The 72,089-nt window shown below is 38.5% G+C and overlaps 2 protein-coding genes and 2 pseudogenes across 2 annotated transcripts; all 4 read left to right on the top strand.

Moving 5' to 3' along the window:
- Window positions 1-15,787: 15,787 nt before the first annotated feature.
- LOC115966908 (probable disease resistance RPP8-like protein 2) lies at window positions 15,788-16,990 on the top strand. Its single transcript, XM_031086039.1, has 2 exons — window positions 15,788-16,018; window positions 16,196-16,990. Exons 1-2 carry the CDS (start codon window positions 15,788-15,790, stop codon window positions 16,988-16,990), a joined length of 1,026 nt encoding a protein of 341 aa, XP_030941899.1.
- Window positions 16,991-20,444: 3,454 nt separating this feature from the next.
- Window positions 20,445-30,095, top strand: LOC115966907 (annotated as a pseudogene).
- Window positions 30,096-39,799: 9,704 nt separating this feature from the next.
- On the top strand, window positions 39,800-40,824 carry LOC115966906 (disease resistance protein RPP13-like). Its single transcript, XM_031086038.1, has 2 exons — window positions 39,800-39,889; window positions 39,949-40,824. Exons 1-2 carry the CDS (start codon window positions 39,800-39,802, stop codon window positions 40,822-40,824), a joined length of 966 nt encoding a protein of 321 aa, XP_030941898.1.
- A 22,193-nt stretch (window positions 40,825-63,017) lies between these two features.
- On the top strand, window positions 63,018-64,135 carry LOC115966905 (annotated as a pseudogene).
- The last annotated feature ends 7,954 nt before the right edge of the window (window positions 64,136-72,089 follow it).

Genomic DNA, 72,089 nt, shown 5'->3' with positions numbered 1-72,089 from the left:
GCATGCGCACAACGATGCATTGATGTGTAAAGTATTCCCCTCTAGTCTCGGCTCTATTGCACTGAGATGGTTCAATGGGTTACGGAAAGGTTCTATACACAGCTTCGCCGAGCTAATTCAAGATTTCGGCAGCAGGTTCGTGACATGCAGCTGAGTGCAATAGCCAGTTGACGCATTACTTTCCATGAAAATGAGGGTCGGGGAAACCCTTCGGAGTTATGCCAGCCGATACTGGGAACTCTACAACGAAATTGGCGGAGGAAATGAGAAAATTGCAGCAAGCGCCTTCAGGATGGGGCTCCCTGAAGATTCTGAATTGCGGGAGTCGCTGACGAGAAGACCCCCGAGGATATGAGACAAATGATGAGACGCATAGAGGAGTACAAATGCCTGGAGGATGACCGGTTGCAGAGCAGGGGGAAAGCTCCTTTAGTGGGGAGATCTTGGCAAAGCATTTTGCCGACGAAACCGAAAAGAGACTTCAGAATGCAGGAACCAGAGGTGCAAATCGAAGGAGTTAATGTGGTGCTTAAAGAGCCCGTGCACAAAATCTTGGAACGGATCAAGAACGAGCCATTCTTCAGGTGGCCGAACAAAATGGGGGGCGACCCATCTCGGAGGAACCAAAACCTATACTGCACCTATCACAGAGACAAGGGACACACCACCAAGCAGTGTCGGGTATTAAAAGATTATCTCGGACAGCTAGTGAAGGCAGGATACTTGAAAGAGTTTGTGGCAGATTCCATTGACCGAGAATCCGGGCAGGGCGCCCAACAGAAAAGGAACACCCTTCCACCACCCCTGGGGGTAATCGAAGTCATCCATGCTGCACCAAGAAGAACGGCAGCGGCAAAAAGGCTATTGGCAGTGGCTTGCGCGGGGGGAGAATCATCCAAGAAGAAAAAGAAAGTTGGACGGCTAGCCATCTCGTTCGGAGAAGATGATTTGGAAGGAACAGTCCAACCTAACGACGATGCTTTGGTGGTGACAGCCCGGATAGGCGGATTCCTGGTGAAGAGGGTGATGATTGATCAGGGGAGCGGGGCTGACGTCATGTACGCGGACCTCTTTGAGGGACTCAGGTTAAAGACCCAGGATTTGGCAAAGTATGACACGCCATTGGTCTCATTTGACGGGAGAGTTGTAATTCCCGAGGGACAAATCTCCCTCCCAGTGGACATAGAAGGCAAGGGAGTTATAGTTACATTCATAGTAGTCCGATCATTCGCACCGTACACCGCGATCCTGGGAAGGCCTTGGATTCACACCATGGAGGCTGTTCCGTCCACCCTTCACGTGAAAGTAAAATTTCCTACTGAGTATGGAGTTACAGAGGTAAGGGGGAACCAACAGGTAGCGAGGCAGTGCCTTGTAGCTGCGGTCAGATGGGAAAAGGAAACGCTTGGTCAAGCTGAGCATGCCGAGAAAGAGACTTCATAGCAATTACAGAAACCCTAGGGGGAAACTGGGGCAGACATTGCCGAGGATGTGCTGAACGTAAAAATTCTTCCAGATACTGACAGATATTTTCAGATAGGTGCAAGCATGAATGACCGGGAAAGAGTAGAGATGTTGTTGTTCCTGTTGCAGAACATAGATGTTTTCGCATGGAACCCGTATGAAGTACCCGGCGTAGATCCCGAGTTCATTGTCCACAGACTCAATGTGGATCCATTATTCCCCCCGAAGAAGCAGAAGCCGAGAAGAGTGTCAAAAGAACACGTCGATACAGTAAACCTGGAGGTACAGCGGCTGAAGGAGGCCGGAGTCATAAAGGAGATATTCTTCCCAAAGTGCTTGGCAAACACTGTCGTGGTGAAGAAGAAGAACGACAAATAGAGAGTTTGTGTGGATTTCACAGACCTGAACAAGGCTTGTCCCAAGGACCCATTCTCGATGCCCAAGATTGATCAGCTAGTAGATGTAACATACGGGCACCCGAGAATGAGCTTCCTAGATGCCTTCCAGGGCTACCACCAGATTGCCTTGGCTCCTGAAGACCGAGAAAAGACAGCATTTATCTCCCCGAATGCGAACTATCACTACGAGGTCATGCCATTTAGATTGAAGAACGCCGGGGCCACATATCAGCGGATGATGACGAGAATGTTCCGCGAAAAAATTGGATGCACGGTTGAAGTTTATATTGACGACATGGTGGTAAAAAGCAGAATTAAGTCACATCACACCGAAGACCTCCGGGGAGTATTCGAGATACTACGACGGCACAAATTGCGCCTAAATGCCAAGAAGTCCACTTTCGGAGTGGGGGCTGGTAAGTTCCTGGGATATCTGATCTCTACTCGGGGAATAGAAGCTAACCCCGACCAAATAGAGGCCGTGAACTGCCTCAAACCACCAAGCAATCCTAAAGAGGTGCAAGTGCTCACTGGAATATTAGCCGCCCTGAACCGATTTATCTCCAAGTTTGCTGATCGCTGCTGGCTGTTTTATCGACTTCTGAAAAAGTGGAAGGGGTTTCAATGGGACGAAAGCTATGATGAGGCTTTTCGAGAGCTAAAGGAATACTTGGCAAATGCGCCGAGGTTGACGGCCCCGGAGCTCGAGGAGGATCTGTTTATGTACCTTGCAGTCACTGAACATGCCGTAAGTGCTGTGTTACTAAGGGACCGGGGAGTACAAATGCCAGTGTATTATGTGAGCAAAACCTTAGTAGATGCTGAGACAAGGTACCTGCCCCTTGAGAAGTTAGTTTTAACCCTGGTGCACGCCACGAGGAAGTTGCCACATTACTTCCAGGCACACACGGTGTTCGTCCTCACCGAGTATCCATTGCAGTCACTGTTAAACAAATCTGACTTCATAGGTCGGATTGCCAAATGGGGGACTCGGTTGGGATCCTTTGACATAAGATACTGACCAAGAAGCTCAGTGAAGGGACAGGTTCTCGCTGATTTCATCGCAGACTTCACACCCAAGAATGAAGGCAAGATAATCTGTAGTGCGGAGATTCGCCCGTGGAGGGTATTTGTTGACGGCACATCAAATGCTATGGGGGCCGGGGCTAGTATTGTCATAATCACTCCTGAGGGTATACGACTGGAACACTCCTTCAGATTGGGGTTCAAAACCTCAAACAATGAAGCCGAGTATGAGGCCCTACTGGCCGGATTGAGGGCCGTATTGCATTTGGGCACAAAGGATGTAGAGATTTACTCGGACTCTCGGCTGGTTGTTTATCAGATCACTGGGGACTTCGAGGCTCGGGACCCTCGAATGAAAGCTTATCTAAGTACGGCAAAGCAGATTATCGGTCAGTTTGGAACGGTAAAGATATCCCAGGTAGCTCGATCGCAAAACAAGCACGCTGACTCTCGTTAGCCTCATCGGCCACCGAGGACACGCCGCGGCTTATCACGATAGAACTTATAAGGGAGCCAAGCATCTATGTGAAGAGTGTTTCCGACCAGGCCGGAGTAGAAGTTGCGCAGGTAGCAGTGACTGGTCCGTGTTGGATGAACCCGATCATAGACTTCCTTGCCGAAGATAAAGTTACAGAGGATGAGGCCGAGGCCAACAAGATTCGCCGGATGGCTCCCCGGTACTGGCTGTCTTCGGACCGAAAGTTGTACCGAAGTTCCTTCGCAGGCCCTTACCTCTCGTGCCTACATCCCGAAAAAGTCAAAGAGCTTTTGACCGAGCTGCATGAGGGAGTGTGTGGTGGGCATGTTGGGGACGATCTTTAGTACATAGAGCGATGACACAGGGGTTTTGGTGGCCGCAGATGCAGAAGGATGCCACTGAATACGTTCAGAGCTGCGAACAGTGTCAAAAGCACGCCCCAATGATCTATCAGCCTGCAGGATGTCTAAATCCTGTCAGTAGCCCGTGGCCGTTCGCACAATGGTGGCTTGACATCCTCGGGCCATTCCCCCGAGCAACGGGGAATCGCCGTTTTGTGTTGGTGGCTGTAGATTACTTTACAAAGTGGGCTGAACCTGAAGCCTCGGCTAATATCCGGGACACTGACGTGAAAAAGTTTGTGTGGAAAAACATAGTTACAAGGTTTGGGGTGCCAAATTTGCTAGTGACAGACAATGGGCTACAGTTCGACAGCAACGCTTTTCGGACCTTCTACAGCGAGCTCGGCATCAGAAACAAGTATTCAACCCCGGCATACCCACAAAGCAACGACCAAGCTGAAGCAGTAAACAAGACTATTTTGAACGGGCTCAAGAGAAGGTTGGATGGGGCGAAGGGAAGATGGGCAGAGGAGCTACCCAGTGTATTGTGGGCTTACCGCACGACCCCCAGGAGATCCACGGGGGAAACCCCGTTTTCTCTTACATACCGAGCAGAAGCAGTGATACCAACCGAGGTGAGCTTGTGCAGTGCACGGGTCGCCGGTTTTGACCCCGCCCAGAACACCGACCTGATGATGGAGCATTTGGATTGGCTAGAAGAATGCAGGGAGGCCGCCACCGTACGGCTCGCCGAGTATTAGCAGAAGCTAGCCCAAAGGTACAACCGAAACGTAAAGGGGAGAGAATTCAGTGCCGGGGAACTAGTGTTAAGAAAGGTAGTGGGCAACATGCGAGACATGGCTGCAGGGAAGCTTGCGCAAACCTGGGAGGAACCATACAGAGTCACTGCCATCGCGGGTGCAGGGGCTTACTACTTGGAAGACCTTGATGAAAGGCCGCTACCCCGACCATGGAACACCAACAACTTGAAGAAATTCTACGCATAATCATCCATGTAAGCCAGAACTTGTATTCCATTGAAATTAAGAGCATGATGAACTTTTTGTAAATGCTGTTTTCGGCTACGTGACCGCGCACCAAGAGAATTACAAATAAATCTCTAAGGACAGAAACCTGTCCCTCGGCTCGATCAAAATCGCCGAGCAGGTGTAAACCTTACAAATAAATCTCTAAGGACAGAAACCTGTCCCTCGGCTCGATCAAAATCGCCGAGCAGGTGGAAACCTTACAAATAAATCTCTAAGGACAGAAACCTGTCCCTCGGCTCGATCAAAATCGCTGAGCAGGTGGAAACCTTACAAATAAATCTATAAGGACAGAAACCTGTCCCTCGGCTTGATCAAAATCGCCGAGCAGGTGGAAACCTTACGAATAAATCTCTAAGGACGGAAACCTGACTGTCGGCTCGATCAAAATCGCCGAGCAGGCGGAAACCTTACAAATAAATGCTCTAAGGATGAAAAACCTGGTTATCGATCAAGCTAAGATCACTAAACAGGTTTAAACCTTACAAATAAATGCTCTAAGGATGAAAAACCTGGTTCTCGGTCAAGCTAAAATCACTAAGCAAGTTTAAACCTTACAAATAAATGCTCTAAGGATGAAAAACCTGGTTCTCGGTCACCAAGCACGTTTGGACCTTAAAAATAAATGCTCCGAGTACGAAAACATGATTCCCGGCTAATTTAAAATCACCAAGCAGGATGAAAACCTAACCCTTTACAAATGCAAAGTTCATTAGCGATCTCGGATCCCCCAAAGCACCGCACAATAGGTTTTGGGGTATCATTCTATTAAGCGGCAAGAGTGCTAGCAAGATTCAAGCAAAGCATACAAATAGATATAAATTCATTCAACGGATTGAAGTGGAAAAAGAAAACGGGCTAACAATTAAATAAGTGAAGGCAATTGCTCAGTCACCACAACCCGGTGACATAGGCAAATAAAACCAACGAATTAAAAACAAGATAATAACTAAAAGTAAAATCAGTTGGGTGGTTGGGTCGGCGGTGTCATTTCCTGCTGGACGGTCACGGGGAAAGGCGGGCCTTCACCGAGAAGCTCCTGCACAGTTGGGACACTGGTGGCTTCCATTTCCTCGGGCTCGGCGTGAGCGTCAATTTGTTCGACCAGCTCCTTCATATTGGTCGTCTCCTCCTCGTCAATAGCAACCGGGGCTTCTTGGGCGACAGGTACAAGGCTCGGATATGGAATTTGGCCGGGGTCCCTCAGGTGCGAATCTTCGGGAACTCCCATTGCTTGGAGAGCGGCAAACCACCCGGCCTCAAAACCCATGTTCCGAGCCCTAGCCACCACCGGCTCTGCAGAATCCTCGGCATCGGCGAAACCTACGTCGTACCACTTTTACTCTGCGGCCGCCAAGCCTGCCCTGAGGTCGGCTATCTCATCGGCGTTGGAAGTGTTAAGACTGATGGCTTCGGCTAGCTTGACCTCCGTCTCATTCTGCTTGGTCAGGAGCTCCGTGTACCTCTTCTCGGCCAGTGCCCGGTTCTTCTCCGTAGCAGCAGCTTTTTTCTCAGCAGACTCAGCAGCTTTCAGCTTTTCCTTAGCCGATTTCACCACTGACTCCCACGCCCCCTTCTCGCACTCGTTTTCCTCGACAAGATCCCGTGCCCAGGCAACCACAATGTGAGCCAGTTGAGCGGCCTAGCAAGCACAAAGGTTAGAAAAGAAGCAAAAGGAGATCTATATGAAGGAGTAGATAGACAAAAGAATTACCGCAATGGCGTGCCACTCTAACCGGTGCCCCACAGACTCCTCGGATCCATCCTCGAAGGCGTGCACATCATCGGGGAGTAGAAGACCCTCGACCAGCGTATGGGCAATCCGGCCACCTTCACCCTTCTCCTACATCCGCACGCAGGCCGTAAAAGGCAAAGGTTTGCCGTCCAGCAGGAACTTGGGTTTCCATGCTGGGGCCACCTACGAGGAGGACGCAACCCCCCCTCTAGCCTGGGTTTCTGGCTCGCGGATAACAATCCCCTCTGCTGGTTGAGGAGGAGCATGCACGGCAGAATCCCCGGGACCGGTTGGGGGTTGATCGGTGACTTTTTGTTTCTTTTTGGCTCGCCCTGCCTGGGAAGATGGTGGAGGATGAGACACTTGACCCCGACCCTGAGGAGGTGGTGGCTGGTTGGGTTGCCGGGCACCGGCACGAACCGGTCTATTGTCATGACCTTCCTAGATACCATCCTTCCACCAAGTTGGATAGCTTCAGCTAGCAAGGCGGCCGCTTCTATCACTTGTTGTTGAGGTACGACGGCTGGATTCTCGGGATCAGGTTGCTGTTGGACTTAGTCTTCTTGCTGTATAGCTTCGTGGGCTATCTCCTTGAGGCGCTGGGATGCTCGTTCTGTGGATTCATCTCGCAAAGGGGCTAGCTCGTCCAAGCAAGTAAATCGCCGACCAAATTCCCTTGCTTCCCCGGTTGTAAGCTTTAGCGGAAAATAGTTTACGTACCGAACGTCTATGTATGATAGCAGGGGGCTGTCAACTAACAGTGCCTGCTTGAAAGGCTGCCAGGTAGAATAAACCAGCTCCACTCCAAGGATCAAGTGCGAGGCCCGGAGTTGTCCGTCCCAATGCATGTATATCTCGGAACGGAGGACGAAGTTTAAATCCTTGACGTGGACGGCTCTGAGGTCCTGAACAAACACTTTTCCGTCTGCATAAGAACAAGTGACGCATTAGTCTCTAACAATAAAGAATTTTACTTCAATAAGAAGAAAAGAAGAAGTGGAGGAAAGCAATTATATGAAGGGGATGGTACGAACCCACTTCACGCCGTGTAAGGGGGCAATGGATCTCCCTGGCAAACCAGTTGCCGCGCACCTTAACGAACTCCCCGGCGGAGTTCCTGTTCGAATCAGGTAGGCATGATATCAGCCGTACCAGAGCATCTCTTGTCTTGAGGTAATAATTGGTGGCTTTGCTCCCACAGAGGCTATACATTTGGTTAATGTCATGGTGGTCTAATTGTATGTTAAAGGTGTGGTTCAACTTACTGACACAGCTAACTACCCGGTAAAAATTGGGGGGAAGCTGGTCAGGGCACAGCCCATAGTAAGTGAGTGTGTTTATTAAGAAGGGATCTACGGGGAACCTGACCTCACCTTCTAAAATGCACATCAAAGGAAAGAAGGCTGTACCCCGCCCTCGGTGGAGTTCGATATCACTCTCATGGCAGTAAGCCACATCCACGTCATCGGGAATATTAAATTTATTCCTAAAGGTGGCCAAAGCGGCCGGGGATTCTAGAAGGTAAGAGTAACCCATCTATAACGCCTAAAATTACAAAAGTGAACTTAAAGAAATAAAGCTGAAGGAATAAGAAGGGGAAGAAAAACTTACTTTGGGTTCTAAGGAGGAAAAGAACACTGAGCAAGCAAGTAAGCGCACAGAAATGTGGTCGGCAGAGAGTAAGCACTAAAGATCAGAGGCAAAGGAAAAATGAAATGGTGTTCAGAGGGGGACTATTTATAGAGCCAAAAAGAAATGGGGGAAGAAGATACGCTTAATCAAGCAATAAATGGGCACAGTTTACGAGCGACCCAGCGAATGCCAAACGTAACTGATTCGCGCGCCGCTTCGGTTCACGAACCGTCAGGCAATAATGACGACTTGCCTGGCGTTGCGAAACAGCGCGTCTTTTGAGATGAACATTAATAAGAAGTAACAGTCATAAGTCCCAAGCTAGAAGATTCCCGAGGTCAAAAGGCCCAGACAGCTCCTTGATTCTTCTCGGCGACCGAGTATGAATCAAGGGGGGGCTATTGTACGGCACCGAGATCCCAGGCCCATACAGGCCCTGGGCCCAGTCTCATACCGGCCTTGGGCACAGGCCCAATAGAAAGGTCTAGTTATCCTACGCCCTTCTTGAAGCTTCCCTAATGTACATACAAGTGTAGGGTATTGAATTCCAAGAGGTGGTCGGTCAAACGTTCCCGGTCAAGTAAATGAGCCGTTCCCGGGAAAATGTGATATGCACGGGAAACTGAGTTGCCGAACATAATCGGCCAAGATGGAACCAAGTTCCAAGATCATAAATGCTGCACCGCCTTTTCACCTAAACATCCACTTTAATCAGATAATATTGGACCTTCAGTAGCACTAACGGTGGCTGTAATCATAATCTCCCCACTAACCCTGGCTATAAATAGAAGAAAGTTGGGAGAAGAAAGGGTTCAGAAAAATTGAGAGAAAACAGTGAAGGAGAGAGTATCAATTGAGTGTTGCTTTGAGTCTCTCTGTCGAGAACGACCTATTGTAGGAAATCCTCAAGCCCACTACAAATAAATTGTGAGCCCAAGCGATCTAAGGCCCAGAAGCCTTATACTTGGTTCTTACAGTTGTCAATACTTCTAGCTAAATGTTATGCATTTTCTTTAAGTATTCTCACTCTTGTGCCCTAGTAGGATTTTGTTCCTAGATGCATATGCTTTAAGTATTGTGCATTGGTTGAGTGTTGGGCATGCAAGTGATTTGTATTAAGCTTAGTAACTTGTATGTCTGGATGTTTATTCCAAGTGTGAATGAGCATTGTGGTCACTATTTTATAGTGATTGTCTATTTGGTCAAGCCATGGTTTATTTCTCATTCCATTTTGCTTGATCGCATTGTGCTTGCCTCATATGCCTTACAAGTTTACTGCATACAATGATCAAATTGTGTTATTGTGTTTCAGGAGTTATTTGTTCATATAATTCAAGAGCTTATTAGATTCTAGAGTTAGGTGTGAGTAAGTTTTGTTCAACTGTTCCCAACTCACATATTAATTCTAGAGTTTGTTTTAGGGTTTTGTCACGGAATAGCCAAAGGGGGAGATTGTAAGATTGAATTTTATCAACCATCTTGTTGGCTTTATTCAATGCCAAATTTTCTTGTATTTTAGCAATTAATAACCCTGTATTTAGGTGAGAATCATATAAGGATAGTATGTGAGAGAGTGTGAAGAAATATTCAAGATTATGCAAAGAAGCAGGGACTCGCGAGTGAATCTCGTGGGTGGCTTGCGGCTTGCAAGTTGCACACATGCCAAGCATGCCAGAAGCTGAAGAGTTGCGCCAACTGTTGCACTATCGGACAAATGTCCCAAGCTGGCTAGGCCGTTAGCTTGCGGCTTGAACTCGCGACTCAACCCAGTTGCGAGGCCAAGTCACTAGAACACCCTGTTTGGGAAAAAACTGACTTTTCACATTCCTTCTCACCCTATTATATATATACCCTTATACCCATGATATTGAGAGAGCTTCCAGAAAGAATTTTGAGAGAGAAACCCTAGAGAAAAATAAGATTGATTCATCCACAATCTTCACATAGAGACTCTTCAAATTCCTCTAATCTCTTCCTCTCCATTGTCAAATCGTTGAGAGGTACATTACCAAAACTTTTTCTCACCATAACGATATCTGTGAGAAGGCCATTTGGTGTTTGGAAAGTAGTTAAGAAGGGACCAATTTCATATTGGTGGATGCTATGGTCAAGTAGTGGAATCCGGCAAGCTAAAGAAGAAATATGTTCGACGTAACCTCATTGGAGTAGGAGCTTGGAGGGTTTAGGTACATTGGGTAGATTAGGCTTGGAGGGTCTTCTACTGTTCATATATCTCAACTACATTCTTTAGTGGATTGTTTTCTGTTTGGAGGGTAGTGGAGAGGTTTTATACTGAGGGCTTTGGTTTCCTCTTCGATAACACATCAAGTGTTGTCCTTGTGTTTGCATCTCTCTTTTCTTAATCTTTTCCATTTAATTTCTGCTGTGAATATAATTTTATTTAGTTTAGATTGTTTATCAATTCTGTTTTAAGCTTATGTTCATGTTCCACACATTAATTGTTTGACATTAAGTTTGAATTGGTAATTTGTAATTTGAGGGTCTAAACGTTCTTAGTGTTTTATACACTTATTGAACTTTCAACAACAATAATAATGTCAAGAACTACTTTGATGTCCAAGGGTGGGTTTATGTCTCTCAAGAAAATAGAATCCAAGACCTATTGCTTGAAATTTTGAAAGATTTGACACCAATGCCAAAACTGAAAAAATTTATGTTGAAAGTCGAATTGAAAGACGAATTACTCCATGGTTTGGAAACTAAGTATAATCTAAACAAGGATAAACTGAAAGGGACACTAATTGAAGTCAAAACTTGGTTTTCATTCATACTTTTCTTTTTACAATATTATGGACATAAATAGCCACTATACATAATTGGAATGCTAAATTTTAGGACTACAAATCTCCAAGCCAGTAGAGCAAATCTCTAATCTAGGAAACATATATATTTACAATCAATCTATATACGAAGTCTACCAACTTGGAATTATTTCTAGAATCTTCAACACTCCCCCTCAAGTTGGTGCGTAGATGTTGCTCATTCCCAATTTGTTGAGACCATTATGAAATGCTCGACTTGATACGGCCTTGGTGATCAGGTCAGCAAGTTGTTCTTGAGACGAGACATGAGGTGTTTCAATGATCCTTTCTTCTAGTTTTTCCTTGATGAAATGCCTATCAACTTCCACATGTTTATTTCGATCGTGCTAAATTGGGTTGTCGGCAATATCACAAGCTGCCTTGTTATCACAATAGAGCTTCATTGGGCTGTCATGCTTAATATTCAGATCTTTTAATAAATTACGGATCCGTAATAATTCATATACTGCCTTAGCGATTCCTCTGAACTCAGATTCAGCACTAGATAGAGCAACTACAGCTTGCTTCTTGCTTCCCTAAGTGACCAAATTTCCTCCTACAAAAGTGAAATATCCTACTATAGACCACCTATCTTTGATTAATCCAGCCCAATCTACATCAATGTATCCTTTGACATCCAGATTATTCCCCTTTTTAAACATAATCCCTTTCCCTAGAGATGACTTCAAGTAGTGCAAAATGCGGGTAAGTACATTCATATGTTCTTCGCTTGGAGAATGCATGAATTGGCTCAAGGCACTTAGTGCATATGCCAAGTCAAGCCGAGTATGTGCAAGATACATTAGTCTCCCAACTAATCTTAGATACCTCTCCTTGTTGGTTGGGACTTGATCCGGATATATGCCTAGCTTCAAATTTTCTTCCATAGAAGTGCTAACTGGACTACATGCCGTCATACTAGTCTCACTTAGTAAATCCAAGGCACATTTTTGTTAGGATGGAAAGACACCTTCCTTTGGTCTTGACACTTCAATACCGAGGAAGTATTTCAATGGACCAAGGTCCTTCATCTCAAATTCTCGAGCTAGATGGTTCTACAATGCTCTCCTTTCTTCTGAATCATTTCCCATTACTATCATATCATCAAAAATACATAATGAGACAAGTAATCATTCCTTTTTTATGCTTCACAAAAAGAGTATGATCTGAGTTACTCTGCTTGTATCCAAAAGCTTTCATTAACTTCGTAAACCATCCAAACCATGCTCTCAGAGATTGCTTCAGACCGTATAGGGCCTTTTTTAATCTGCAAACATGTTTTCCACCTTCTGACTGCATATTACGTCCAGAGGGCAACTCCATGTATATTTCTTTTGGTAGGTCTCCATGCAAAAAAGCATTCTTCACATCAAATTGGTGCAATGGCCAGTCAAGATTCACTGCCAAGGATATAAGAATACGAATAGTATTGATTTTTGCTACTAGTGCGAATGTCTCCATGTAGTCAATTCCATAAGTTTGAGTGTACCCCTTGGCGACTAATCTAGCTTTGAATCGTTCAATGGTTCCACCTGCCTTGTATTTGACTGTGAAAAACCACCTACATCCAACAGGTTTCTTTCCTTCAGGTAGCTTGACAACTTTCCAAGTTGAGTTCTTTTGAAGTGGCTTCATTTCTTCATTCATAGCTTCCTTCCACCTAGGATCTCCCAAAGCTTCCTACATGTTAGTAGGAATAGATACAACAGATAATTGATTCGCAAATGACTCACTTTCTTTTGATAGTCTATGGTAGGATACATAGTTCTCATGGGATACTTAGGATTGGAGCTAAGAACAGGTTCATACTTTACTCTAAGCATACCTCTAGTGGCTCGATTAGGTAGTACTTTTGGAAGGAATTGAGATTTAGACTGGGGTTGTACATGTGGTTTAGGAAAGGAATTAACCTGAGAAAACGATTGGTTAGATGGTACTTGAAGTGGAGTCGCTTCCATCTGATTTTGATTATTTTCCCCATTCAAACTAATCTCTGGTTGGTTGAGAACAGGTTGCTCACGCAGCATGGTTTCCTCCTCTGGACACACAGTTTCCTCCTCTGGACACTCACCACTTTTATCCAAAAATTCACCACTTGTATCCAAATGGTCCAAAGAAGGATTTAGATTTAGAGTCTGCAATTCATTTTGTCTCTCCCCCTGAATTGAGGACTCGGGAACAGTATAGTACATGTCATTTTCATGAAAGACAATGTCAAGGGTGACAAACATTTTTCATGATGGGGGGTGATAGCAACAGTAGCCTTTCTGAAGTGAGGCATAGCCAACAAAGACACATCGTAGGGCTTGTGGTTCGAACTTATCACGCAATGGCTTAGGAAGATGCACAAATGCCACACACCCAAAAATTCTAGGTGATAAATTTGGAGCAGTAGGAGCAGTTACAATCGAATGAAGAACTTTAAAGGGAGTCTGAAAATTTAGCAAGCTAGAGGGTACACGGTTAATAAGGTAAGCCGCAACATTGAACGCTTCACCCCAGTAACTGGTAGGCATGTGAGCTCCAAACAAGGAGGCTCGTACAACTTCAAGTAGGTGGCGATTCTTGCGCTCTGCAATCCCATTTTACTGAGGGGAAAAAGGGCAAGTTTTCTGGTGAGGTATGCCATGTTCTTACAAGTACTTCTTTAGGTCCTAATTAACAAATTCTCCACCATTATCAGTGCGAAGAACTTGTATGTGAGATTGGTATTGAGTGGTAATCATCTTATGAAATTTCTGAAATAAGGAGCTAAATTCATTTTTTGATTTCATCAAGCAAACCCAAGTCATACGAGTGCGATCATCAATAAATGAGACAAACCAACGAGAACCATTCAAGGACGGGTTTTTGGCCAGCCCCCATACATCAGAGTGAATCAACATAAAAGGTACTGGACTTTTATTCATACTCAATGGGAATGATACGCGGTGACTTTTTGCAAGTTCACAAATACTACATTTGAAATCTGAAGTATTTAATTGAGAAAACAACTTTGGGAACAATATTTTTAAATATCCAAAAAACGCATGACCCAAGCGCCTGTGCTAGAACCAAATTTCGGAGGGCTTATCGATTTGACTCGTTGAAAGAGCTTGAGCCAAATGATGTGAGCTAGTAGGCTTCAAATCCAGATAGTACAGCTTCCCCCTTCTAGTACCACAACCAATCGCCTTCCGAGTTCGAATGTCCTTAAAAACACAAAGGTTAGGCCAAAAAATCACAACACAATACAATGCACTGGTTATTTGAGCGACAAACAATAAATTATGGTTGAGGAAAGGTACAACTAAAACAGAATCAAGATTCAAATTATCTGAGAGAGGAATTGAACATTCCCCAATCACAGGTGAGGGATTGCCATTGGCGGTAGAGACTATATGTGTGGTGGGTTGTTTCATAGAGGAACATGCTGATTGTCAAAGGTCATGTGATCCATAGCACTAGAATCAACTATCCATGTACTACTACTACTATCTAATGCAGAAGTATGGAAAACCTTACCAATGTTACCTAAAGTAGCAATCAAAGAGGAAGCTTCTGCAACATCATTGGAAGGTTTGGTCACAGCAATAGAGGCTTGGTGGTTGTGGTGTGGCTTCGAATTGTGCTTGCGCGGTGCCTTTGCTGGATCCCACCAATCTGGATAGCCAATTAAGTCATAACATCGTGCCTTTGTATGGCCTGTCTTACCACAGTGAGTGCACAAACGTTTGGGTTTGGCAGCGCCTATTTCATAACTGCCCTTCTGAGATCGTGCTTGGTCAGAATCAGTCTTTTGAGTGAATTGTTGAGGCTAGGGCTTAAAGCGTCGAGCCATTAGAGCGAAAGACTTAGGATTATCGGGTTCAGCATTTATGGTAGCTTGGCGTATAGCATCTCAACGGACATAGGCATAGGTGTCGTCGAGGTCCATCGAGGGGTCCTTCCGAAGAGCCTCACCTCTAATCTGTTCGAATTCTGCATCCAGACCACTAAGAAAGATGTGCACTCTCAACCGTGCAACAAATTTCTTATAGGTGACAATATCATCAGGATCCTTCATGATAACTTTATCACGATAATCTAATTCTTGGAAAATTTCGGAAAGGTCACCGTAATAAGTTGATAGAGGTCGACCAGCTTGTTTGGTGGTGAAGGCACGTTGATTTAGTGCAAAGAGTTGTGTCTCATTCGATCCATCATCAAATGCTTTAGCAAGAGCACTCCAGATTTCCCTTGCGGTATGCAGTCTAAGATACCGCTTCATTATCTTTGGCGACATGGAGGTCAGCAAACAACCCTTGACCTTTTGATTCTCTGCATACCACTTTGCATAGGTAGCATCAGTTTCCTTCGGTGGTTCGGTTTTACCCATAATATATTTGAGCTTCTCACGTCCTGCGATTTGCATCTCTAATATTTGGGACCATACATCATAGTTAACTTCTGTGAGGACAACTCCGGCATGGAAGCCAGAATTTTCAGATTGGATATGGATTACTGGGATTGATGGTTCAAGAGTAGAGGATTCGGAAGCCATATGGTGGTAGTTGCTTACTGCAATGGTTGTTCAGAGTAGTATGGGAGTAGTTGTTTGCTGTGATGGAAATTTTTGGGAGGCTCTGATACCAAGTCAAAACTTGGTTTTCATTCATACTTTTCTTTTTACAATATTGTGGGCATAAATAGCCACAATACATAATTGGAATGCTAAATTTTAGGACTACAAATCTCCAAGCCAGTAGAGCAAATCTCTAATCTAGGAAACATATGTATTTACAATCAATCTATATACAGAAGTCTACCAACTTGGAAATATTTCTAGAATCTTCAACAGTTGAAGACTTGAAAGGTGCCGTGGAAATGAATGATGAGGAATTCAAAAAGGCATTGTTTGAGTTCTTGGAACACATACAAGACCATACATTGCGAAATTCCTTGTCGAGTTTCGTGCGAGGTATTTACAGAAAGAATGGTGAAGGATTGCAAGATTTGAATGACAATGAATTGAAAAATGCGTTGTTCCATTACTTGAAAGACAAGACGTACCTACTTGTCATGGACGACATCTGGAAAATTGAAGTATGGAATGAGGTAAGTATTGCCTTTCCTAAAAACTTGAATGGAAGTAGAATATTGATTACTAGCAGAATAAAAGAAGTAGCATTGCATGCAAGTAGTCATAATAATAGTATTTATATTCCCCCTTATGAACTCCAATTACCTGACCAAGATAAAAGTTGGGAGCTCTTCTCTGAGAAGGTGTTTTAGGGAGATACATGCCCTCCGGAACTTGAAACTCCAGGGAGACAAATTGTAGAAAGTTGCCATGGTTTACTACTTGCAATTGTGGTATTGGGAGGTTTTCTGGCAAATAAGGAGAAAACACATCAAACATGGTTGAAATTGATTGGCCATGTCAATTGGTATCTGGATCAAAATAAATCATTTTGCAGAGATATATTGGCTTTAAGCTACAACCACCTATCCCAACACTTGAAACCATGCTTTCTATATTTTGGTTTCTACCCAAAAGACTTTGAGATACTAGTGATGCAACTAATCCGACTTTGGATAGCTGAGGGATTCATACAGCAAACTGGGAGTAGAAATATGGAGGATGTTGCTGAGGACTACTTGGAGGAACTCATTGATCAAAGCTTGATTCAAATAGCAGCGAAGAGGCTTGATGGAGGAGTCAAAACATGTCGTATCCATAATCTTCTACGACACCTCTGTATATCAGTGAGTGCTGAAGAGAAGCTTCTTGAGGTTCGTTCAAATGTTAACCTTTCACCTATGAGCAAATCCCGTAGAATTTCCATCCACAGTGCCAACCATCCAGACATTTCTTCCAACCCTTGTGAGCCTTCAAATAGTTGTTCTTTCATAGGCTTTGGGGAGGTTGTCAAGCTCGAGAGTCCTCTTGTTAAAAGCAACTACTTGAAATGGCTATGTGAAACTAACAAGTTGGTTCAGGTGGTAGAGCTTAGTAATATGGGCATTTGTTGTCCGATCCCCAACAAAATTGAAAACCTGATCCTTTTGAGGTACTTGAGCATTTAATCTGGAGAGCTTCATGTCATTCCAGATTCCATATGCAGCCTTTGGAATCTAGAGACGTTGGACCTGAGAAATTCTGAAAGGACAAATTATAAAATAAAATGCTTGCCTAAAGGGATATGGAAGTTACAAAAATTAAGACATTTGTACTTGGATGGGCCAACATCTGTACCGAGAACTGACAATACAGTGACTTTACTGAATATTCAAGCCCTTACTGGTATAGCTATAAATGAAGACATTGAGACTCTCTTTGCCAAGGCCAGATTTCCTAATGTACAAAAATTAGAATTGCATTCTATAAGATGGACGGAGTCAGGACTGTTGTCAAGCCTCCATCCCTTGCGGCATTTACAAACTTTGAAGATTTATGAACTTATGTTGCTTTCAAGTCCAACTTCATTCCACTTGACACTCACGAAGATAACCATATTTGTAGGCGCAAACTTATTTGGTGGTGGCGTGATGAGAGTGTTGGGTAGCCTTACAAACCTTCGAATACTCAAAGTAGTAGGAGATGGCCATCATCAGATCACCGTCGATTGTGATGAAAGAAGTTTTTGTCAACTTGAAGTCTTTAAAATGGCAAAAATGCAAGTTGTACATTGCTCTATGGGGAAAGGTGAAATGCCAAGGCTTCAACGTTTGATCATCGAGTGTTGTGATTTTTTTTTTTTATGCCCCCTGAAGAACTACATTGGTTGACTGCCATTTGGAATGTGCATGTTTTATATCCTGGTCCAACATTGGCAAAGATGGTTCAACAGTTGCGGAATCAGATGAGGAATGGATGTAAGCTCCAAGTCTATCCACCTCTTGACCCAACTTACCGAGAGAGTAGAAGTTGAGAGGCTTCATTTGTTATGCTATGTTTTGGCGGGGGCAGAGTCCTGAGGGGGGGTCAATGCTCCTCTGTTTCGTCCTTTAGTTCATATATTGCTGGTATGATATGCTGTGTACTTGTTACTTTTTCTACATCCCTAATTATCCTAGCTTTTAAATCTTTACTGCTACTTAAAAATATAAAATAAATAAAATAAACTTTCTAATAATTTAGAGAAATGATATGTCTACAACATTTTTACAATATTTTTATAACAAATCCTAAGTGGCAGGTTGTTACTAGTTATTATTGTTAAAGCAAAAAAGTAATATTGGTGTTAGTTTCAAATTTTAACCAATAACAATTAGCCACCTATGATTTGTTGTAAAAATATTGTAGACGTAATTTTTGATGATAAATTCATTTTGGTTTGGAGCATTGACGACTCCACATGCAAGCTAGGGTGGTCACAAGACCACCCTGACTTGCAAAAAAATATATATATACACTTGTTAAAAAAATATTATATGCTAAACTAACCTATTGTGACCAATCTAATAAAAATATTGAATACCTTAACTTGAGAATGACAAAAATTTGGGTTCAACAAAAATAAGAGTAATGTTATATTCACAACATTTTAATAATAATTTCACAACAAAGTCAATGTAATAAGCTGTTGCTAATTCTAATTTGACCCAAATACCGATATTATTTTTTTACCCATCAATAACATTTTTTTGCATAAGATTAATTGTAAAAATGTTATGGACGTAACATTACTCCAAAATTAATTTTGCCCCCCAAACATAATCCTTAATCCCTTTTATTATTATTTTTTTAAAAAAATCTTAAATAACAACAATAAATATTAGCCCAAATAACAACAAACATAAACCAAACAAAAACAAGACAATACCAAACAACAAGTGAACAAATTGTTCAACAAAAAGCCTATTATAAAACAAAAAGATAAAAATCGCTAATCATTTAAATTTGTAGATCATTCAACATATTCAATAAAATAATCTCTAATTTCATTTTTCCTTAAAAAATGGTACTATGAAAAATATTGTGGTTGTGAGTTCTCTTTGATAGTGATGACAGTTATACTTTTTTTGGCTTTGCAATCACAACAATTTTGCTCTTTTTAGTGACTTGACTCACAATTGTAGCAAATATTCAAGTTATCACTTTATTAGATTTTGTATAATTTAAATTTCTTATTGACCACCCTAAAATAAAATTCATAGAGCTGCCATTGATTTGGAGGAAGGTATCTTGGGACACTACTTAATAAGTCTGTGATTGGGATCAATTATCTTATATTGATTTCTTAAGGTTCTTTTTTTTTTTTTTTTTTTTAATTTTTCATTTTTACAAGAAGTTAGGTGGGAGATTTGAATCTTGATTTCTCTACAAGTGAGACTGAATAATATTACTAAGCCACAAACACACATAAGGGAGAGAGAATGAGGTTCTAAATTGGTATTCTAAACTTAAGTTTACTGATCTGACAACCTTCGGTTTTGAAAATGAACATGGAATATAATATTTAGCCGTTAGTTTTTTTCTTCAAAGATATCATGGAAAGGAGGCATTTACGAATTTGTTATCAGTTTTGGCAGTAAATTCTACTGTGATTGTACTCAAAAGTAGTTATCATCGGTACATCAGTAAATGCACTATTTTCTTAGTCCTTTTTGTTCTTTTTCTTTTCAATGCTTAACAATATTTTTTTCTATCTGCAATTGGTTAAATAATTTGTTTACCAAGTAGTTAATTACTTTGTATGATTCGATGAAGATTATCAATTGGGAATTAATAATTGAGCTACGTCATTTTTGTATTAGGAGATGAAAAAAAGAATGGAATTAGAAGTTTCATAAAGAAGAGCAAAATGGCTCAGTTGATAGTTCTAAAGACAATTACACAAGCTGTCAATGAGAAACATCTTAACACACACACAGGAGAAAAATCATAATTCTAGTACAACAGAGTTGTTGAAATTCTTGACTTATAGTTCTTGGGTAATATAATTTGCTCCACTTACCATATGATGGAAAGTGATGGTCCTCTAATTTTTTTGAGGATGTTAGGGCATATTTCACATGCATGCTGAAATATAGTAGGTATGTAATCACACACCTTTTTTGAGGATGTTAGGGCATGTTTCAAGCTTTGCACAATCATAAGTTTTTTCCCAGTTGTTGTTCACTAAAGGCCACTTCTCATCTTAGTTCTGGCTCAAGAACTAGATATCTGCTTCTGCCTAGAGTTATTGTTTTAATTACCCTTTTGTAGATTACAGTAATTCGTCAATATGAACACTTTTAGTTACCCAAAAATAGTTCAGGAAAAAAAAAGTTACCCAAAAATAGATGATGAGAGATAGACCAGGAATTACAATTTATAAATTTGTATCCCCTACAAGTATAAGTGCTTGTGGGGTGTCGAGAGTAAGGGCCGAGATTCAAGTTTCTAAGAGGGAGTTTCACACACATATACACTTAGATTAGACTAGATTAGAAAAACATTCCAACTTTGGTTTATTACTAAAGATATAATAAAAGTGAGATTCCTGATTATTATGACAGGCATCAATAGGTAAATTGTAATCATAGCCTGATTAGTATGACCAACTATAACACTATTATGAACCTTGATAAAAATTCAGGTATATAATTACAAGTTTTGAAACATATACAGCAAACCTCTATCAAGTAAAGAAATTTGACCTGTGAATACGATAGACAACTTTTGCAAGTTGTGAGCATTAGAGCCCCAAATCCAGCATAATTTGGCACACCGGGATCAGTCTCAGAAAAAAACATCTCTAGTTCCTGTGCTAATATTTTTGCGTGGGAAATTTCAGGTGATATCATAAAGACTTTAAAGGAGAATGGATATGAGTATAAATGGGGAAATGTTACTGTGAAATTGGTGGAAGCGTATGGCTTTTGCTGGGCTGTTGAGCGGGCTGTTCAGATTGCTTATGAGGCGAGGAAACAGTTTCCGGATGAGAGGATTTGGGTCACCAATGAGATTATTCACAACCCGACTGTTAATAAGGTCTTTCAATCTTATACTTGGCCTTCATACGCTTGAATTTGAAAGGAACTTGCCCAGTTTTGGTTTCTTTTGCTGTTTTCTGGTGCTGAATTTTTAGAAAAATGGAAGTAGTCAACTGTGGTTATATGCCTTTTGAAACTACTGATGTTTTATATATAGCTGATAATTATGTTAGTCATGAGTTTACTACTTTACCGACTGCATAATAGGAGACTTTTTTAAGAAAATAGTCATTTCTCTAGGCACTTCAGGGAATTTCCTTAAGTTTGGATATTGTGTAATATGTTGCGAAGAAGTTCCTCATTGGTTTATATGGTGTTTGTTCTATATTTGGTTTTAACTAATTTTGCTAATGAAGTTTTAAATCTTTATCACAGCGTTTGGAGGAGATGGAAGTGCAGAATATTCCCCTTGAGGAAGGGAAGAAGCAATTTGAAGTTGTTGATAAGGGTGATGTTGTTATTTTGCCTGCTTTTGGAGCTGCAGTGGATGAGATGTTGACTTTGAGTGACAAAAATGTACAAATTGTTGATACAACTTGCCCATGGGTGTCTAAGGTACCTTTTGCAGATATTGGCCTCTGTTTTGTCATGCATTTAAAAAAAAAAAAAAGTATTCCTTTTTATATTCAGATGATACTTAATAAATTTGTGTGTAGGTCTGGAATACTGTTAAGCACAAGAAAGGAGATTACACCTCAATCATTCATGGTAAATATGCTCATGAGGAAACAGTAGCAACTGCATCTTTTGCTGGGAAGTATATTATTGTCAAGAATATGACAGAGGTTTGTCCAAGATGCAGATAATAATTTTACTCTGTTTTATTATATTTCATTGTTTTTGGTGTAGAACTGTACGTACATTTTTGTTCAAGAAATATGCTTTTACTATGAACTTTTTAATGAATGCAGGCAATGTATGTGTGTGACTACATTCTTGGGGATGAACTTAATGGATCTAGCTCAACCAAAGAGGAATTTCTAAAGGTAAAGATTTTTGTTTCTGATTTGAGCTTTAATGTCAACTAATTTTGGTATAATGCAAGGTTTTAGTGATAATCATTGGCTTGCCTGCAGAAATTTAAATATGCAGTTTCAAAGGAGTTTGATCCAGATAGTGACCTGGTAAAGCTTGGCATTGCAAATCAGACAACAATGCTCAAAGGAGAAACAGAAGAGATTGGTTAGTTATGCACTTAAACTACTTCAGTTTCTATTTTTGCAAGAAGTTGTTACTTGTGATATTTTTATATAGTTTTCACTTACCCAAAAAGAGGAAAAAAATCATTTGACAGGTAAATTACTAGAAAGGACAATGATGCGCAAGTATGGAGTGGAAAATGTTAATGAGCACTTCTTAAGCTTCAATACCATTTGTGATGCTACTCAAGTAATTTTCTCCTTTCTTGGTGCATGGTATTGCTTTTCCATTAAAATTATATTAAAATGTTGTGTTCAACAATTTTAAGAATACTAGTCGCATACCCGCGCGTTGCACGCGGTAATTTTTTTAGGATGGTCTCATTAAATATTTTATTAATACTATAATTTTAGTTATTAACCATTTGATTTTCATTAGTTTTTAAGTTAACAAAAACCTTAAATAAACCTTTTTTTTTTTTTATTTTTTTTATTTTTTTACCTTTACACACACACACACACACACATAGTGAATCTTTACACATACCTTTAAAAAAACTCTATATATTCCACTTTTTTGGATGCGTAAAATTATAGACTACTACTCCATAATGATAGTGGCTAATTAATTTTATATTTTTTTTTAGTGATCTCATTTGTAACGCTTCTTACCATTATCATATATTTACTAACTGATGATTTGCATAACAAAGACGATAAATGAGAGGTAGCATTGTTCATTAGATTTTCGAAAGTAATAGTGCATGAAAATTATATATATATATATATATATATATTATAAATAAGGTTAAATGAAATGTCAAAAAATGGATTTTTAAATTTTCTAACTTTATTTCTTATTCAATTTCTACTACTATCAGAGAACATCTCTTTTTTAGTTATAATTAATATGGTTTCCATAGTTAGAATTTGATTAGTTTTAAATTTAAATTTAGTACTATGATTGTATTTAATTATTGATTGTTGATTTAATTTTTTAAGTGAATTAAACGGTTTATGTTACTACACTGTAAAGTTTTTAATGTTCTCCACACGGTAATCTCTATTTTATTTTTTACTTCTCCTAACAACCTCTTTGTTTTCCAATCAACGATTACTAATTGACGTTTGGTTTTTTTTTTTTCTTTATCTACTCTTTATTACTTTGTATTGGTTTTGTTTTTTCTATACCATCTCTCTCTCTCTCTCTCTCTCTCTCTCTCCACTGGCAACCTATCGTTTTCCAAAATTTGATGATGATTCTATGACATTAAATATGCATTATTAATTTTTTTTTTTATTTAGTGTTTCTAACTTGATTTGTTTTGTATTTCATTCTTCCTTTGATGCATTGGGTGTGAGAATGAGTGTTTCCCTATCATTACTCCACTTAATGTGGACAATTTTATTTATTTAATTTAGGCAAAATATTATATTTAAAATTTTTAAAAATAAAAAAGGAGTGGAAATATAAATAATTTAATGATATATATGGGGGATGTGGTTGAATTTAAATGTTAAATAAAATGATATGAGAAAAAAAATAAAAATAAAATACATAACAATAAACACTAACTTATCCAAATAATTCTATGTAATATAATAATAGTACATTCTTATATACTATTTTTTAATTATTTATAATGAAATATGATAATATTTAACAATCAAAGACATAAAAAATAAATAAAAAAACTTAAAACACAAAGCTAAATCCCATAAACCAAAATAGAGCTCTAAAGAATACAAAATTTTATCAGGCTAAAATAGAGATGCAAGAAAAATAAAAATAAAAATCTACCAAAAAATTGAGGGAGAAAGAGTGGGAAATAACCACTTTTCTGTGAGATAAAATTATGTAAAGAATAGAAGAGTGAATGATAAATTTATATTAAGAGGATGATAATATAAAAAAACAAAATAAAGGAAGATAAAAGGAAAGAGGAAGAGTGATATCAAGGTAGAATTTTTGGGGAGATGAAAAGGTAAAGAGAATGAGAAAGGTTGAAGAAAGTGTAAATGTTAAAAAAAAAAAATGAGTACAATTTGATGAGCACAATTTTCTTTTATTTGAATTTAAGTAAAATATTACATTTTTTATTTTGTAAAACAAAAAGAGAGAGAAAATATAAATAATTTAATGATAAGGAGGATGTGGTTGAATTTCAATATTGAGTAAAATGGAAGAGAAGAAAAAAATAAGAAAAATTAAAAGATATAACAATAAACACTAAATTATCCAAATTATGCTATGTAATGGAATACTATTTTATTTTTATCTACTATCTTTAATTTTTTATAACGTAATCGGATAAAATTTAACAATCAAAGAGCAAAATAATAATAATAATAATAATAATAACTTAAAACACAAAACTAAATCGTATCAACATAAATTAGAGTTCTTAAAAATACAAAATTTTATCAACCTAAAGCGGAGATGCAATAAAAAATAAAAATCCACCAAAACATTGAGAGAGAGAGAAAAAAAAAACCTTTTTGTGAGAGAAAACTATGCAAAGAATGGAAAAGAGTGACAAATTTATAGTAAGAGGGAAGGGATAAGAAGAGACAAATAAAGGAAAATGAAGAGAAGGATGAATAACAATATTAAAGTAGAGGGTAGTGGGGAGATAAAAAGGTGAGAGAAGAAGAAAGGTTGAAGAAAATGTAAATATTTAAAAAAATAAGTGAATGTAAAAAAAAAAAAAAAAAATTATAGGAAAATTGGAAATAAAAAAGAAATATATATAGATGTTAAAATCGACAAAAATGAATATGTAAAGTCAATAATCTATTTATATATATATATATATATATATATATATGTAAGGACACGATTTTCACGACCCAAGAATAGCGTTGGGCTCGTGTGTAAAGGGCCCAAACAATATGATTTGTAGAGAGTGAGATTGGAAAGGCATGACATTGGGTGCTGGGCGGTGGTTTGATCCGGATTTTCATGGAGACCCGTGCGTAGGTGAATTTGGCCTGAAGGATCCTATCTTACATGGATGGGGTTTGAAAGGTCCGTCTCCTCGGACTTAGTCCGAGTAGCGTCTCATCCTTCCCCGTGGGTCGCCCCCCCTGCCAGGCTCCCCCCCCCCCTTTTTATACTGGTATTTTCTCTCGTTCCTCAGATACGTGTCAGTTTCTCCTTATTTGGGGTGGTTACTTGTCTTATCAACTCTCACGTCGGAGTGGTTGGGGAAGAGCTGGATAGCATGGTACGAGTATGGGTTTGTCAGGCGATGGGCTCCACATTAAGGTGTTGGCAGCCTTTTCCCCTGTGCTGCTCCTGTGCTGAATCTGTCCTTTTCTTTGGGCGTTTTGCGAGATGTCGGGCATAGAGTCATCCTCGGCCACATCCTTGGGCCTTCAAGGAGCTTTTACCGTGTGTCCCTGAAGATAGGGCTCCTCGGCCTGGGCTTTGGGCCCTTAATGTGAAGTGGGCCGGGATTCCAATTTTCAGGCCCCACAATAGCCCCTCAAAATCCTGCTTCCCGACTTTTTAGTTGGGAAGGAGGATTTTGGTGATGCTGAGCCCACCTCGTGACTTGCTCACATCCTATACTCTATTATTATTTACGCTTTTCCATTTACATGGAAGTCGTGTCAAAACAAGGGACGCTCCTTTACTTTCCATTCCCGCAGAGTCCTCTGATATTTTGGTACTCGAGGCGCGCCTTCACGAGGATCTTCAGATCCTACGGCTGAGGATAAGGTTGGAAATTGAGCCGAGTTGGCTTTGTCCGTAGCACTCCTTGGAAACTCGCATGAATTAAATGCCACCGGTTCGCTTCTGTGTATAAATAGGGTAGGGATCACTCCCCTTACACATGAACTCTCCTGTTCCCCTCAAAATCATACTTCTTCCATATCCGCGATCTCCATTTTTGGTGCCCTTTTGCCTCAAAATAAGGTGTTTGAAGAATGGATGAGGATGAAGGGTCTTCGCGTGCTTCAAAGGCACCGAATTCTCAAGGTGATATGGTACGGGCAAGGATGGCACAGACTCAAGCCAGTCCCCCGTTTTGACAGGAGGAAGATGGTATTCCTCCCTCTTTTAGTCAAAATCCGAAGCAGGTTCTGGTCATGTCAGATTTTTGGTATGTCAGAAGAAGAAATTTCCGCCATCAGCGCCGTCTGCCTTATAGCAGGCAAGTTTTTGCGGGGGCTCCTCAACTTCCGGCTCCCTACACCTTTTCTTCAATGGTGTAGGCCTCAAGTTGGGTTCCCTGCACCTTTTCTTCAGCGGCGCTAGCCCGAAGCCAGGTGCTCTCTGGACCTTTTCTTCAACACTGCAGGCCCCTCGTCGGGTTCTTTTGCTGCATGAGCTATGGGCATGTAAAAGTATTGCGGAATGGTTCCCTTACTCAACATCTTGGCACGGCAACCAACCTCTCCTCTGTGCTTCTCCTTCGGCGTTATCTTTACTCCCTTGTATTTTTTCTTTTTACTTACGTAGTTAGTTGTAATGTAAGCTTTTTTCAGCTTTTCATTGTATACTGTACTATTCCTTTGTCTTAATAAAAAATGAGTTTATTTCTTTCTAAATACTTTTCTTTCCTGCAACATCTACTTTGTGTATGAATGTTAAATATAAGCTTGCCTTTAATGATACTCAGAGCAGAAAAAATGCCTTAATACAGATTCCTACTAGTTTAAACCTACAGACACTATTAAGTATAACAATGGCAATCCTCAATAAATTAAACTCTTGGAACTAACTGGGATAATGGCCGAGCGCTGTGCGATGCATGCTAGACAAATGTCCGAGAACGATAAACTTCTAAATAATTCATCCGAGAGGGTAGCCGAGCAGTGAGGGACTTCAATCGTGTTTTTGGTAACATATTACTCTATGTTGCATTAACCCCTTTGGTACTGAGGATCCGAGGGCAGACTGGGGAATCCGTTTAGTATAGGGATCAACCCAACTGTTAACGGGGGGTTCTTCTCAGATGGATTTTAAGATTCATGTAACATAGTTTTTCTTTCAAGTACCTGGTTTCCCCATAGGCTTGAGTCCGAGGACCATACAAGACCTTGATTCTGTCCAAAACTTGTAAGATTTCTTTTTTTGTACTTGGTTTCTCCATAGGCTTGAGTCCAAGGACCATACAAGGCCTTGGTTCTGTCCAAAACTTATAAGATTTTTTTTTTTTTTTTTTTTTACTTGGTTTCCCCATAGGCTTGAGTTCGAGGACCATACAAGGCCTTGATTCTGTCCAAAACTTGTAAGATTTCTTTTTTTGTACTTGGTTTTCCCATAGGCTTGAGTCCGAGGACCATACAAGGCCTTGGTTCTGTCCAAAACTTGTAAGATTTCTTTTTTTTTGTACTTGGTTTCCCCATAGGCTTAGAGTCCGAGGACCATACAAGGCCTTGGTTCTGTCCAAAACTTGTAAGATTTCTTTTTTTTGTACTTGGTTTCCCCATAGGCTTGAGTCCGAGGACCATACAAGGCCTTGGTCCTGTCCAAAACTTGTAAGATTTCTTTTTTTTGTACTTGGTTTCCCCATAGGCTTGAGTCCGAGGACCATACAAGGCCTTGGTTCTGTCCAAAACTTGTAAGATTTCTTTTTTTTTTTGTACTTGGTTTCCCCATAGGCTTGAGTCCGAGGACTATACAAGGCCTTGGTTCTGTACAAAACTTGTAAGATTTCTTTTTTTTGTACTTGGTTTCCCCATAGGCTTGAGTCTGAGGACCATACAAGGCCTTGGTTTTGTCCAAAACTTGTAAGATTTCTTTCTTTTTTTTGTACTTGGTTTCCCCATAGGCTTGAGTCCGAGGACCATACAAGGCCTTGGTTCTGTCCAAAACTTGTAAGATTTCTTTTTTTTTGTACTTGGTTTCCCCATAGGCTTGAGTCCGAGGACCATACAAGGCCTTGGTTTCGTCCAAAACTTGTAAGATTTCTTTTTTTGTACTTGGTTTCCCCATAGGCTTGAGTCCGAGAACCATACAAGGCCTTGGTTCTGTCCAAAACTTGTAAAATTTCTTTTTTTTGTACTTGGTTTCCCCATAGGCTTGAGTCCGAGGACCATACAAGGCCTTGGTTCTGTCCAAAGATGCCCGCGCCCTTGGCACTGCAAGGCGTAGCCCCTAGCAGAAGTTTATGTCGGAGCAACAGCTGTATGTCATCGGAGACGTAGGAAACCTCACGAACCTCTACTTGTTGGAGAGTTGACTCCACCGCCACCCGCGCCAACGCGCAAGCCTTCCCACAGACGGCGCCAATTGTAAGGACACGATTTTCACGACCCAAGAATAGCGTTGGGCTCGTGTGTTAAGGGCCCAAACAATATGATTTGTAGAGAGTGGGATTGGAAAGGCATGACATTGGGTGCTGGGCGGTGGTTTGATTCGGATTTTCATGGAGACCCGTGCGTAGGTGAATTTGGCCTGAAGGATCCTATCTTACATGGATGGGGTATGAAAGGTCCGTCTCCTCGGATTTAGTCCGAGTAGCGTCTCATCCTTCCCCGTGGGTCGCCCCCCTGCCAGTCTCCCCCCCCTTTTTATACTGGTATTTTCTCTCGTTCCTCAGGTACGTGTCAGTTTCTCTTTATTTGGGATGGTTACTTTTCTTATCAACCCTCACGTCGGAGTGGTTGGGGAAGAGCTGGATAGCATGGTACGAGTATGGGTTTGTCAGGCGATGGGCTCCACATTAAGGTGTTGGCAGCCTTTTCCCCTGTGCTGCTCCTGTGCTGAATCTGTCCTTTTCTTTGGGCGTTTTGCGAGATGTCGGGCATAGAGTCGTCCTCGGCCACATCCTTGGGCCTTCAAGGAGCTTTTACCGTGTGTCCCTGAAGATAGGGCTCCTCGGCCTGGGCTTTGGGCCCTTAATGTGAAGTGGGCCGGGATTCCAATTTTTAGGCCCCACAATATATATTTGTAAAAAAAATAGGAATAAATATTAATTATATATAGATGTTAAAATCGACAAAGATGAATATGTAAAGTCAATAATCTATATATATATATATATATATATATATATTTGTAAAAAAAATAGGAATAAATATTAATTATGTGGCGAATGACGTGGTGATGAGGTGGCACAACAGGAGCTCAGCAACTATAAATGCCACACTTCAGTTTTTAGTAATATATTGATGTAATCTTTCTTCGTATGATCACAATCTTCACCTTATCCTTCTTGTTGGCTGTTCTAAAATACAATAAAGGAAGAGAGAAGATGTTCTTCTAACACCCATTAGCAGCCCTTCATCTACCCACTCATATGCCCTTGTGTAGCATAACCAACTTGCATTTTAGCCAAAAGCTAATCTGCCTTGAGACAGCTGCCACCCAATATGTTTATGTCCCAGGCTTTCTGATTTTTCAGGTGGACTTCAACTAATTTAGTAATTTGTTTCATTGTTAGGAGCGCCAAGATGCAATGTATGGTAGAGGAAAAGTTAGATCTAATGTTGGTGATTGGTGGTTGGAACTCAAGCAACACCTCGCACCTACAAAAGATTGCAGAAGAACATGGAATCCCCTCATACTGGATTGACAGCGAGAAGAGAATAGGTCCTGGCAACAAAATTGCATATAAGCTGAATGTGAGTATGAATGCATAGAGTTCCAATGTTTCCCATTTTCTCTCTCCCCCCCTCCTTTTCTCTAAATACTTGTCTTTGAATTGTTTCAATGTGACTTTGCAATAGCATGGGGAGTTGGTTGAGAAAGAAAACTTCCTACCAGAGGGTCCCATAACAATTGGTGTGACATCTGGTGCCTCTACTCCAGATAAGGTAATTTTATTACAGTAGAAGAATGTTTTTTTTTACCATGGCAATCCTTTGTCATAAGCTAGGGTAACTCCCAGCCATTATATGCCATGCTGAATTTTTAATGATATTGGCTATAGAAGTGATATAATAATTTGGATTTTAACTAGGTTGTTGAGGATGCCCTTATCAAAGTGTTCGACATCAAACGTGAAGAGGCCTTGCAACTTGTGTAATTAGTTTAGCTTCAGATGTATACATTTGCCAGAGCATCAGTGTAACCATACAACTAAACAGGAGTATAATTGAAGAATCTATGTTATGCAGTCGCAATGTACCATCAAATTTTTGTGTTGTATTGAAGGTTATGGTTATTGTGGCTATCATGTTTTGAATTTCTTAATTAATATGCTTAGTGACCCAAAAATTTTCAAAACTACTGAGGTGGTATGTTGTGAATGGTGCACAATAAACATGATGTCAGTCTGTGGGGAGCCATGTAAAAATGATTTTGTAATACTCACCTCAGCAACTTGCAAAGTAAGTTGTGAAAAAAGCCTCTAGCATTACTTGTGTACATGATATCTAGAGGTAATTATGTTTTCAAGTTGATTCTTTGAAGATGTTTACTGGAAAGGGAGTGTAGGGCATTGGTGAATTTGTCATCTGTTTTGACAGTGAAGTCTGCTTCTTGGTCTGCTCGAATTCTGTTCAATTTACCTACTTTCACTTGGTGTAAACAATATGTCCAAGTTGCTTTTAGATCAATTGAACTTTTCGAAAAAAAAAAAGTACGAAAACTAGTTCAATTGATAGTTCTAGCAATCTAGCCAAGATACAGCTGTCCACGAGAAACATCTCAATGAAGAGAGAGAGAGAGAGAGATCAAATTGTAGTACAGCGAAGTAGATGAAAATAACCAAATCCTTGAAAATCAGTCAATAATGGTGTCCGGACTTTAATTTCTTTGGTCTATATAATTTTTGCTCCACATATGATGGAAAGTGATGTAATTTTTGTGGGGATGTTAGTGCACTTTCACATGCGTGCAGGAATATAGGAATGAGTCTATCTTACCGCACATTTTGATATAACTTATAAATTTGTCAAGATTGAATTCCATTCCTTACCCATTGGTACTAATTAATTCAATCACTGCTTGACTTCTGTATTATTTATGGCAAAATGTACATTAAGAGTGTTTCCCTAGACTTTTAGGAATATAATATTAAGGTAATCATTGGTCCACTTCAATATATTTTGATTCATTTTGGTCCATTCGGTTCATTTTGGTCCAAACAATCTGGTTATGGACTTATGTGTTGCTGGCAAACACCCTTCACCTCATGTTGCAAAGGTCTAAGATGTTTTGAACATTTTTTGTATCTCCCAAGCTGTCAATTACTTCAATGGAGATGGCATTTGTCTGTCCATAATATTGTATATTTTTATTTATCAAATTGTTAAATAAATTAGAGGATTATTTTATCGGTTCTGTCTCCCTTTGGGTTCAAAACTATTAATTAATCACTAGATATAATCGACAAATATTTTCAAAGACAAAGATCCCTATTTTTTGAACGAGAGGCCCTAAAATTGTTAAATGAGGAGCCCATTGGGTTTTTTTTTTTTGATGATCAACCCATTGGGTTTAGTCTATTATAGTATTGTTACCGAATACGCATCTCCTGGTTTCTCAAAAAAAAAAAAGAATACGCATCTCCTATCCTATGTAGTGTTGTTAACTTATATTATGGAATCTTTGTTTTTCTATCTAGCTATAATGTAGATCTATAATTGGTGACTTTCTCTATTATGATTTCCTTTATGGAGATATGCGACATTTCACAGTAATTTTTTGTGTGTATATATGTTACTTTTTGTTATATGTTTGGTACAAAAAGGAACATATGGTTTGTCTTCTAGGTGGTGTTTGGGTCATTTGTTGTGGATGGGTTGTTGGGTTTTTGGAGGTAGGGATGGCAATGGGGCGGGGCAGGTTTGAAGGATGGGGTCTTCGCCCTGCTCGCAAGATTTTGTCTTTCCCCATCCCCGCCCTGCAGGACGGGGAAAATTTTCTTACCCTATCCTTACCCCTTGGGGCCCTGTGAAGCCCCACCTCACCCTGTAAAACTCTATTTTTTGTTCATTTACCTTACAACTAATACAAATTTTTTAATGAAACCTATTTCATTAATAAAATTATATTTGAAATTACAACAAAATTTATCCCATAAAATCAAATTAATTTTTATAAAAAATTGAGTAATATATCCATACGTTTAACAAGACAATCATTAATAATAATAAAAAAAAAACTCATAGTATAACACATGACAAAATAAAGGAAGAAAATCACATTGGGTAAAATAAAATAAGCTAATATTAATATGTTTGTTTAAATAGTAGGGCTTTAGGATATGAAAATTTTATAATTATAACTCTTAGCAACATGGGGTGGGGTGAGTCTAAAAAGTCTAAACCCGTCTTCACCCCACCCCGTGATGCGGGACTAAAATCTTACCCCATCCTCACCTCACCAACTTTGTGGGATGGGAAAAACTTGCGTGGGACGAAGTTGGGAGGGGCGGGGAAAAATTGCCACCCCTATTTGGAGGGTCTTGGTGGGCCATGGGTGCTTGGATTTATGGACAATAATTGTAGATCTCTATTTATGGGTTGTCCAATTCGGCACTTAGTTTTATGACATCATTCATCAACAATTTTTCTCTGCTTTGGATGATAGTTGTTTAGGTTACTTTCAATTTCTAATGGACAACAAAGCATTTTTTTTTTTTTTTTTTTTTTTTTTGCTGAATGACAACAATGTATTCTTAGATTAGCAACCTTTTTACTTTTCATTGGATTGCTGTGATTGATGTTGTAGATCTCGCGGCGTTGATGGGGGTAACAACCTTATAGTAGTAGTAGTAGTGGTTGTTTATATATATATATATATATATATAGATAGATAGATAGAAATCATAATTTAGTATAATTTAAGTGTATATATGTATAAAGTTCTCTTTTGAAGACTTAAATCCCGTTTCTTGCTTTTTCTCCCAAAAAAAAAAAATTCCAATTCTTGCCTTCCACTCTACAAAAACTTATACTAATCAGGTCTATAAAAAAAAAATTTTAATTGGGGTTTTTTTTTTTTTTTTTTTTTTTTTGTTTTGAGAACCAATTTACTTGAGTTGGCTTTCTTTGTTATGAAGATTGTGGTGAGTGAAAGTTCAAAAACGTGTATAAACACCCTTGAACGTTTAGACCCCCAAATTACAACTTAACCAATTCAAGCAATATGTCAAACAACAAGTGTGCGGAAACTTAACATAAGCTATAATATGGAATTGGTTAAAAACTATCTAAGCCAAAACAAAAATAATCAACAGCAGATAATAAAAAGGCAAAGATAGAGAGGAAGGAAGATGCAAACACAAAGACAACACGTGATGTGTTATCGAAGAGGAAACCGCAGCTCTCGGCGTAAAACCTCTCCGCCACCCTCCAAGCGGTAAACAATCCACTAGAAAATACAGTTGGGATACATGGACAGCAATAGACCCTCCAAGCCTAATCTACCCAGTGCACCTAAGCCCTCCAAACTTCTTGCTCCAACGAGGTTGCGCCGAACCTTTTTCTTTTCTAGCTTCCCGGATTCCGCTACTAGACCGTAGCATCAACCAATGAAGATTGGTTCCTTCCTAACTGCTTCCCAGAAATCTAAACAGCTGTCTCACAGTGATGATGATGGTGAGAATCAGGTTTGGTATAATGCTTCTCAAGGATTTGACAATGGAGAGGAAGAGAGTTGAGGAATTTGAAGAGACTCTAATGTATAAATTGTGGGTGAATCAATTTGGTTTTTATTTAGGGTTTCTCTCTCAAAATTCTCTCTGGAAGCTCTCTTTCAATTGTGGGTAAAAGGGGTATTTATACTGGAGTGGGAGAAGAATGTGAAACGTCAGGTTTTACAAAACAGGGGTGGCTCGCGGCTTGACTAAGTCGCGAGATCCAGTCGCGAGATAACCGTATGGCCAGTTGTCCTATTTTGTCCTGTAGTGCTCCAGCTTGCATGACTGTTCATCTTCCTGCATACTTGGCACGTGTGCTGCGTCTGGCGGCTTGCAGCCGCGAGTCACCTGCGAATCCCAGCCGCGAGTCTCTGTTTTCTTGCACACTCTTGAACAATCTTCACTCTATCTCACTCACTACCCTTACATCAAACCCACCTAAATACAAGGTTACTAAATGCTGAATTACAAGCAAATTTGGCATGGAATAAAGCCAATTAGATGGTTGAATAAATTCAACCTTACAATGCACGTTATCTATATATATAATAATAGATAAAGCTGAGAGAAAATCCAATTAGATTTCAAATTGGAATGTGAGTTCCAATTAACTCAACTGGTAAAGTCTTTGATGGTTGTATAAGAGATCTGTGGTTCAATTACTGTTAATATCAAAAACTGATTGGTGTCTTGATCTGATAATAAAGAGTTATCATCAAGAACGAACGCCACAAGTTGAAACTCTCTCCAAATTGGAATTAAATTAGAGCCTAATTTTACGCCATGTGTCCCATCTAATCTAAGTTTTTAATTTTTTTTGCCAAGTGAGTTAATTCAATGTAAAAATTGGATTTCAATTAGAATTTAATTTTGTACCATGTGTCCCATTTAATCTAAGTTTTTTTTTTTTTTTTGGTGTCAAAATGAGTTAATTTAGGGTAAAAAACAAGGAGTTCAGTATAAGTAAACCATAAAAAATATAAATTTTGAATGATTTTATATTTATGAGTTTTTTTTTTTTTTTTTTTTTTTTTTTTTTTTTTATAACTAAAAACAATTCAAGTTTATAGGTCATATATATATATATATATATATATATATTGATAGCCAAAGTTAAGAGAAAATCCAATTAAATTTTAAATTGAATTCTAATTTTGCGTGACGTGTCTCATCTAATTTTTAAATTTGTGTGTTAAGTGAATTATTAGGTGTAAAAATTAAAAAGCCTAAATTCAATTTAGAATTAAATTGAATTTGAATTGAAGTTCAATTTTGCACATGTATTCTATCTAATTTTTAAATTTTTGTAGCAAGTAAATTATTGAATGCAAAAATAGAATAGTCTAGATCTAATTAGATTCTAAATATTTATATATATATATATATATATATGTAAATATAAAAATATTTATATCTATATAATTGTGATTGTTTTTAAATATATCCGTACATATGCACGAGGTTACACACTAGTTTATATGAAAGTGAGAAATTCTAATATCATAATTAAATCACTATTAGTGGACATATGTATTTATGGCAAAATATAGAAGAGAGATTTGGATAGACAAATCATGGGCCGGATAACTTTTTTTTTTTTTTTTTGGTTGAGAATCATGGGCCGGTTAACTAATACTATAAATTAAATCACTTTTACTTTTTAAATTCCCTCATTATGACCTACTAGTCGCTAACCCATACTATGCATGGGAATCTACCTATTTATGTGATAAACTAAAATGATTTTATAAAATTTTAAATTGATTAAGAAACTACATTATTGCATGAATTTCTCTTGTATAACTTCAATTTGTGTTACAATTTGATAAAGAAGTCATTGTTTGAACCTATAAAGTAATAAGTTTTAAATTTTAATGGGTCTAAACTTTAAACAATGAAAAAAAAAATCACATGTTAGGTTGTGTTCCTAGCAACCTTGAAAGAAAAAGTAAAGGGAAAAAAAAACCATGAAATACCATCAAGCAATAAGTTTTAATGGGTTTAAACTACAAAAAATGAACAAAAATAATCATAAACAATCATAGGTGCAAGGTTTGGTTACCAAGATCAAATGGTTGTAAAACACAACCTTTCAACATTGATTTAGGGTTATGCAGAAGGCAACATAAATGACAGAAAATTGTTTTTACATTGTCTGCTATACCAACCATCTAAATATATTAATTCCAAAAAATATTAAATAAAATAATTCCTAGAATTATATGAGGTAATTAAGAAGAATATCAAGCCCTTGTGTGGATGTTATTTGTGGACGGTTGTCCATCACTGCAATTCATAGACTTTGTTGTTAATAAGACAATCGAGTTCAAAACTAAAAGCGATTAGGTGGCCTTTGTACTTCAGGATTTGTTCTCGTTGAAGAATAAACTTGCTTCCTACTATGGCTTCAATTTGATATGCGTGTTTTCTTTGTGAAAATTTGAGTGAGTATGAAGGGTTTCAACCTTGGCAGAAGTTTATATTTGTGAAAATTTTTGTTTTAGAATTTTAGTTGAAATAGAATTTTCAAGCTTTTGAAACATATATCTAATAGAGTTTTATTTAAAGAAGTTTATATTTGTGAAAATTTTTGTTATAGAATTTTCAAGCTTTTGAAACATATATCTAATAGAGTTTTATTTAAATTAAACTATTGTAATACTTGATAAGATATAAAACCAAAAATAAAAAGAATCTAAAATAAAAATAAAAAGAAAAAAAATAGTGATGACGTGGAAAATTGTGGGAGCTTCAAAAGTTTCGGTTTTATAAATAGAATTTTCAGGCTTTTGAAACATATATCTAATAGAGTTTTATTTAAACTAAACTACTGTAATACTTGATAAGATATAAAACCAAAAATAAAAAGAATCTAAAAAAAAGAAAAAAAGAAAATAGTGATGACGTGGAAAATTGTAGCAGCTTCAAAAGTTTTGGTTATATATATATATATATAGATTACTATTAGTTGACATATATATTTATAGAAAAATATAGAAGAGAGATTTGAATAGACAAATTTATGGATACTAAAAGAAATCAAAAAGACAATGTGTAAATCAATTGAATGGTGAAATAAAAATGGTAAGTGGTCAATTAGTTGGGAGATTCTGGCATTTTACCCTTAATTTTAAAAAAAATTGGCAATAGGCCCCTGTTTACAAACTATATAGGGCCGTGCCCCTGTTTCAATACTCAATTACCCTAAAATTGAGTTCAATTAAATACTCGATTCATAGAAAATCGAGTTATGCCCGATTAAACTTTAAAAAAAAAAAATTTACATCGAACTCAAGTTTCAGGAAATCAAGTTCCATGCAAAAAAAAATTTTATAAGTGTGATTGCCTCATATTCAGGGTGACCTATAGTGGTGTTTTTAAGCCCTATAGTGACGTTTTAAATCCCTATAGCGGCGTTTTCCTATAAATTTTTTTATTAGTCTGATTGCCCGTTCAGGTAGCCCTATAGTGGCGTTTTTAAGCCTTCTAGTGACGTTTTAAATCTCTATAGCGGCGTTTTCCTGCAAATTTTTTTTATAAGTCCCCATACCAGGTTCAAGGAGCCCTATAGTGACATTTTAAATCCCTATAGCGGCGTTTAGAAACTCGGCTTCCCTAAAATCGAGTTCCATGCTTTTTTTTTTTTTTTTTTTTTTTTTTGTTTTATTAGGCATAACTCGATTTTCTACGAATCGAGTATTTCATTGGAACTTGATTTTAAGGTAATTGAGTATCGAAACAGGGGCATATCCCTATATAGTTTCGAAATGGTGGCATATTACTAAATTTTTTAAAAATTAAGGGCAAAAGGCTAGAATCTCCCAATTAGTTGACTACCAATAGTACAGTTACAATACCATACATGTATTAATGTATACACGATTGATATGGTTCTCCTCCTAAATAAAAATTTAAATAAAAAACATTTCATATGTGTTAGTACAATAAACACAGACGAGTCATTGGAGTTATACTTAAATACCTCCCTTTTTTTCATTTGTTATTTTCCTCTTTGTAATATGCTTCCCCAATCTTTATATCTTCTCCAACTTTTGAGTTTCTCTCTATTCTCTCTCTCCGTTATTACTTGAAATAATTATAAAGACAATCTCAATTTCTCACATTGGCGGTAACCTTGTTTTCAATAATTAATGTCCTTTGTCCACAGTCAAGGTAAGTTTTCACGAACCACAAATGAGGAAAAGTTGTGTATTACTTCACAAATTTGTATTCCAAATTTTATAATTATTCAATGAATATAATGTTATTCTCAATCTTATAGCTAATGTCCTTGGCCTTTTTTAATCCCAATTTTACCCAAATCTCTAACAAAAAATATATTAAGAAAAGAGACTCACTAGCGGAGTTGGGGAATTGGAAGTGGCGGCGTAGTGAAGGAGATCATTGAAGATGGAAGGTCAGATTGGAGTTTTAAAGGCTGAGGCTTGATTTGTGGGTTTAGTGAGGATGCCATGGTGGGGTTATGTGTGACAGTGAAAACTAAGGTCTGTAATTATGGCATGGTGGAGCTTGAGTTTTGGTGGCTTGGAGCTACAATGCTGCTCTTCATTTTGGGGCATACAGAGAGCGAGAGAAAGAGACCCGTGTGGAGGAAAGTGAAGAAAAGGAAAAATATGAAGATAATGAACAAGTGAATGAGTGGATGAGAAAAAAAAAGAAAAAGAGATATGTGGAAGACATGCATTCAGGTAAAAAAATAATGTGGAAGACATGCACTAAGGCAATAAAATTTTAAAGATAAAATTTTAAATTACAAAAATTTAAAAGAAAAAAAACTATAGAACTACAAATTATTTTACAACTTTTTTCTCATAATTGTAATGTGAAAGTGTGTGATTGGTAGAGAAAAAATTGTAGGTTTATGTATAAGCGGTAGGCAAATACCACCAAATAATTATAACAAAAAAGTTGTGAAATAATTTTTAGTATTATAATCAATCATTTAAAACATAAGTGTTAATAAAATTTTATTTTATAAAGATTCATTTTACCAAAATTATTGGATTTTAACTTTTAAGATAATAATTTTGTGTTATAAAAAAATGATAAATCCACATACTTTTTAACAATTTTTTTATTATTAAGAGAATCATTTATTATTTTTGTGAAATCATTAATAATAATAATAATAATAAAACCACAAGTATGAATTCTTAAAAAATAAAAATAAAAGAACAAAAATATAAAGAATTCCTTCTGTATATTGTCATTTTTGCTAATTTATACTTCAAACCACAATATTAATAAGTGCTTACCAAACATTCAATTTTTTCTAAAAGCATTTTCTAATAGTTTTTATCAAACACTCTACTTTTTTGAAAAAACACAATTTCACACCGCACTATTTAAAACAGCCACTTTTTCATAAAAACACATTTTAAAAAAATAAACCAAACTCACCCGTAGTTGTTTGGCCTATAAAATTTGTAAAAACAGGGTGCTCTTCTCTTTTTAACAATTGTTTATACACTATGTTATAATTATTTTTTATTTTGGATTTAAGGGAATGGTGTCTCAATATACACACTCCCTTCATGTGAGACATCCCAAAAATCTTACTGATTGTGGATGATAAAATTGGAGATTTTAGTTTATTACATGTCCTTCAAATTAATTTAATTTACTTGTCAAATATCAAATCAATTAATCAAGCCACTTTTACTACTACAACATATCATATAAATAATATATGTCGGCAGTATTATAAAACGCATATTAATGTAATAATCTCTCTAACCAGCGACAGAAAAAGGAAATGAAAGCAGCACTCATTATTATTGATCCCACAACAGATAAGACCGACAGGCCTATGAACAAGCCATGAACATTGCTGTTTGCACTACCCCCCACATTTCAGTTAAGAATTTAGGCCTGTTTGGTGGAGTGGTTCAAACTCTCATTTTTAATTTTTAAATAACCTTACGTATATTTTCATACACTTTTTCACTGATACATATTTTAAAAAATTACAAATAATATTACTCAAATTTCACTATCAAACGGCTGGGCGTTAGAAATTAGGAACCTTTCCTCGTTCCTTCATTTCCGACTTCATAGTCCACGTGATTGATAGTTATCATAAAACACTTTCCTTCATCCTTCCGGACTTTCCTTTCCCAACAACCCTCTGCCCCCTGAGAAAAAAATATCTGTAATTGTTGTACTAAGTTTTAGGGTTTTACCCACAAAGGAGGGAAATTAATTAAGCAGACATGGCAGACAGTGTTGTGAGTTTCCTATTGGAGAACCTGACTCAGTTGCTTACCAAAGAATCAAAATTGCTACTTGGAGTTAAGGATCAAGTCTGATCAACCTCTTCCTCCAAAAAACTGAAGGCAAACGACAAGACGAATTGGTGAAGGAGGTAGTCAGCCAAATTAGGGACGTAGCCTATGAGGCTGAGGATGTTATTGATACATTCATCATTACTGTGACAGAGCACAGGAGAAGAAGAAGCAAGCTGAGGAAGTTAATCCATTCATGTGAACGAGCAATTACGTTTCACGAGGTTGAAAGCAAGATAGAGAGCATCAAGATCATCAACAAGGAAATTAACGACAATAGGAGCAAGTACGGCATAGAAATTGCTGAATCATCTGGAGGAGATGCAGAAGCAGAGGAGATACTGCACAGGCGCAGGAAACGTGTTGAGGAAGATCAAGTAGTGGGCTTCGCTCATGACGCTGAGGTATTGGTGAAGGAGCTTATGGAAGGGAGTTTGCAACGAAATGTTGCTTCAATCATTGGCATGGGCGGCTTAGGTAAAACCACTCTTGCTAGGAAGATCTACAACAACAATGATGTCAAGAATTACTTTGATTTCCGTGGATGGGTTTCTGTTTCTCAAAAATATAGAATCAGAGAGCTGTTGCTTGAAATTTTGAAGGGACTGTCACCACCACCAAGAGTGATGTTGAGAGCTGAATTGAAAGAGAAATTACTCCAAGGTTTGTATGCTACGTATAGCTCGAATAATGATAAACTGAAAGGGATACTAATTGAAGACTTGAAACGTTTCAAAGAAATGAATGAATGTTTCAAAGAAATGAATGATGAAGAATTCAGAAAGGCATGGTTTGAGTTCTTGGAAGGCGTACAAGACCATAATGATTTGAAAAATTCGTTGTCAAATTTCGTGCAAGATTTTTACAGCGAGAATGGAGTTAAATTGCAAGATACGACTGAGGATGAATTGAAAAGTGTGCTGCTTGAAATCACGTCTGGATTTCTCTTGTAAAAGCAAATAAAAACTGTAGTGTTATCTTCTTCAATACACGTGTTCATCCCTAGCGAATTGGAAAATTACAGTCCCACACAACTAAAGGTACGTTTTAGCACCAGCAACTTACACCACTACCATAACCGAGGAGTCAGACTTATAGAGTCCAATGGAAAAGGGCCTTAAAATAGTGTAACCTTCTGGCTCCTCCTCCTCCTGATAAAACTATATTTTTTAGATATCCACGTTAATGAGGATCAAATTTTGCGGATAATTCACCCAAAACTTTTTGTTACATGCAGTCATGCACACAAATTGTTTGTTCAAATAGCTGTGAGTGTTTTGTTCTTTTTTTTTTTTTTTTTGAATTTAATTTTGATAAAATTGTTGGTATAACATACCTCCTATTTATCTTGATAGAGTAACATGCAAGAAGACCTGCCTAACTTGATGGCGTATTTAGTTTCGCTATTGGTTTAGTTCTTACATGACGAATTGGTTTATAAGACAAAGTTGATCCAATGTTGTCTGTGATGAAGGTTGAGAAGGCTCCACTAGAATCATATGCGAACATAGGTGATTTAGACGAGGCAGTTGAACTCCTAAGGGGGCTCATATTGCATATTTTCGGTTTTAAAATTCATTGCAGCTGATATTCTCTCTATTCTGCAATATTTGATTGTTTTAAAACGTAACCTGAATTGGACTCAGAACTCAATGACATAAAAACCTTTCTTTGATTTTAAGGGGACTAATTACTTGCACTACAATAAGGGATTTGTATTTTTTAATGCAAGTAACATTAGGATTCTAATTATAATGAACCTGAATTAGGATGATACAATAGACTTTGGGCTTGAGTAGATCATAAAATGGGCTTGTACATGTCTATTTTTAGTCGACAACTTCTCTGTGACTATCAATTTTGGCTAGTTAGCACCTCTTATTACTCAGTACAAGCTCGTCACAACAGCCATTGAAAAATACTTAATTTCCAAATACTAAAAACTATATGTTGGTCTCCAACAACATACTCCCTCCGTCCCACTTTGTTTGTCCTGTTTGAAAAGTCAAACTTTTTAAGGGAATATCATTTATTGTTTTGTCTACCTTTTAAAAATGTATAAGTTTCCAAAACTATCCTTAAATAAATTTATCAAAAAATTGAATTAGTAAATTAGTAGGGTTATAATAGGAACATTAGTAAATTAATGACTTTTATGTTTAAAAACAAGACAATATTTTGGGACATCCCAAAATGGAATAGAGGACAAACAAAGTGGGACGGAGGGAGTAAGTTATAAGTTAAAATGAGAAAAAAATTATCAACCATCTAGGCAACCAAAGATATAAGTTATTAATAAAAATATGGCTACAGTAAATCTTGAATCTTTGGAGTCTAAATTATCAAATGATATCCCTTCAATCACAAATAATAAAGGCACGTAGACCTAGAGGTTGTAAAGAATGATGAGATAGACTAGTCAAACTAATTTCCTAAATTTTGATAAGTGAAATAATTGGAGGATATGCAATTCAGCAGAGAAAGACTATGTAAAATGTGTGTCTCAAAACTTGGCCCTGGAATCTGTAGTATGAGCTGTAAAAGGCAAGCAATTATACATTTATAAAGACAAATTCAACACTGTGCCATTAATTTGTTGAATTGAACCTCAGATTGTAATCAAGCCACCTCTTGGCCTTACCATAAAGTTCAAAATAGTAACTATCATCCCACTGCAAGTGTTCTTTCTTCTTATTCCTCATTACCTAGCTACTAATTTTATTGTTGGAACAAGATTATTCAACTATTTCTGGAACTCGATCAAGATAGCAGTTCATTTCCTCTGGAAATTCAGTCCTCGCTCGATTAGGTTTTCCTCCCACAACAACCATTGTTCCATCTTGCAAGGCCCAAATCCTTTGGATGTTCAAAGAAGAAAACTGTGGAAGAGATGGAGTATATAATGAATTGGAATCATGGTTTCAATTAATGGCAATACCAAACCAAAAATAGAATTATTAATTAAAAAGAAAAAAAAAAGCTATTTTAATACATTTCACTCTCAATGTAAAAGTAATGATGCAGGAATCACAATTTATAAATTTGTATCTCCATTTTTAAGTCCAGAAAAACATTCCAACTTTGGTTTATTACTAAAGATATAATAAAAGTGAAAGTCTTGATTGTTATGACAGGCATCAGAATGTAAATTGTAACCATAGCCAGATTAATATGACCAAATATAACACTATTATGAACCTTTATAAAAATTCAGGAATAAAATTACAAGTTTTGAAACATATACAGCAAACCTAAATCAAGTAAAGAAGTTTTACCTGTGATTATGATAGAGAACTGAGGTAGGTTGTAACACCCCATAATTTTGATATCAATTAAATTATTATACATAAATTATAGAGGAGACCTATAATTAAATGGATTAAATTGATTTGGGCCTAAGATATTAAAAATAATATAAATGCTATGGGATATGAAGCCCAAGTGAGGTGGCATAAGTAAATATATGGGCCTTGAAAACCCTAGCATTTTTTCTCTTAAATTGCATGTGTATATACATAAGAAGTCCCTTTTGTTTTCAGCCGCAACATACAAGTAAGCTGTTTCTTGTCTTCTCTACGGCTGTGTAGGAGAATCAGGTCAGCTCTCCTCTTTATTTGGGTTCTTTTATTTATGTGATACCTAGCATGTGTCTATCTAGCTTAAGGACTATTAATATATCACATAGCTAGGATGGAGGATTTCTGCATATATGAGTCATTGTGCTGCACAGAACACAGGAGTAGGTGTGGACTTGAAATTCAACGTTGTCATCATGTTGATAAAAAAATAAAAAAATAAAACCTGATTATGACTAGGAAATCATCCCACGTTTTCAAGGAGGAATTGTGCATGAAATGGCTTTAGTAGCTAATAGGACAAAAGGCATGACTTCATAAAGTCTAACCTTTCAATATATTAAAGAAAAAGGGTTCTATAATTGTATTATATTAGATAAGAATGGTCAATTATGGCTGCATGTCCAGAGCTTTGAATGGTGTCTAATAGGCTTGGACTTTATCAATTGTTTTGTCACCATGTGAAAGGAAAAAGGGTTGCTTGTGGTTTATATATATATATATATAATGGTTTATCTCTTTTCATTGCCATTGTCTTTGCCCAATTAGTGTCCAGCTGTGTCCTTTGCTTTATGGCATCAAGAGGATTTGGGTCTTTGGGTTGAGAATTCAATATTAAAATAGGAACTTTTATTTATATAGCCGTATGGTCCTCCATAGGCTTTGAAATAGATTTGACATAACTTTATTATATGGCTTCCACCTTTGATTAATAGCTTTATATGCTGGGTTGATCAGAGAGGTTTATATATATATATATATATATATATATATATAATGGTTAGAGTCAATGGACATCCAGTGGCATCAAGAGGGAATGCTAAGCAACAAATTAAGACAATACGTGATTTCAAATAGTAAATTGATAGTTAAGTGAATAAATGGAGGATTTTGGATATATTAATATTGTTTAGGATAAAACCGTTTAAGTGTGAAAATAAATTTTGAAGTGGGAAATTGTGTATTGATGAACCTATTTTTGGTATTGCTAGGTTCTAATTCTACTGAATTGTTGTGATTCAAGGGAGGTTGATTTCCATTATTTTTGCAGCTAAAAGGTAAGTGGTGTTTATTAATTTTGGGGGCTTTCCCCAAAACAGTGTTAACTATTAAACTATTTTATATGAAAGAATATGTTGATATTCTATATATAAATGAATATTTTACAAATGTTTGATGTGCACATTGGCTATTTGTTTTATGAAAAACTTGTGGGACAACCTAATTTTATTTAAACTTGTATGTGTGAATATGTCTTTATATTTTGAGAAGTATGAATGGATTATTTTGTGAGCATATTGAATATGTTTTGAAAACCTATGGCAAGTCGTGATTAGAAGCTCAGTATGATATTTAGTCCTTAGCAAGGGACAATCATGCTGTAGCTAGTCCTTAGAAAGGGACGGTCCCAAAAGGGGACAGTGCACACTTGATAGCTCCTTAGCAAGGGAGCATACTATTGAGGATCCAAAAGGAAGCTCCTTAGCAAGGGAGTGTACCTTTAGGTTCCAAAGGAGCCATCCTTGAGAAATGGGATGAAAGGAGGTTCCAGTCCCAAAAAGGGGACAGCACAACCCTGTCAACGGGGTATAAACGTTGACCACGAGAAAAGCCTAGGGAATTGTTTATGTGATGGTATCAATATATATATTATGATGGCTCACAATATAAAGATATTGTTTTCTTTTACATGAAATAGTTGATGACAAAATATTGGTGAATTATAAGTTGTGAATCTGTTGAAAGAATTATTTATTTGAAAGATTAGTTCTCACACCCCAATGTTAGTGAATTCCACTTATTGAGTTATCTCACCCCCTTTTATTTCCCATTACAGATACATTAGGTGGATTATTGGAGTAGAGATTCTTGGGAGACAGAAGTTACAAATTATTTTTATGGAACTGAAGATTTTATTATTATTTTATGGCATTAAACTTTGTATTGGAGAATTATTTTGAGGATGTTTTGTATTTGGTGAATTAGAGCTCTGACTTTTGTAATCAGTTTCAAGGTTGCTAGTTTCTTTTATTTAATATTTTTTTATGGATTATTCAGATTAAATAGACTTTTATTGCCTATGATTTTGGAGCGTTACATAGGTTGTGAGCATTAGAGCCCCAGATGCACCCCCGGATCAGTCTCAGATAATAACATCTTTAGTTCCAACATAAGCAAAAACAAGTAATCAAAGAAAATCCTATATTGTTCAGTACGGAAGTTATTTTGAGTCATCAACTTCAGGTCAATGCCACTGCTGCCTATTGCATATACAATAACAGTTCTTGTACCATCTATTTCAATTGGGAGCTTAGAGCCAGACCATCAAACTCCAAAAAATTTACCTTCCAGATCGCATATGAAAATTAATTGTAGATCATGGGCAAGCATTGATCTGGATCCAAATGGAAAAGGGAAAAGGAAATTAGAAGGAAGGGAAAATGCTGAAAAGGAAAAATACATGGCTACGCCCACAACATACGTTTTTCCCATACATTTTACCATGAATACACACGTCTTATTCACAACTGTGTGCTGTGGTAGAGTCACAAATTCACTCCTTTTACATTTTGCAATTCAGCATTTCCAACTAGTAAGAAGGTCCCAAAAAGCTTCTTGTCTCCATTGGTAATTAGGGGTGCCATAGCCAGATTAAAAGGTCCATCATCCTCAAGTATTTGCAGTGCTGAGAAGCTCCAATCTGTCTGGTATGTGACAAAAACATGTCTCCTTTAGGATTTTAACTAGCTAGTCGAGGATGTCATTATCAAAGTGTTCGACATCCAACATGAAGAGGCCTTGCAACTTGTGTACTCTAGGTCAGCCAATGTGCATAAGTGTAACCGTACAACTAAACAGATGTATAATTGAAGAATATATGTTATGCAGCCCCAATTTATCATAGAATTTTTATGTTTTATCAAAAGGTTATGGTTGTTCTGGTCCACATGTTTGGAATTTATGAATCAATAAGTTTAGTGACACAAAAATTTTCATAACTGCTAAGGTGGTATGTGGTGATTGCTTCACAATGAAAATAATGTCAGTGGTGGGCCATGTAAAAGTGATGTTACAATACTCACAACTTGACATCCCAACAATTTGTGAAATAAATTGTGAAAAAGCTAGCATTACTTGTGCACAAAATATCTAGTGGTTGTTATGTCTTCAAGATGATTCTTTGAAGACATTCAGGAAAGGGAAAATAGGGCATTGTTGAATTTGTCATCTTTCTTGACAGTGAACTCTGCTTCTTGTTGAACTTGAAACTAAGGTTTAATACACCTACTTTCACCTGTTGTAAATTAGTGTATCCCTTGTTGAGTTTCTAGCAAAAATTAATTTCTACTTGCTTATCATTGCTGATATCGCTCCGAATCAGTAAGGTGGATGGTTTGGCTTCGGTGGGCTATCGAAACGGTTGATGGCCTGCAAGGAAGGAAATGCAATCAAAGAGGAGACCGGAGAAGACCGGTCGAACCCCCTCCGATGGAGAAGTTAGTTTTGTAGAGAAGGAAGTTCCAAGTATTTTGGAAAATTGTCTGAGAGAAAATCTTACCTCTGTCGGGTTCAGACTGATCCCTTATATAGGGAGCCTGAGACGGTTACTTGTCCAATAACCGTCCCAGGATTTGTGGAAACCAACAACTCCGGAGTTAACTACCTCAACGGATATAAAACTGTAACCGCTAATGGAAGTTAACTTATTCGAAGGGTTTGTTGAGATAGTTGCGGGTTTAGTCGAAAGTCTAAGTGTTGACCTTCCGTCTATCTAGCGTAGGACGGTTTAGTCGTCCAAGGATATCTAACGATTGCTCATGGACGAACCTGATGGACGATCATGTCGTCCATCGAAGACTTAATTTATGGAGTGGTGCTATTATTCATGGACGTTTCTTCTTCTTCTGGATAATACTCTGGAATCAACCTGCACTGTAGGCTCTGGACGAGCCCTTTGGACGAGCTGGAGATGGATTATTTTCCGCTTCCCTATCAGTTGCCCCTTTGTTCAAAGGGTCGTCCAGGACATTGTCGTGATTTCAACAAAATTTCGCTTTTTCGTACGCCACGTGTCATGAAACTGTTGGTTAGCCAGTCGCGTCGATTTCGTTTCCCAAAGGGATCGCCACGTGTTAATCTCTGAGTGGTGAGTGTCGCTTCGTTGACCCTGTTGTTGGGGCCTATAAATAGCGCATTCTCTTTCATGCCCCTCACTTTTTTCCTCATTCTCTCTTCTGCCAACTCGTCCAAGATTTTCGTCTAGCTCTCGTCCTAGTTTCATCAGGTATTTCCTCTTTCTTTCTTTTTTTCTTTTTAGGCTCTCATTTTAAGTCCTCTACATTTCAACCATGCCTTCATCTTCTAGTCTAGAGAGAGAGATAGACGACTACCAGGACGGTTCTTCTGAGAGTGACGGTAGTGTAGATAGTTCGTCCTGTAGTGATTCCTCAGACGAGCACTACTCGTCTGGGGTTCCTGGCATTCCCATAGAGGAATTTCAGGAACAACGACGTAGGGCGGCTTCTGGATCTGGGGCTAGTTCGTCCAGACAGCCATCAAGTCCTCCTCAAGACGAGGAAGAGGACGAAGATGTAATCTATAGTTGTGCCCCAGAGGTAGCATCCACCTTAGACGATGCTAAGTTAAAAACTCTTGTAGATAGATATCAAATCCCTAAAGAGCTTAACCCTCGTCTACCCCAGCCTGGAGAATGGTGTTGTTCCCCTTCCTCTGGCTTAGGGGTATACGCTTCTTATCTATTAGCTGGCCTTAGGTTTCCTTTAAACTCTTTCTGCAGAGACCTCTTCCAAAGGTTGGGTATTGGGCCAAACCAGCTCAACCCCAATGGTTGGAGGACGATAGTTGCCATGCAAGTATTATGGCGTGAGGCATTGGAAGGGAACCGTCCAATTACAGTGGACGAGTTCCTTTACTGTTATAAGCCCTCAGAGATCAAAAAATCTGCTGGGTTCTACCAGTTTTCGTCCAGAGGTTCATATTACAGTTTAATAACGGGCCGTAGTTCGTCTGACCGGCTTTGGAAAAAAGAATTTATTATTATTTCTGGAAATTGGGCTGGGGACCCAGCTGATGTGGGTATTCCCTCCTTCCCTCCTTTTACCAGCCCTCTAGGTCGTCTTCGTCCTGAGGGTATGTTTTTCTTTCCATTTTATCTTGTTTGTCCTTCAACAAATTTTAATCTGTCACTCGTCTAACCCTTTATCTTGGTGATGCAGCTGTCGTTCGTCCACGCTTGGATAAGTTTTTCTTGGATCAGATAGAAGTGGTTCGCACTTTTCCAGGAAGGACTTTCCACGACTTGGTTACTTTTACTCGTCTAGCAACTTGGGGACTTGGTCCAGTCCCAACTGTTGAGAACTTAAGTCACGAAGAGCTCACTCGTCGAAGTAAGTGTTGTCCACTATACTTTGTTATTTCAGCTCTCTTTTTTTATCTATTTATATATATATATATATATATATATATATTTTTTAATTAATTTTCCTCGTCATAGGGATAAGCACGATGAGGGAAAACAAAGAGAAAACAGTGGCTAGCGGGGACGAGGATGCTGCTGCTCCTACTGTTAAAGTGGCTTCCGTCCAGGCTGGGAAGAGGAAGTCTAAACCAATCTTAAGTACTGTGGACCTGGACGACCTTCCCAGTCGTCGTGGCCACAAGAAGCAAAAGTCAAGTAAGACTACCCTTCCCAAGGTTCCTAAGTTCGTACCACCAACAGTGAACTTGGACGAACCTGTGGTGGATGTGGAGCCCGTCCAAACAATTCATCCTGTCCAGTCTGATCCTCCCCCTCCTCCCAAAGCTTCTCATAAGCCAAGCCCTTCAGAACCCTCTGATCGTCCACCTAATTTGGTTCTGGACGAGGGTTACGCATGGAGGACGTTCAAAGGAATCGTCACTGATCATGAAGTTAACGAATGTTACAACATGTCAGTGAAGGAGTTTGAACGCTCTGGCGTCCATGACCTTTTCAAGGTAAGTTTATTCCTCGTCCTTGTGCAGAAACATTTTATCTTGAATGAAATGTCTAACTCTTTTTCGTCCAAATACAGGCTATGTCAAAGTTTTATACAGCAACCTGTCAAGCCAAGGAGCTTGCTTCAGATGCTAAGACGGCCAAGGAGAAGGTTAAGGAGCTGAGCCATGAGATTTTATCCAAGAAGGGGGAGGTCATTAGGTTGACCGAGGACTTTAATCGTCTGCTGGGAAGCGAGACGAAGCTGAAGAATGACGTGGAGGAGCTCAAAGCTGACAACTTAGAGAAGGATACCTGCATCATCCATCTCGAAGGAAAAGTTTCAGAGCTTACCTCGTCTTTGGAGAAGGCACGTGAAGAGGCAATTGCTGCCTTCAAGAAGTCTGACGAGTATAAGAATCGTCTAGACAGTCATTATGCAGCTGGCTATGAAGACTTCCGTGCTGATGCCAAAGAGGCATATCCTGATTTGGACTTCAACTCCTTCAAGCTTCCTCTTGCTACAGAGAGTTCAGTGCTGCAGACGAGTTCTGAGGACGTCAACATCATGGACGACGCTAACACTGAAGTCACTCAGGACGATCCCAAGACGAGCTTGCCCAAGTGAAATCTATTTCCTTAGAAAATTTACTTTTATTTGCATAGAAGTGCCCGTTGTTTTGGGCCTTTTACTTTTTTTTTTCTTTTTTTTTAAAGCTCATGCAAGTACAATCATCTCGTCCAGGATTATGGACGAGTTTTATATACATTTTCATGTTCAAAACTAAAGGGGTTTTTGGACGTTGGTCGTCCACCCTTTGAATTTCATGAAAGAAATGAATACTCCTATTTTTACTTCCATTGTGTTTGGATATACACGTTTCCTGCTTTATGTATGAAGTTTTTATTTTCATATCTGCAGTGTGGTTCGTCCATCTAGGAATTCAGTTCACCTCGTCTTGGACATGTGGATGAATTTTATTACATCACCAAGATAAAGTAAATTGATTCCTTTTGGCTAAATTTTTCATCATTCCAAAATTATGGACGATCATTTTGTCGTCCTTGATTATTAGACTTTTTAGCGTTTTCTCGTCCAATGTAACGGATTGTTAAGCTAGTTTTGAAGTCTTTGCTCGTCCGTGTCTCGGACGAACACTTTTGGGAATTCACCTCGTCTTGAGGTCTAGACGAGTATGCCCTTCTCATCTCGTCCCATGTTCTGGACGGATGAAACTTCGCTTTATTTTTAGCTTGGGTTTCATCTCGTCCTATGTTCTGGACGGATGGACCTTAGTTTCATTTTCAGTTTAGGTTTCATCTTGTCCAGGATTATGGATGGATGTAGCTTAGTTTCATTTTCAGTTTAGGTTTCATCTCGTCCAGGATTATGGAAGGATGTACCTTAGTTTTATTTTCAGGTTAGGTTTCATCTCGTCCTATGTTCTGGACGGATGGACCTTAGCTTAATTTTCAGTTTAGGTTTCATCTCGTCCAGGATTATGGACGGATGTACCTTTTCTCCTTTCCTTTGGAGGAAGGCTTATGGACGATATATCCTTGCGTCCAAGGATTTCATTCGTCCATGCTTGCCTTCTTTTTGCGGAGCAATCTGAATGAACATTTTAAGGATTCCAATAATATACTTGAAAACAATATATATATTTGAAAATCCAAACTTATGTAAACATTTGTCCACAGGCATGGCACATGCTCATTGAGCTAGTGCCTTATTGAATTAAAAATACAAACCAACTCATCCATGAATAGCACAAAAGTGAAAACACTAATGTACTTTCTAGGGGATTATTAAAATACTTAAAAACACTTGATAGTAGTATGCTTCTGCTCGTCCAGATATCTCGTCCAAGGACACTGGTGAAGAGTCAGCACTTATTGATGGTACTTCCTAAGGTGCTCAACATTCCAAGGGTGTTCCAGCCTCCGCCCATCCAAAGCTTCCAAATAGTAGGATCCTTGCCTTTTGCAGTTGATAACCCTATAAGGTCCTTCCCAATTTGGGCCAAGTTTCCCGTAGGTCGGGTTTCTTGTTGCCAAGGTAACCCTCTTCAAGACGAGATCCCCGATGTTAAAACGCCTAGGCTTCACCATAGCGTCATATTGTCTTGCCATGAGATTTTTGTACCTTGCTGTCCTCTGTTCTGCATCCATCCTGACCTCGTCCATAAGGTCAAGGTTAAGACGGAGCTGTTCCTCGTTTTCTTCAGTTATACTTCCTCACCCTGTGGCTCGTCATGTGTACTTCTGCTGGTATAACTACCTCGCTTCCGTAGGCTAGTTTAAAAGGAGTTTCTCCTGTTGGAGTTCTCGCCGTCGTTCTATAAGCCCATAAAACACCTGGTAATTCATCCGGCCATATTCCCTTTGCCCCTTCGAGCCGAGTCTTGATGATCTTCAGCAAGGATCGGTTCGCTACTTCTGCCTGGCCATTGGCCTGTGGGTGGGAGGGTAAGGAGTAATGGTTCTTCATTCCAAGCTGTTCACAAAATTCCCTGAAAGGTGTGTTGTCAAACTGTCGTCCATTGTCAGACACTAGTACTCTAGGTACTCCGAATCTGCATACAATGTTCTTCCAGACGAAGTTCTTGACATTCTGCTGTGTAATTTTGGCTAAGGGTTCGGCTTCCACCCATTTTGTGAAGTAATCTATTCCCACCACCAGAAACTTCATTTGCCGAGTTCCAGTCGGAAAGGGCCCCAAAATGTCTAGTCCCCATTGCGCGAAAGGCCAAGGGGCCATCATTGGCGTGAGATATTCTGCTGGTTGTCTGGGAATATTGCTGAAGCGTTGACATTGATCACATACTTTGACATATGCTTTAGCATCAGCTTGGATGGTTGGCCAATAGAATCCGCTACGGATGACTTTATGGACGAGTGATCTGGCTCCCGAATGGTTCCCGCATGCTCCTTCGTGAACCTCCCTCAACATGTAATTTGCTTCGTCCGGAGCCAAACATCTTAAGAGAGGCTGGGAAAAACCTCTCTTGTATAACACCTCGTCCATAAGCACATACCTGGCTGACTTGACTTTGAGCTTCCTTGCTTCGTCCTTCTCTTCTGGAAGCCTTCCGTCCTTTAAGTAGGACACTATTGGGGTCATCCAATTTCCTTCTCCCTCTATCTGCATCAGTTCTGGAAGGTCTATACTTGGCATGTAGTGTACACCATCTATATCGTCCAACGCCTCATTCGCAGATGCTTCCTTCGCCAGAGTATCTGCCTCCACATTCTCTTCCCTTGGGATTTGAACAAAATCTGCTTTTTTGAATTTCTTCACAAGGCGTACTACCTTCCTTAGATACTTCTTCATTCTGTCTTCCTTGGCTTCATATGTTCCATTGACTTGGCCTATGACCAGTTGAGAGTCTCCCATGACAAGTATTGCGTCTGCTTCTACAGATTTGGCCAGTTCCAACCCCTTTAAAAGGGCTTCATACTCCACTTCATTGTTAGTAGTCTGGTATTGCAGACGGGCCTTGTATTTCAATTTGTCCCCTTCTGGCGACTGCAAAACAACTCCTATTCCTCCAGCATATAATGTAGATGATCCATCTACATGGACGACCCATTTGTTGTACTCTCCTTCCCCCAGGTCTTCGTAACTTGGAGTGAACTCTGCGATGAAATCTGCTAGGGCTTGAGCCTTTATTGCATTTCTCGGTTGGTACCGAATGTCGAATTCACTAAGTTCAACTGCCCACTGAATCAGTCGTCCTGCGGCTTCCAGCTTGTTCATTGCCTTCTTAAGCGGATGGTCCGTCATGACATTGATGACATGAACTTGGAAGTAATGTCTTAACTTCCTAGAAGCCGTTATCAGTGCAAAAGCCAATTTCTCCATGAGCGGATATCTTCCCTCTGCTCCTCTGAGTGCCCGGCTAGTGTAGTACACCGGTTTTTGTATTTTCCCCTCTTCTCTGATTAAAGCTGAACTTACGGCGTGTGGGGACACCGCTAAGTATAAGTACAGTTCTTCTCCTTGCACGGATGGACTTAATAATGGGGCAGTTGTGAGATAATCCTTCAGGTCTTGGAAGGCCCTTTGGCATTCGTCCGTCCACTCAAATGCCTTCCTGAGGACTTTAAAGAAAGGTAAACACTTATCTGTGGCTTTCGAAACAAACCTGTTCAAAGCGGCAACTCGTCCTGTGAGGGATTGGACTTCCTTGATATTCTTCGGTGGCTCCATGTTCAATATAGCCTGGATCTTGTCCGGATTTGCCTCAATTCCTCTTTGCGAGACCATGAACCCCAGAAACTTTCCCGACGATACTCCGAATGCACACTTGCTTGGGTTCAACTTCATCTTATATCGCGAAGTGTTTCAAAGGTTTCCTGTAGGTCGTCTAGATGGCTTCCCTCGTCTATGCTCTTCACAAGCATGTCGTCGACATAAACCTCCACATTCCGTCCTATTTGTGGACGAAACATATGATTCACTAACCTTTGATAAGTTGCCCCTGCGTTCTTCAAGCCGAAGGGCATCACTTTGTAGCAAAACAGGCCTTGGCTGGTAATGAAGGAAGTTTTTTCCTGATCAGCTTCATCCATCTTGATCTGATTATATCCTGAGAAGGCATCCATGAAGCTCAGCAACTGATGGCCAGCAGTAGAGTCCACCAATTGATCAATGCGTGGCAGAGGATAACTATCCTTGGGACATGCTTTGTTCAAGTCAGTGAAGTCTACGCACATTCTCCACTTTCCATTAGCTTTCTTCACCATCACCACATTGGCTAACCAATCCGGGTAATAGACTTCCTTAATGAACTTTGCCGTGGTCAGTTTTTGAACTTCTTCCTTGATTGCCTTGTCCCTCTCGGGAGCGAATACCCTCTTCTTCTGACGGATAGGCTTAAAAAAGGGGTATACATTCAATCGATGAGTGATCACACTTGGGTCGATTCCTGGCATGTCGTCATGACTCCATGCAAAAACGTCGATACTATTCCTCAGGAACTGGATGAGGTCTTCTCTTGCCTTCTCCTTCATACCTGTTCCAATTCTGGTAAATTTCTCAAGATCATCTTCTTGCAAAAGAATATCTTCCAACACTTCTGTGGGCTCTGCAATAACTCTTCTTTCCTCGATGCTCATTGTCTGCACCTGCTCGTCCAAAGCCATCATGGCTAAGTAGCATTCTCTAGCTGCCAACTGATCTCCTTGTGCTTGTCCTATCCCGTACTCCGTAGGGAATTTGACTGATAGATGGTAGGTCGAGGTTATCGCCTTCCAACTATTAAGAGTGGGTCTTCCAATGATGGCATTGTATGAAGAAGTACAGTCTACCACGAGGAAATTGACTTCCTTGGTTATCTGTTGAGGGTATGACCCTACCACAACTGGTAATGTAACGGTACCCACGGGCTGCACCTTCATTCCTCCAAATCCTATCAGCGGCAAGCATACTGGATGAAGTTGATCTTGTCCAAGCCTCATCTGCTGGAAGGCGGGGTAGTATAATATGTCTGCCGAACTTCCATTATCAACTAACACTCTTCTGGTTGTATAATCTGCAATGAGCAGTGTAATGACGATCGCGTCGTCATGCGGGTGATGGATCCTCTCAGCGTCTTCATCGGTGAAGGAAATGGTTGGCTCGTCCATTGGCCTCGTCCTTGGTATTCGTCCAGAGAGCTGGACATTTTGTACCACTTTGAGATACGTCTTCTTCGACTTGGAAGATCGCCCCATCGGGTTCCCTCCAACGATAATCCTTATCTCTCCTAGTGGGGGCCGGGATGATTCCTCTATTTTGCCTTTCAGCTTCTCTTCTGTACGATCCCTTCCAACGAAGTGCTTCAACTTTCCTTGCCTGATAAGGTTCTCAATTTGCTGTTTTAGGTCATAACACTCATCCGTGTCATGCCCATGGTCCCTGTGAAAGCGACAATATTTGTTCTTATTGCGCTTGTTGGGATCCCCTTTCATCTTCTCTGGCCATTTTAAAGAAGGATCGTCTTTGATTTGCATGAGCACCTGATTAAGTGGAGCGTTCAAAGGTGTATAGTTCTGGCTTCTTCCCAAGGGACCTGTCTTCCTGCTATCTCGTTCCTTCCTATCTTCCGTCCGTCCCTTCTTTGGACGAGGGGCTTGTTCTGAGTGTCGAGCTGGGTGCACTTCCATCCTCTCAGCTCTTTTCCTCTTCTTGGCTATGATTGCATCTTCTGCATTCATGAAGTTCTGAGCCGAATGGACGAGCTCGGCCATGGTTTGAGGCTCCTTTTCGTATAGCTTGTGGATAAATAAATCCGAATTAATCCCGTTGTGGAAGGCTGCTAGTAGAAGCTTGTCGTCCACCTCGTCCACACTAAGGGCTTCTCTGTTGAAACGAGTGATGAATGACCGCAGGCTTTCGTTCTCCCCTTGTTCTATGGTCAGTAAGCTGGACGAAGAGCGCTTGTGCCTCTGTCCCCCGATGAAATTTTTAACAAACAATTTGCTTAACTTTTCGAAAGAACTTACAGAACTTGGGGGGATTTTACTGAACCAAATTCGTGCCGGGCCTTTAAGGGTAGTAGGGAAGGCTCGACACATGATTTCATCAGGGACCCCTTGAAGGTGCATTGTCGTCTTGAATGTTGCAATGTGATCAAAGGGGTCACGTGTCCCATCATACGAGTCCAGGGAAGGTAGTTTGAACTTTGATGGTAGAGGGTGGCCATTGATGGAAGCCGTAAAAGGAGAGTCAGTCCTGTGGACCAAATCCTCTATAGGATTCGTTCTCCTCATGTTCTCCTTCATCTCCTCCATGACTTTCTTCATTTGGTCCATCTCCTCTTTTAGGTGTGGCACTGTCCGTGAGGTGGTGCCTCTAAATTGACTTCCAATCTCAGTATTCTGTGTGTCACCATGGCCTTGTGTCTGCCCTACGTGTTCCTCACGTGTCTGTCTCTTCTGAGTGATCTCCACCCTTAACTCCTGGTTTTGGCGAGTCAATTCTGCCATTGCAGCCGCCATGGATTGCATATTCTGAACGGATGACGTCTGCATGACTGGTGCAGATTGGCGATCACGCTGGGGATCACTTGAAGCGCCTCTGCTTCCCTGACGGCCAGGGCTAGTAGCCCTCGACCTGGTCCTGACCATCCTAACCCTTTGTCGCGGAAAAGAAAATCGCAAAACAACCTTCGCTTCCCACAGACGGCGCCAACTGATATCGCTCCGAATCAGTAAGGTGGATGGTTTGGCTTCGGTGGGCTATCGAAACGGTTGATGGCCTGCAAGGAAGGAAACGCAATCAAAGAGGAGACCGGAGAAGACCGGTCGAACCCCCTCCGATGGAGAAGTTAGTTTCGTAGAGAAGGAAGTTCCAAGTATTTTGGAAAATTGTCTGAGAGAAAATCTTACCTCTGTCGGGTTCAGACCGATCCCTTATATAGGGAGCCTGAGACGGTTACTTGTCCAATAACCGTCCCAGGATTTGTGGAAACCAACAACTCCGGAGTTAACTACCTCAACGGATATAAAACTGTAACCGCTAATGGAAGTTAACTTATTCGAAGGGTTTGTTGAGATAGTTGCGGGTTTAGTCGAAAGTCTAAGTGTTGACCTTCCGTCTGTCTGGCGTAGGACGGTTTAGTCGTCCAAGGATATCTAACGATTGCTCATGGACGAACCTGATGGACGATCATGTCGTCCATCGAAGACTTAATTTATGGAGTGGTGCTATTATTCATGGACGTTTCTTCTTCTTCTGGATAATACTCTGGAATCAACCTGCGCTGTAGGCTCTGGACGAGCCCTTTGGACGAGCTGGAGATGGATTATTTTCCGCTTCCCTATCAATTGCTTTATAGAATTTTTTTGGGTGATACGTTAATTTTCTTTATTTGAAGTATTGTGATCTGCTACTTTAGATTTTAATTTGGGTCAAAAAACTCAAATATGAAAGATTCAAAATCTGACTCCTCTACCCATCTGGATTCAATAATTAAGATAGGAAAGCAGGGCAATCTTTATGATTTGGATTGAAGAAAAATAACGAAATTTTAAATATTGGTTTAATGTTGTATTCATCTTTATGTAACATTGCTTTTGTTTTTTTTTTTTTTCTTTTTATAAAGTGAAAGATGCAACTAAAAGATACTTTGCCTGAGAGGGAGAGGACCTTGGATACTACTAATAATGTAGCCCGTTGCCTTGCAATTCACATAATGCTCACCTTTCACAAATTCACTTCATCTTTCGGACTTACCTTTTATAAAAAGAAAAGGCAAAAGCAGCCTTAAATAAACTCTTCAGCTAATAATTTTTGTCACTCTTCAAAGTGACTTCAGAGTTTAGAGATAAGGAAACCTTTCAATCATCCATCTTGACTTTCCCTTCCCCACAATCTCTATCCCTCCTGGAAAAAAAAAATCTTCCCAAGTTTGAGCGCTCTGAGGGATGTGGAAGTTTTACGTCCCAGATCAAGAATTGGCAGAGATGCTTCAATAGCTGCAAATGAGGGATAGATGTAAGCTACAAGTCTATCCACCTCTAGACCCATTGCCAACAACTAATTGAGAAAAGTAGTTGATTTGTTGTGCTACGCATTGTTGAATTAAGAGATGAAAAAGAATGGAATTAGAACTTCCATAAATAAGTGCAAAAAGCAAGCTCACTTGATGTCCACGAGGAGCATCTTAACACACACACAAGAGAAAAATCATAATTCTAGTACAACAAAGTTGTTGAAATTCATGACTTTTAGCTCTTAACTCTGTATAATTTGCCCCACTTACCATATTATGGAAAGTGATGGTCCTCTATTTTTTTTTTTTTAATTTTATTATTATTTTTTTTCTGAGGATGTTAGGGCATGTTTCACAAGCATGCTAAAATATAATAGGTATGTAATTACTGAACTTTATTGATGGATTTGTAGTTAACTTCTCAAGCTTTACACAATCCTAAGTTGTTCCCCATTGTCATTTACTAGGGCCACTTCTCATCTCATTTTTGGCTCCAAAACTAGAAATCTGCTTAGTCCTAAAGTTATTATTTTTAATTATCCTTTTGTGTGGATTTGCAGATTACAATTAATTGTTAATTGCTTTTTAATTGTTAAAGTAAATGGAAAAAAATATATGAAGAGAACTAAAAATTCAAGAGAAATATATGGAATTAATGTCATTTGGTTTGATGGACTAATTACTTACACTACAAAAATGGATTAGGTTTTTTTAATACAAGTAACATTAGAATTCTTAGTAGAATGAACCTGAATTAGGATAATACAATATACTTGGGGGTTGACTAGATCATACAATGGACTTGTACACGTCTATTTTTAGTCCACAACTTCTCTGCAATTATCAAACTTTGGCTAGTTAGCGCCCATTACTACTCAAGTACAAGCTTGTCACAACACCCATTGGAAAATACATATTAATTATCAAATACTAGAAAATAAATGTTTGACTCCAATAACATAAGTACTTAAAATGAGGAAAGAAATTTATCAACCATCTAGGCAATCAATGACAGAAGTTATTAATAAAAATAGGGTAGTGATAAACTCTCAATCTTTAGAGTCTGAATTATCAAACAACATCCCTTCAATCACAAAATAATAAAGGAATGTAGACCTAGACAGTAAAGAATGATATTTTTTCAGTCTGAAATTTACATCTTGTATGGTAAGTGAAATTATTGGAGGAAAAGCAATTCAGCAGAAAAAGACTATAAAACTGGTGTCTCAAAACCTGGCTATGGAATCTGCAATATGAGTTGAAAAAGGCCTGAAACTATACATTTGGAAAGACAAATTCACCTTCGATTAGTTTTTCCTCAAATGATAACCGTAGTTCCATATTTTAAGGCCCAAATCTTTTGGATGAGTATGTATTAAATAGTGGAACAGATGAGTATGTATTAAATTGGAATCACGGTTTCAACAATGGGAATATCAAACCAAAATGTAATTATTAATTGAAAAGAAAATGAGCAATTTTACATATCTGTGCACCCTTACAATGTAAAAGTACTAATGCAGGAAATGCGCTTTTTATTAATTTCGATAACCATTCTTAAGTCCAGAACCTCAGTACAAGTCTGAAAATTACTAGAGATGTCATTTTTAAAATTTAAAAGCAAAATTCGTGATTGTTATAATAGGTGTTAGAACGTAAATTATAGCATTATTTCTTGTAGAATTTCTATACACTATGCCAACCATCAGTACATTTCTTCTAGTGTTGTGAACTTTCAAATAGTCGTTCTTAAATTTGGGGGGGGGGGGGGGGGGTTTGTTGGGCTCAAGAGTCCTCTTGATAAAGTAAGCGAAAGTAACGAGTTGGTTAGGGTGGTAGAGCTCAGGAATATGTGCTTTCCTTGTTTAATCCCCAACAATATTGAAAATCTGATCGTTTTGAGGTACTTGAGTTTTTGATCTGATGTCATTCCAGATTCCATATGCAACCTTTGGAACTTGGAGACGTTGGACATAAGAAATTCTAAGCCAAAAGAGAGTTATACAGAAAAATGCTTGCACTTGCCGGATGGGATACGGAAGTTAAAAAAATTAAGAACTTTGTTCCTGGACGGGCCAAAATCTCTAGCTAGTGAAGTGGCTTTAGCCTTACCCAATCTTCCAAGTCCTTACTGGTATAGCTATGTGTATCTCTCTCTCTCTCTCTCTCTCTAAATAGAACTTCTGATCTTATTGATTGATGAAAAGAATCCAATGAATGAAAGAATACATCACTACTCCTATATGTACAATCTAAGCAAACAAAGAAAGTAACTACATTTTAATATATAGCTATTATCAAACTATCTTCCGTGGATATTTTTTTAAGAGAAGTTTTATATCCACAATTTTTCACAATAAATTATAAGTAGTAAGTTGTTTACTGGTTCTTATTTAAACATATCTCACAGTAACAACCAATAACAAAATATCACTTTCTGAAAATGTTTTGAACATAACATTTCTCTTTTTATAATGTTTAAAAATCATTTTGGAATTTGTGTGAATTAGGCATGAAAATATAGAATTTTAACTCAAAATGCATTCTTTTTATCTACTTTTGGAAAAATAATTATGATTCCAAAATAGATTATGAATCGGGAATTGTTGTATTAGCAGAATAAAAAGAATAGAATTCTTCCCCTTAGCAGATTAATTGAGCTTTGAGAAAGTGTAGTTGATTGTGAGTGGTAGTGAAAAAAATGTTACAGCTTTATATAAAAGTGATTATCTAGCTCAGACAACTATCTTTGAGAAGCATAATCACAATGCGCAGGAGGGACGTCAGAGAAAATAAATTTTAGTACAATGAAGTAGTTGAAAATGCCAATCGTGTCCTAACTATGGGGTGTACTTTTTTTTCTTTTTTTTTTAACAATTGCTTACTTAATTTATTATAATAATTTTTAAAATTTGTTTGGATTTAAGGGAGTGGTCTGAAAATATCCACTCCCTTTTTGTGAGGTATCCCGAAAATCTTATCTTGATTATTTATGTGGATGATGAAATTTGCGATCTTAGTTTATTGGACTAAAGTGAATCAAAATGGACCAAAATAAACTAAAGTGGAACATATTGGACTAAAGTGGACCAAACTGGACATAATGGACCGAAATGGACTAAAGCAGACCAAATTAATTGAAATGCTATACTAATATGGCTCAATGGGAGTGTACTACGCTTAAGCTCTTAGATATTATATAGATATGACCAGAAGAGGATGCTAATATTTTAATTCCATATATACTTCTCCATGAATTGATAAATACATTGGGTAAATTTTTTTCTTACAAAATAAAGTGAGCAATAGAAACTTCATAAAATTAATAAAGCTTGCCATATAAACAATTTTAAAGAAAGTGTTTAGAAAATATTATAATACATGGTGGATTTGTCAAAAGTCACATCTAATAAAAAGATATTAAGTAAAGTAGTAGCCTTAGGCTACAACCAATTTTGTAAATAAATTTTATCCTTAAAATAATATAACAATAATATGATTTTGTTGATAATCTCTCCAAATGGATTTTCTTCATCATCATTTGATGATTCATTTTTTTTTTTTTTTGGATAAAAATTTGATAATTCAAATTGTAAAATAACTTCTGCACTGTTTTCATATTTTTATAGAACACAACTTGAATTTTACAGTCGGAAAGCTAGAAATGGATTGAGCAAACCAAACAAACAAATTAGAAATATAAATACCAACTGTAAAAATAACAAATGGCAAACTACAAAGGAAAAATTGACATAGCCAAACTGAAGAAGTAAACTATGATTTCTTTGAATGTTATTTTCAATAACTTAATTATCCATTTGTTGATGTATAGATTATAGTAATTTGTTACTATTGTTACCCAAAAATAGGAGAAGAAAGGTAGACGGGTCAAATTAATTTCTATTTAGGCCAAAAACTTCAAATATTGAAGATTCAAAATCTGACTTCTCTGCCCATTTGGATTCAATAATTAAGATAGGAAAGCGGGGCCATCTTTGCAACTTGGTTTGAAAAGTAATGGAATTTTAAATATTGCTTTTATCAAGGGTCTTTTTTTATATTTGATGAGTAAGAAATTGTGCAACATTTGGGCCTGACGGATTCGAAATCATGGGCCGACATTAAGCAGGGGCCCAAAGGCTTAGCCTCGCTTAAAATGCTTGATACGCACATTTAAAATCCAAGGGAATCCCAGAAAATCAGGAGGTCCGCACAAGGGCAATTCTAGAAGATCCGCCTTAATGAAGAGACTCACTCTACAAGGAAATATTTGCCCATCACGTTTGGGATTTCAGGAAAAAGAGTCCTACAAGGAAAAGACTTCTAGTCCAAGGAGGAAAGACCGACTTTCTTCTACTATAAAAGCTTGAATACTCTCGCAAATCAAGGTACGCATACTTTACCCTCTCTAGCACTCTAGAGTGGAGAACAATTCTAACTTGATCAATGAGCTGTCTCTGATCAATGCCTTCCTGAAAAATACTGAAGGGAAACACCATGACAACGAGTTGGTGGAGGAGGTACTAAGCCAAATCAGGGACGTAGCTTATGAGGCTGAGGATGTTATTGATACGTTCATCATGACAGAGACGAAGCACAACAAAAGAAGCAAGCTAAGAAAGGCAATCCATTACTTTGACAGAGGTAGTGTGCTTCACAAGGTTGCAAGCAAGATAGAGAGCATCAAGAATGTCATCAAGGAAATTTACAAGAATAGGAGCAAGTACGGCATAGAAATAGCTGAATCATCTGGAGGAGATGCGGAAGTGGAGGAGATACTGCACAGGCGTAGGAGAAATGTTGAGGTAGATCACGTGGTGGGCTTTGGTCATGACACTGAGGTATTGGTGAAGCAAATTATTAAAGGGAGTTTACATCTTAATGTTGTTTCAATCATTGGCATGGGTGGCTTAGGTAAGACCACTCTTGCTAGGAAGATCTACAACAACAATCATGTCAAGAACTCCTTCAATTTTCGTGGGTGGGTGTATGTCTCTCAAGAATATAGAATCAGAGTGTTATTGCTTGAAATTTTGAAGGGTATGTCACCACTACTTCCAAGAGTGATGTTAAGAGCTGAATTGAAAGAGAAATTACTCTAAAGTTTGGAAGCTATGTATAGCAAGAATAAGAAAAGCTTGAAAGGGGCACTAAATGAAAAGTTGGAAGTTAATATCAATGAAATGAATGATAAAGAATTCCAAAAGGCATGGTCTAGGTTCTTGGAATGCATACGAGATCATGATCTAAAGCAGTCGTTGTCGGGTTTTTTGCAAGATTTTTACAGCAACAATGGTTTACAATTGCAAGATATGACTGATGATAAATTGAAAATTATACTGCTTGAAAACTTGGAAGACAAGAGGTATCTACTTGTCTTGGACGACATCTGGAAATCTGAAGTATGGAATGAGGTAAGTGCTACCTTTCCTAATAACTTAAATGGGAGTAGAATATTGATCACTAGCCGAATAAAAGAAGTAGCATTACATGCAAGTAGTGTTAATGGTATCATTCCTCCTATTCCCCCTTATGAACTCCCATTACTTAAAGAAGATAAAAGTTGGGAACTCTTCTCAAAGAAGGTGTTTCGGGGAGGTACATGTCCTCTAGAACTTGAAAGTCTAGGCAGACAAATTGTGGAAAGTTTTCATGATTTACCACTTGCAATTGTGGTATTGGGAGGACTTTTGGCCAATAAGGAGAAAACGCATCGAACATGGTCAAAATATGTTGGTCATGTCAATTCGTATTTGACTGAGGATAGATCAAGTTGCATGGATATATTGGCTCTAAGCTACAATCACTTACCCCGACGCTTGAAATCATGCTTTCTATATTTTGGTATCTACCCAGAAGACTTTGAGATACCAGTGAGGCAACTTATCCGACTTTGGATAGCCGAGGGATTCATTCGACAAATCGGGAATAGAAATATAGAGGATGTTGTTGAAGACTACTTGGAGGAACTTATTGATTGGAGCTTGATTCAAGTGGCAACAAAAAGCTAGACGGAGGAGTCAAACCATGTCGAATCCATGATCTTTTAGATCTTTGTATATCAGAGAGTGCTGAAGAGAAGTTTCTTGAGGTTTGTTTAGATATTAAGCTTTCACCCATAAGCAAATGTCGTAGAATTTCCATTCACTTTGCCAACCATCCATACATTTCTTCCAACCCTTGTGAGTCTTCAAATATTCGTTCTGTAATGGTGCTTTGGGAGGGTTGTTAGGCTTGAGAGTCCTCTTGACAAAGGCTAATACTTGGAATGGCTATGTGAAAGTAACAAGTTTGTAAGGTTGAATTTAATCAACCATCTTGCTGGCTTTATTCCATACCAAATTTGCTTGTATTTCAGCAATTAGTAACCCTGTATTTAGGTGGGATTATTTTAAGGGTAGTGAGTGAGATAGAGTGTTGAAATGCTCAAGAGTGTGTAAGAAAACAGAGACTCGCGACTGGATTTCGCGAGTAACTCGCGGCTACAATTCGCCAGAAGATGCACACGTGACAGGCATTTCAGAAGTTGAAGCGTCATGCTAGCTAAAGCACTACAAGACAAAATAGGACAACTGGCCGTTCTGTTATCTTGCGGCTGGATCTCGCGACTCAGTCAAGCTGCGAGCCAGCCCTGTTTTGAAAAACTTGACTTTTCACATTCCATTCTCACCCTAGTATAAATACCCCTTATACCCACAAAAGAATAGAGCTTCCAGAGAGAATTTTGAGAGAGAAACCCTAGTGTTATACAAGATTGATTCATCCACAATCTTCACATAAGAGACTCTTCAAATTCCTCAACTCTCTTCCTCTCCATTGTTAAACCCTTGAGAGGTCTTTTTACCAAAACATTTTCTCACCATATCCATTACTGTGAGAGGGCTGTTTGGTGTACTGGGAAGCAATTAGGAAGGAACCAATCTACATTGGTTGATGCTATGGTCAAGTAGCGAAATCTAGGAAGCTAGAAAAGAAATAGGTTCGGCGCAACCTCATTGGAGCAAGAAGCTTGGAGGGCTTAGGAACACTAGATAGATTAGGCTTGGAGGGTCTATTACTATTCATGTATCCCAACTACATTTTCTAGTGGATTACTTACCGCTTGGAGGGCGGTGGAGAGATTTTACACCGAGAGCTTCGGTTTCCTCTTCGATAACACATCGTGTGTTGTCCTTGTGTTTGCATCTTCCTTTCCTTAATTTTTGCCTTTTATTTTCTGTTGTGGATGTGATTTTAATTGGCTTAGATTGTTTACTAATTTTGTTCATAACTTTTGTTCATTTTCCGCACACTAGTTGTTTGTCATAAAGGTTGAATTGGTTATTTTGTAATTGGGGGTCTAAACATTCAAGGGTGTTTTATACACTATTTGAACTTTCAAAGTTCGTTCGGGTGGTAGAGCTTAGTAAGATGGCCATTTGTTGCGAAATCCCCAAAAAGATTGAAAACCTGGTTCTTTTGAGGTACTTGAGCATTTCATCTGGTGTGCCTCATGTCATTCCAAATTCTATATGCAACCTTTGGAATCTTGAGACGTTGGATATGAGAAAATATAATATGAAATGCTTGCCCAAGGGAATATGGAAGTTACAAAATTTGAGATATTTATACCTAGAACTGACAATAAAGCGGGTTTACCCAATCTTCAAGTCCTTATCGGTATACCATTAAATCACATCACTGCGAGTCTCTTTGCCAAGGCCAGATTTCCTAACCTAAGAAAATTAGGATTGTGTACCTCCGGAGGGTCGATGTACTCAGAGTCTCTTACATTGTCATTGTCAAGCATCCATCCCTTGCGTCATCTACAGACTTTGAAGTTTTTTAAATTTATTATGGCTCTCTCATTTGAAATTTCACTCCAGTTAACAAAGATAACCTTGCTGGATTTAACTAGATGTTGGCCATCTACCTAGGGAGTGTTGGGTAGCCTTACCAACCTTAGTGATGTGAAATACTCAAAGTAGTTGAATGTCGCACGCTCACAATCAATTGCAATGAAAGTAGTTTCTGTCAACTCGAAGTCCTTTCAAAGTTCAAATCTGTGTATAAACACCCTTGAATGTTTAGACCCCCAATTTACAAATTAACCAATTCAAGCTATATATCAAACAACTAGTGTGCGGAAAAATGAACATAAGCTATAATATAGAATTGGAAAAACTATCTAAGCCAAATTAAAATCACAACCCACAGCAGATAATAAAAGGTAAAGATAAAAGGGAAGGAAGATGCAAACACAAAGACAACACGCGATGTGTTATCGAAGAGGAAACCGAAGCCCTCGGCGTAAAACCTCTCCGCCGCCCTCCAAGTGGTAAAAAATCCACTAGAAAATGTAGTTGGGATACATGGACAGCAATAGACCCTCTAAGCCTAATCTAACCAGTGCACCTAAGCCCTCTAAGCTTCTTGCTCCAACGAGGTTGCGCCGAACCTTTTTCTTTTCTAGCTTCCCGGATTCCACTACTAGACCGTAGCATCAACCAATGTAGATTGGTTCCTTCCTAACTGCTTCCCAAAACACCAAATAGCCCTCTCACAGTGATGAATATGGTGAGAACAAGGTTTTGGTAAAAACACCTCTCAAGGATTTGACAGTGGAGAGGAAGAGAGTTGAAGAATTTGAAGAGATTCTAATGTATAGATTGTAGGTGAATCAATCTTGTTTTTCTCTAGGGTTTCTCTCTCAAAATTCTCTCTGGAAGCTCTCTTTCATTTGTAGGTATAAGGGGTATTTATACTGAGATGAGAGGAGAATGTGAAACGTTAGGTTTTTCAAAACAGGGGTGGCTCGCGGCTTGGCCTCGTGACTTGACTGAGTCGCGAGATCCAGTCGCGAGATAACCGTATGGCCAGTTGTCCTGTTTTGTCCTGTAGTGCTCCAGCTAACATGACTGTTCACCTTCTGGTATGCTTGGCACGTGTGCTGCGTCTGGCGGCTTGCAACCGTGAGCCACCTGCGAGATCAAGCCGCAAGTCTCTATTTTCTTGCACACTCTTGAGCAATCAACACTCTATCTCACTCACTACCCTTACAACAAAACCCAACTAAATACAGGGTTATTAAATGCTGAAATACAAGCAAATTTGGCACGGAATAAAGCCAATAAGATGGTTGATTAAATTCAACCTTACAATCTCCTCCTTTGGCTATTTTGTGACAAAACCCTAAAACAGACGCTAGACTTAACACATGAGTTGGGAACAGTTAAGCAAAACTCACTCACACCTAACTTTAGAAACTATGAAGCACTTGAATCATAAGAACAAGAAATTCTTGAAACACAACAATACACCATGATCATTGTATGCAGAAAAACATGAAATGCATGTGAAACAGGCTTAAGGTGATCAAGCAAAGATGAAGTGAAGTTTCAAATCATGGCTTGATCAACCAAGTAATCACCACAAGGTAGTGATCACAGTGCTCATTCACACTTGGAATGAACACTTGAACATAAAAATTAACAAGAACAAAGCAAGATACTTATATGCCCAACACTCAACCAATGCATAATACACTAAGTATATGCATCTAGAAACAATCCTACAAGGGCACAAGAGTGACAGCACTTAAAAAAAATGCAAGACATTTAGATAGAAGTACTGATTTAAACAAAACATAAAAGGCTGCATAAAGCATGGTACAAACCATAAAGCCTACAAATATGCATAAAACATAACTCTAAAAGCTTACAAAAGCAACATGGGTACAAATCACAATATATACTAAATAACATCAACAATATATATAAAAGAGTAAACTAAGATCAAGTTATGAGTTAGAAACAAAAGTACACCAAAACCACAGTGTATCAACCCATAGTAACACTAAATATCCAAAAACATAAACTTATAAATGTAAAGGATAAGACTTAAAACAAAAGTATGTGTGAACTCCCCCTATTACTATGCACACTTCCCTTTGAGCTTTCTCCCCCTTACTGAATACTCTCCCCCTTTTTGGCATGAATAGCTAAAGGCTGTCGTCCAACTTCTGTTGAATAGCGTCTAGCTGATTCTCCATGTTCTCGAGTCGCATTTGAACATGGTTGTTGGTGGAGTAGAGAAGTGTCACCATCTCATCAATGCGTTTCTGAATATTTTCAAGCAAACTACCCACTCTATCAGTTTGAGAATTAGTCTATGCTTGCGGAATGCTAGTTTGTGTAACTTCAGGGATGACACGTGAAGTAGGTGTGGTATGTACAGGTGTCTCTAACTTAGGAGCAGATGGAGTAACCGAAGAGATATGTGCACTCTTTGGTGTTTTAGAAGAGTGACTTCTGCTACCTTGAAGAGTGTACATGGAAATAGGACGCTGACAGGTCAACATTTTTCCATCTGTGGGAGGAACAATGCCTTCCCAAAGAATGAACTTCATGATGAGACTGCAAAATGGAATGCATCCTCGAGCTGCAGTTCGAACCGCGGTCTTCCTCATGGTGTGAAAGATGTGAGCATAAATATCAATGGGGGCTCTTGTAATAAGATCACAAAGGAATTGAGCTTTCCCAAGATTTATAAAGGTAGTGTTGGTCAGGGGGTAGAGATTAGAGAACATGATCAACTTCAGTGTGGTTAGTTCTGATACCAATTGAAAGTTCAAATATGTGTATAAATACCCTTGAACGTTTAGACTCCCAATTTACAAATTAACAAATTCAAGCTATATGTCAAACAACTAGTATGCGGAAAAATGAACATAAGCTATAATATAGAATTGGAAAAACTATCTAAGCCAAATTAAAATCACAACCCACAGCAGATAATAAAAGGCAAAGATAAAAGGGAAGGAAGATACAAACACAAAGACAACACGCGATGTGTTATCGAAGAGGAAACCGAAGCCCTTGGCGTAAAACCTCTCTGCCGCCCTCCAAGCGGTAAAAAATCTACTAGAAAATGTAGTTGGGATATATGGACAATAATAGACCCTCCAAGCCTAATCTACCCAGTTCACCTAAGCCCTCCAAGCTTCTTGCTCCAACGAGGTTGCATCGAACCTTTTTCTTTTCTAACTTCTGGATTCTGCTATTAGACCGTAGCATCAACCAATGTAGATTGGTTACTTCCTAACTGCTTCCCAGAACACCAAACAACCCTCTCATAGTGATGAATATGGTGAGAACAAGGTTTTGGTAAAAATGTCTCTCAAAGATTTGACAATGGAGAGGAAGAGAGTTGAGAAATTTGAAGAGATTCTAATGTATAGATTGTAGGTGAATCAATCTTGTTTTTCTCTAGGGTTTCTCTCTCAAAATTCTTTCTGGAAGTTCTCTTTCATTTGTGGGTATAAGGGGTATTTATACTGAGTTGAGAGGAGAATGTGAAACGTCAGGTTTTTCAAAACAGGGATGGCTCGCAACTTGGCCTCGCGACTTGACTGAGTCGCGAGATCCAGTCTTGAGATAACTGTATGGCCAATTATCCTGTTTTGTCCTGTAGTGCTCCAGCTAGCATGACTGTTCATCTTCTGCCATGCTTGGCATGTGTGCTGCGTCTGGCAGCTTGCAACCGCAAGCTACCCGCGAGATCAAGCCCGAGTCTCTGTTTTCTTGCACACTCTTGAGCAATCAACACTCTATCTCACTCACTACCCTTACAACAAAACCCACCTAAATACAGGGTTACTAAATACTGAAATACAAGCAAATTTGGCACGGAATAAAGCCAATAAGATGGTTGATTAAATTCAACCTTACATCCTCAAAATGGTAAAAGTAACTTATTCAAAATGGACTATGGAGAAAGGTGCAATGCCAAGGCTACAACGTTTGGTCATCGAGCGTTGCAACTTTAAAATGATGCCCCTAGATGAACTATGGTGCTTGAATGCTTTGAGGGATGTGGAAATTTTACATCCCGATCTAGAATTGGCAAATATGCTTCGACAGTTGTAGATGAAGGATGGATGTAGGCTCCAAGTCTATCCACCTCTGAATCCATTCCCAACAACTAATTGAGATAAGTAGTTTATCTGTTGTGCTATGCTTTGGCTTGAATGGTCATTGTTTCTCTCTTCCCTGATCATCCTAGTTGTTTAAGCCTTTACTGTTTTGTTTTTGTTTTTTGTCTATTAACCTCTGGTGATAAATCCATTTTGGTTTGGGGGAAGGTATAATCTTGAGACTGGGACAATAATCTTGAAACTGTGTTTGAATTCAATTATGTTATATTAATTTCCTTTTTTTTTTTTCCCCTGGGATAGATTTCCGTCTTATTTTATTTCTTACATCAAGTAGGAAAGGAAAGTTGAATCCAAGTAATAGAAATTGGTTCTGAAATAATGGGCACTGAACCTTCTGTGCCAAAGTTTAGTTCAATCAGGATGGAGTGGTGTCCCTTAATTTGTGAGCCGAACGTCAGATTGTATTCAAGACACCTCTCTGCTATACTTCAAAGTTTAAAATTGCATCTTTCATCCCACTACAAGTGTTTCTTTCTTCCCATCTAAATGCCTCATAACCTAGCCACTAACTTTATCAGGTTCCTTGGAACGAGATGATTCAACCATTTCTGGAACCTGATCAGGTAAGCAGTTCATCTCCTCTGGAAATTCAGCCTTGGCTCGATTAGTTTTTCCTCCAATGATAACCATAGTTCCATCTTGTAAGGCCCAAATCTTTTGGATGTTCAAGAAAGAAAATAGTGGAACAGATGAGTATGTATTAAATTGGAATCATGGTTTCAACAATGACAATATCAAACCAAAATGAAATTATTAATTGAAAAGAAAATGAGCAATTTAACACATCCGTATGTGCACCCTTACAGTGTAAAAGTACCGATGCTGGAAATACGCTTTATTAATTTTTATAACCATTCTTAAGTCCAGAACCTCAGTATACAATTTTGAAAATTATTAAAGATGTCATTTTTTAAATGTAAAAGCAAAAGTCATGATTGTTATAATAGGTGCTAGAACGTAAATTATCTTTAGTGAGAACAGCGAGATCAGTTACTCAGTATGACCAAATATAACATTATTATGAATATTGATCATAATTCAGGTATATGTTTGTTTGTTTGTTTTTTTTTTTTTTTTTTTTTTTTTTTGAAAGCTCATAATTCCGATATACAGGTACAGCCAACCTCTATCAAGTAAAAAAAAAAACAGTTTTACCTGTGAATGAGATAGAAAAGAAAACTGATGCAAGTTGTGAACATTAGAGAACCAAATCCAGCATAAACAATCGGCACCCCGGGATCAATTCCAACACTAACAAAAATAAGCAGTCAAAGAAAATCCTATATTTCATTAGTATAGCTGTTATTTTTAGTCATCACCTGTGCCTTTTTCCTTATCCTCCTCGTTGGCCGTCCAACAATACCTTCAAGGAAAGCAAAAAAAAACTACAATTCGTGTAGCCAAGTGGGTATTTACGACATGTCATTCATCATCTTCTCACAAGAACTGGAGCTGTGCTACAAGTCGTTACATTTAGTCTTTGATCTCCACCATGTCATTTTTTGTATAGACAAGAGTTTTTTTTTTTTTTTGGGAGAGAAACGATAGAGTAATGGACAGAGTTAGTTGGTTTACCACGTGTACCTATTTGATTAGGAAAAATTCTATGTCCAAACATTTTCACCACACTTCAACAACAAATCTTAACCTGCAAGTTGTTATTAACAATTACTAGTGGACAAAAAAATAAATTCAATGGTGTGTTTAAATTAGAACCAAGAGCAACTTATTATCTTAAATTTATAGAGAAAATATTGTGAAGGTAGTGCTTCTCATTTGATTAGTTAGTTAGGAGATTAGTGTTGTTAGTTGTTAGTTGTTAGTTGGTAATCTGTCAGCATTGAATATCAATGTAATCAAGAGTTAATAAGAAACCTCACAGTGTCTCCTTCATTCTCATAGCTTGCCTTTACTTTTAGTGGGGGTCTGCATGCAATTAGTTTCAACTTTCAATAGTTGTGAAACAAAATCATGGCAAATTGCGTGTCTATCATAAGCAAATTGGTCCCACAGGTGACAGGACATAATTGAATTTGCACAACAAAATGTTCCTGCCAAGAATTTTCATCTTCACTCCAACCCTTCATTTCCAACTTCGAAGTCCACATGACATTGAGTCAACATGAATAAAACACTTTCCTTCACCCTTCCGGATTATCCCCTTAAGAAAGAAAAAAATCTGTAATTCTTGTACAAGTTCTAGTGTTTTACA

Source organism: Quercus lobata, chromosome 11 (genome assembly GCF_001633185.2).
Source record: "Quercus lobata isolate SW786 chromosome 11, ValleyOak3.0 Primary Assembly, whole genome shotgun sequence".
NCBI lineage: Eukaryota > Viridiplantae > Streptophyta > Magnoliopsida > Fagales > Fagaceae > Quercus > Quercus lobata.
Note: the sequence above shows the minus strand (reverse complement) of the source record. Positions and strands in the feature narration are given on the sequence as shown.

Excerpts from the sequence above, each read along its gene's own strand:
- LOC115966908 (XM_031086039.1), top strand. The coding sequence starts at position 15,788 with ATGAATGATGAGGAATTCAAAAAGGCATTGTTTGAGTTCTTGGAACAC. Across the intron at positions 16,019-16,195 it reads AAATTGAAGTATGGAATGAG|GGAGATACATGCCCTCCGGA; the intron begins GTAAGTATTGCC and ends AAGGTGTTTTAG.
- LOC115966906 (XM_031086038.1), top strand. The coding sequence starts at position 39,800 with ATGGCAGACAGTGTTGTGAGTTTCCTATTGGAGAACCTGACTCAGTTG. Across the intron at positions 39,890-39,948 it reads TACTTGGAGTTAAGGATCAA|GAGGTAGTCAGCCAAATTAG; the intron begins GTCTGATCAACC and ends GAATTGGTGAAG.